This window comes from Suncus etruscus, chromosome 1 (assembly GCF_024139225.1).
Source record: "Suncus etruscus isolate mSunEtr1 chromosome 1, mSunEtr1.pri.cur, whole genome shotgun sequence".
Lineage (NCBI taxonomy): Eukaryota > Metazoa > Chordata > Mammalia > Eulipotyphla > Soricidae > Suncus > Suncus etruscus.
Window position 1 is genome coordinate 154,648,650 of NC_064848.1, and position 72,089 is coordinate 154,720,738.

The 72,089-nt window shown below is 37.4% G+C and overlaps 2 non-coding genes and 1 pseudogene across 2 annotated transcripts; 2 read left to right on the forward strand and 1 right to left on the reverse strand.

The window, feature by feature from the left end:
- Positions 1 to 1,935: 1,935 nt before the first annotated feature.
- Positions 1,936 to 1,997, forward strand: LOC126030141 (U7 small nuclear RNA). Its single transcript, XR_007503079.1, has one exon. It is a non-coding gene; the product is annotated as a U7 small nuclear RNA (small nuclear RNA).
- A 15,176-nt stretch (positions 1,998 to 17,173) lies between these two features.
- LOC126026228 (U6 spliceosomal RNA) lies at positions 17,174 to 17,280 on the forward strand. Its single transcript, XR_007501591.1, has one exon. It is a non-coding gene; the product is annotated as a U6 spliceosomal RNA (small nuclear RNA).
- Positions 17,281 to 49,582: 32,302 nt separating this feature from the next.
- On the reverse strand, positions 49,583 to 51,726 carry LOC126020787 (60 kDa heat shock protein, mitochondrial-like; annotated as a pseudogene).
- Between the last annotated feature and the right edge of the window lie 20,363 nt (positions 51,727 to 72,089).

The following is a 72,089-nucleotide window of genomic DNA, read 5'->3' on the forward strand; positions in this document are numbered from 1 at the left end:
CATATTCCTGTGTTTGGTTTCAAATGCCTGACTTTCTCTGAGGTTTTAGCAAATGTTTACTTTTTCCAATAGGCTCTAGTATTGACATCTGATGCTTGTTTTGTGCACATACCTTTTAGCTTAGCTGAGCACTTTGAAGGAAGCTGTCAGTGCTCTTGTTCCTGCTTACTTTTGCCACTAGAAGCACCATGATTACAAGCATGATTGTAGTTGGGTTTCAGTCATAAACAGAACACTCCCCTTCACACTCTCTTGTGTTTATCTCTCTCCATCTGACTTATTTCATTCAGCATAATAGGTTCCATGTACATCTACATCTAGGAAAATTTCATGATTTCATCTCCTGATAATATTTCATTGTGTATATGTACCACAATTTCTTTAGTTAGGCCAGTGGTCGGTAACCTGCGGCTTTCGAGCCACATGTGGCTCTTTACACTTTTAATTTGGCTCTTCTGTGTGCCAGGCAGCCGCTCCAGGAGTCAGGACTCTGCTCCTAGCCTCTGTCTGTGTGCGCCCTGTGTGCAGCCCCTGCGGCTCCAAGAGTGTAAGATGATACCCAGTATCAACCCAAAACAAAGGTGTTCCCCCAGCGTCATCCTTTCTTAAACCTCTTCCTTTTATATGTAAAAGTCCACTGAATATGTACTTTTGTGTCTCTCATGACCTGAAGCCTCCTGGTATTGGGAATTGGTTTTAATAAAGAAAGAGGTGTTCTAGCTTTTTGGGCTCCAGGCAGAGAGTACAAGGTAAAAGGCAATGGATTCCATGATCAACCTTTCCTGGCTAGCTTGGTTTATTATTTCTTTCCTGCTACCCTGCTTCTTCAGACCAGGTTGGGAGGGATTTAGAAACACAGTGCCTAGAGTGATCTTAAAACACATATTTTATTTTGTACAAGAGTGGGCATCTTCCATGAAGGGATTCTCAATCCAGAGTTTTTTTTCCCCGTGAATTCTCATGTTCAGAGTACTCATGATTAAAGTTGTGAGCTAATGCCCTTAAATGCTGTTTTTCATATTGATTATGACTGTCTGCATAATATAAGTGCCAATCAGAAATTTTTTGCAAGAGTGGAAACATTTCAATATCTTCTTCTCAGACACAACTATCCCAGAATCATATTCTTTTTGAACACATCCATCTTATGTCTCACTGTAAAACTACTTGTGAAACTCCCCCTGCAGAGAAATATTAAATTCATAGAGAAAATGAACAATGTCTGCCAAATACACAAGCTTAGCTACCCACCCATTCCTTGTCCAGCTGGGGCTGTACATAGTCAGAGATCTGCTCTCACAGGAACTGCACTACTTCTTCCTTTTTGCCAACAAGGTGAGAGAGCACCCTTCCCCTGAACAGCCACTTCACTTCTTCATGGAGAAGATGCTAGTAGTGGGCATCCACACTCTCACCCAGGGTGGCGAATAGCCTGGATTTGATCACAATAGTTAATTTCGCAAATTATCTTTACTGTGACATCTGTCACAGAGTTTAGTTCAGCAGGGAGTTTTTTGGAATCCAGTCTATCATACAAGGAGTGGATACAGTGTATGGGTGTACAACTTCTGTTTCTTGTGACTACCCCAAAACACTGAGCCAAGCATAGTGCATCATCTGTACATACATCAACACATCAGATTATTATTTTGAGTGAACTGAATCAGAAGGAGAGGTGTTAACATAGAATAATCATTTGTGGCATATAAAAATAATAAATGGCAATATGGTAATTATATGTAGGAAAATAGGGATGAGGGACAGGAGGACTAGTCCATGATAGGAAGCTTGCCATAAAAAGTGGTGAGCTCAGTAAGAATAGAGAAAGGTACATTATGATATTGATAGTTGGAACATATCACTCTGGACAAGAACTGGATGCTGAAAATGGATAAGTGACATGCATGGTACCCTTTAATTAACAATATTGCAAACAAGTGTTATAGCTCTTTTAGAATTTGTCCAGCAGGCCTTCTGGTCTCCACTGGAAGGCACCCTTAAAAAAAAACAATATTGCATACCACTGTGTCATAAAGGAAAGTTTGCAAACCTCACTGTCATAAAGAAGAAAGATAGAAAAAAAAAATGCCTGCCCTTGACATAAGCAGAGGAGGGTGAAGGGGAAGGAAACAAGGGACATTGGTGGCGGGGAAAGTGCACTGGTGAAGGGTGGTGTACATTCTATGATTGAAACTCAAGTATGAATAATTTTGTAACAAATATGCTTAAACAAAAAATTATTTTTAAAATATTTTAGGCACTCTATCATAATTCCTTTATGATATATCACATGCTTTTAACAAAGTGCCATTTTTGTTTTTGTGTGTATTTTAATTTGTTTTTTTTGCAGCATACACTAAAGTATCAATAGATTTTTTTCCTTTCAGTGAAATCACTATTTTTCTCTGGAACACTGTCCTTGCTTTTAAAGATTGTTAAAAGGTTTTTCTCTTTTACCTGTTTCATCTCCATATTGTAGGGTTTCACATTTTCAGCACATTTTGGTTATCAAGAGGAAACGTTTTAAAATGTTTTGCTTACTTATTATCAGAAATCAAAGCAGTTTTCCTCTAGAAGGGTGTTCACTATCCAGAATTAACAAACGATCAGTGGATTCAAAAACTGTATTTCATGGTGGATGTTACTTCACGTCTAAATCAGCTTAATCATAAAGTACAGAGGAAAGGAAACACACTTTTTTCAATGTTAGAAGAAAAGTTATTTTGTTTGAAAACAAATTATCTGTTTTTGCTTAAGATTTTGACAGAGAAACTTTGATTCACCTTCCAAGCCTGTTGAAACATTGCCGAGAAAATAATTCTGATATTGACATTACTTATTTTAAAACAGCACTTTTAAATATGAGGGAAGCTTTTCTCAAGACGTTTCAGGATTTCAGAAACAGCAAAGCGACATTGGCCTCTGTTAAAAAATCTCTGAATGCCACTGTAACGGAATTAAATTTTTCTCTCTTTAATATCAACATTGGCAACTTTGAAATGCAATTTCTGGATTTAAAACAAAGAACTGTGGAGCTTGATATTTGAACGTCTTTGTACTAATTTAGAAAGATTGGAGAAACACTACTGTAAACTTATTTCACAGCACAAGTGGTCTGCTTTGAAAGACCTGGAGAAGGAAGATATGTTGATTTTTAACACCTGGAATAATATTCCTGACTCATATAATCAACTAAAAAAAGCTAGCGTTTGCTGTTCTTTCCTTGTTTGGGTCTACATATTTATGCGAACAATCATTTTGAAGCATGAATCTTATCAACAGTAAATTGAGAAATCGTCTCATCAATGAGAACTGGAATCGTGCCTAAAATTAAGAACAACATACAAACCAGACTTACTCAAACTATCCAAGGAAATGCAAGGCCAAGTTCACATTAGTGTTTGTGACTTTGTCAGTCATTGTCAGGATGTAATTTTCTCTACATTGTAAGGCACATTTTATGGAATTTAATGTTATCAATAAATGATATTGTTCTAAAGTTTTTGTTTTATTAGTTGTGTTATTTGTATCCTTCCGACCTATGTGGACACTTGCATGCAGAATATTTTCAATAAAAACTTATTGAAACTAAAAACAGTGTACCATCCTATGTATTTTTGGTTTTAAAAATGTGGCTCTCGGGGCCAGAAAGATAGCATGGAGGTAAGGCGTTTGCCTCTCATGCAGAAGGTCGGTGGTTCAAATCCCGGCATCCCATATCATCCCCTGAGCCTGCCAGGAGTGATTTCTGAGCATAGAGCCAGGAGTAACCCCTGAGCACTGCCAAAAAAACAAAACAAAACAAAACAAAAACCTAACCCCAAAAAATATGGCTCTCAAAATAAATTTCAATTGTGGTTTTGGTGAGATTTGGCTCAGTTGAAAAAAAAAAAAAGGTTGCCAACCACTGGTTTAGCTATAATTCTTTGGTATCTCTGATTTCCTTCTGTCATCTTCCCTCTTCAAGTTAGGGCAGTGAAGAGATTGAGTGCCAATGATAGTATTATGGTTTAAGAACCCAGGAGTCTTCTACTGTCCTTAAGGAATGTCAGTGCAATATTCCCACCACCAATGCCCACCCTGCTACCCCTGCCTGTACTCAAGATAGGCATTCTACTTCTCTCACTCATTAAGATGGTCATGATAGTTGTTAGTGTAGTTATTTTCCTAACTGCACTCACCACTCTTTGTGGTGAGCTTCATATTGTGAGCCGGTCCTTCTGGCCCTCATCTCTATTGTCTCTGGGCATTATTACAATAATGTCTTTAATTTTTCTTAAAATCTATAGATGAGTGAGACGATTCTTTGTCTATCTCTCCCTCTCTGACTTATTTCATTCAGCATAATAGATTCCATATACATCCACATCTAGGAAAATTTCATGATTTCCTATTTCCTGATAATATTCCACTGTATATATGTACCACAGTTTCTTTAGTTTAGGCTACAATTTTTTGGTATCCCTTATTTCCTCCTTCTGTCATCTTCCCTCTTTAATTTAGGGCAGTAAAGAGATTGGAGTGCCAATGATAGTATTATGCTTTAAGAACACAGGAGTCTTTTCTGTCCTTAAGATTCTAAAAGTTACCTCAGGGCACATACATTCATATGTTACACTTGTTACACTTGGCTGTAGTTCTTGTATTCCTTTCCTTGTGGTCACATTTTGTGAACTACTTCCTTATAAGCCAATTCTTGACTTCTGGAATGAATGTTCCCGTTCCCTCCTCAAAAGTTACATAGAATCACTTTCATCAAACTTGATTGGTCAGAACAATTCCAAGACCAACAAATTTTTAAGGAGTAGGTGTGTCGTTCAGGGTTGGAGAAACATTAAAGTCATTTTGTAAAAGTGGTAAGTGAGATGAGAGACTGTTGAATTATTTAGGGAAATTCATCTGTCATGGAAGCAAATAAAGCCCCCTACTCTTTTTTTAAATGTATGTATGTTTTAGACTTTTTTTTTTACCTTAGGTTTTGAGGTTTTGATGCTTAAACCTAGATGTATAATTCAAGTGAACTGGTTGTGGCCCATCGATGACATCTTTTTTTCCAAGCTACTTAGACCTGAAAAACCTGATTCTAGGGTAGAACCTTCACATTCTTTATTTTACCACTTAATGCTCAAACTCACATCTAAAATATATTTTTCATAATCCAAGAAAAAGCAGACTCAAAGGGGAAGTGTATCTAGGGAGAAAGAGGAAGAATTCTTTATCTAATTCTTAGGGCATGAGTATATCATACTGTCCTTTCCTTATTCTTCCAAGAATGACTAATGTCCTTAAGGCCTGAATGCTTATATATTCAGTCTTTTCAGAAAACCAGAAAATATGAAAATATGAACTCATATTTGAACTCATATATGAACTCATATACATATAATAATACAATATGTAATTCTCCATATAGCTTCATCTATTTTTATTTCTCTCTCATTTATTTATATCAACCACTGGCTCATTTACTTACAGAGTCTAAAAGTTCCAAGATCTTCAAAGTGAGTTTGAGAACTTTAGCCCCAGGATTTTATGATTTAATTAGTTTAAAGGCAGCTGTTCAGGCCCAATGCATTGGATAAAACCCACCCACATTGGTGAAGAAAATCAGTCTATCACTTAAAAAAAAAAAAGGTTTCTTTGGAGGGGGAACACACAGCAGGATTCAAGGATTACTCCTGGCTCTGCACTCAGACTGCTCCTGGCAGGCTTGGGGGACCATATGGGATGTCAGGGATCAAACCTGGGTCCATCCGGGTCATCTTCATGCAAGGCAAACATCCTACCACTGTGCTATCACTCCAGTCTATGACTTTAAATGGTTATATCCTCCAGAAGCCCAATTGATTAGCCACTTCAGATAATTTTTGGGGGGATGCATACTAGGCAGTGCTTGGGAGTCATACCCAGTTCTGCTATATACAAGCATGCTCTTGGACTATATTGAAAGCACCTTGAATGATTTTACCTGTACCCTCAAATAAAATTTAGATAAATAAATGAAAATCATTTATTTGTAGTCCAGTGAAATTGAGACAAGTTAACCACTCTTTACAGAGTTTTAAAGAGAAGACAAAAGTTCGCTGGCTGAAAAAAATAAACTTCAATATACTGAAAAATCTCCTAGAAAGATAATTCCAATCAGTGTAACTAAACCCAACTTTCCCATTCAAGGGAAACTTTATTCCTTCTTACATTTGATTTCCATTTAACTTTGTGGCAAGAAAGGGCTACGGAGAGAGGTGCTTTACACCTTTTGGGATCCAAATTCTATATACCACTGAATAAGAAGCTGACTACATTGTGAGGCTAGAGAGACTATTGATAGATCTGGCCAGTGTCCACTTTCTAGGAGCTCATAGTCTGAAAAGAAATATAACCAAGGCAGGAAAGACTATCCCCATGTCTCTCATCCAGTCTTCCAAACTGACGACTATTACCTTACAGTTTTGCATTTATCCAGAAATGGCATCTACTTTTCACTGCAAGCTAGTTCCTTTGTAAGACATAGCCCTTCATTTTTGTCAGCTACTTCTAGTCCCCACTGCAAAGTTCTCTGAGGTGCCACATATCCACATGCTCACTCTGCTCAGAATGCCCTTTTATGCTTATTAAGGTTCCCTTCTTTCTCTAGTCCTTACAATCTCCTGTTTAGAGGAAAACAGCCACTCTTCCTGTTTCCCTCCATGTATCATTATTTAATACCACTGATGATGTGTTTGTTAATGGTAATAGGAGCAATTCACAGAAACACAGCATGTAGCAAGCGCCATACCAAACACTTTATAGACATAATCTCCATAGAATCCTCTTACGAACCCTGGAAGCAGGTGCTCTGAGCTCCTCTTTACAGATGAAGAAACATAAGCTCAGAAAAGTTGAAGGCAATATCCCGAAGGTCACACAGTAAGTGCAGAACTGAAATTTGAAATGGGACTGCTCTTAACCTCTAAAACATATAATCTTCTTGATTAGCATAAGTCAGGCTTCATGAATGTAAGCTCCCTGATTTGAGAATGGAGGACAAGAAGAGTCTGAATACTCTTTTGAGTTTTGCTGTTCACAGGTGAGAGGGCTTGGTCTTTGTGAGCAGCAGCAGGACCAAAATGTTGCTCAGCTGAACAGTGAACAGGACCCACTCAGATGTTGAAAGAATCAATTCCACACTTGCATTAGGTGTGAAAATGGCTCCTAAGCACAATTCTGCCTCCCACCCCCTCAGACTCAGACAGAATGACTGTCAGCCTCCTCTTGTCATGTCTGACTGAATGACAGCATGACATATGCGTAGGAAGCACTGAAGCAGGGGATCCCTTAATAGATCAGGCTTTCTCAGCCCCAGCAGTTGATATCCACTAGGGCTGGGGGAAGGGAGAAAAACATTACAGCAAAATCATTCAGCAGACACTGCATAGCCCTAGCTAGAGTGGGGGAAAAATTTAAAGAGAAATTATATAAATATAACTGAGGTAAACAATCAAAGTTAGAAAATATCCATGATGAAATAAAATCAAAAATTTAAACCAAGATAGGATCAGTGAATTGGAAAGTTTTTTCCTGACTTTGGAGGGCACAGCTGTGGGGTCTAATGAGCAGATCAGCTGATCTCCACAGTTGAGTCTCCAAGGAACTGTGATGCCCTCCTGCATGCATTTATTCTCTCATTCATGGAGTATATATAAAGTGTTTTATTTTGTAGACAAACATATTATTTGAAAACAATGACAATATATATTTACAGCTTTTTTAAAGTTCTCTCTTTCTCACTCAACCCCATCTTATTTAGCTAGGCTAAAAGTATAAATTTAAACAGAGTTGGCAATAGGAGGCACATTTGATTTTTTCATGATTTGATTGGAAGGAACTTAAAATTCCATCATTAAATCTAATTCTTACTGGAAGTTGTTGGTTTATTAGTTTGTTAAAATTACATTCTACTTGCATTTTGCTCAGTTTTCTTCTTTTTTTAAATAAGGAAAAAGCATTAATTAGTAATGTTTCTTTGTGCAGCTTTTGATATAATCATAAAATATCTTTTCTTAAACTTTTCAATATGTTTGATTATAACAGACTTTCTAATATTTAGCTACTTTTGTATTCTGAAGATAAGACCTGTTTGGTCACATTATATTTTATATTCTGCAGGGATGAATTTCTTGCTATTTTGTTGTATGTTTTTAAATTCCATACTATCAAACAAATTTGAAGTATGATTTTTCTTTAGTGTCTAGTTTTGGTAGCAAGATCAAACCAGCTTTATAAAATGAGATGGACAACAACTTTCAATCCCAGTTTTTTGAAATAGCTCTTACAAAATAGAAATTATTTGTCTCATGAATATTTTTTAAAACTTGCTTGTGTAACTCTAGTCTTATTGTCTTTGGGAAAGAGACATTTTTGACTACTTGCTATCAAGTTTCCATTTTTTTTTTTGTGTTTTATAATTTATTATTTTTTAAAAGTTTATGTCTTCGTTGTGTTGAGTTATTATTTTGAAAAGATTTTAAAGATTCATTGTGCGTTTTAGGACTGTATTTTATAATTTTTAAAGAGTCATATTTGGGTTTATCAAATTAAATTAATTTGTGGAGTTGCACATTCAGCCATGCTGGGAACTGCTCCAAGCAATATGGTTAGGCATCACTTCCACTATATCATATAATGTCAAAACCAGGCTTCTCACATGTAAAGCATGTTATCAGCTCATTGGGCCATCTCTTCAGCCCTGATATTTTGGTGCAAAGCATCTTTCTCTTTTGTATTAATGTCTGCTGTCATCTTTATTTTTTGTTTTGCTATTTTTCTTATGTGAGTGGGTTTGAGAAGAAATTCATGGACTCTAATCTTCCCTGATGCCTTTTTTATAGTCTAGAAAAACATAATTACTGTGTTAACATTTATGATTTTAATGTACAAAAATACTGTACATCATCACCATTAAAGTTCAAAGCTCCTTCTCCAATGTTTTTAGTCTAATTTGCATCTAATTTGTCTGTTGATCTTTATCCCCATTACTTGGTAATCATCATTTTAGAATACAAGTTATCATTAAATATTTTCATCATTCAGTGTTTAATCCTTTTTTATTTACTGCATATGAGTAAGATTATATGGTTTATATTATTCTATCTCTGACTTATTTTGTTTATCATGATATTCTTCATATAGATCTATATTACAGAGAACTATATAATATAATATTTATTATGGCTGTACAATATTCTTCTGGGTATAAACAACACAACTTCTTCATCCTTCTGTCTATGTTTGACATTTGGGTTGACCAAAATAAACTTTTAATACTATGAGTGAAGTATATAAGTATACATTTATATTTTTAGATTAATTTTTCTATATTTGAAGGGTTTGCCAAGAAATGGATCAATGGGTAACATAAAAGCTCTATACTTTTAAAAACATTTTCTCCACGCCTTTTTTTTCCCCCACAGAGCTTTAACCAGTTTGCATTCCTACCAATAGTAAAATATGGTTCATTTTCCACCATATTCCTTCAACAATGGTTGCTCTGAGTGTTTTAGATCTCACTGGTATGAGGTGATTATTTAATTTTGATTTGTAGTTCCTGGTAATAAGTAATGATGAGTAATTTTTGTATAGCTACTCTACTGTAGAGAAGTTTTTTCTTAGATTATCACCTTGTCCCATTTTTTGTTGGAGTATTTTTTTGTTGTTGCTTTCTTGTTTTGGGGCCATACATAGCTGTGCTTAGGGATTACTCCTGACTCTGTGCTCAGAAATTACTCCTGGAGTGCTGTGGGTACAATATGAGATCAAATTAGGGTCAGCTGCATGCAAGATAAACACCCTAACTACTCTGCTGTTGTCCAGCCCCAAGGAGTTGTTCTTTTGTTGCTGAGCTTTTTGAGTGTTTTATGTTTCTTAGATATTAGCCCTTTACCTTTTTTAAAAATAATTTTTATTGTGACCAAAGTGAATTACAAATCTTTCACAGCAATATTTAAGGTACATAGTGACATTGAGTCAGGGGCATTCCCACCACCAAGGTTGTCCTCCCTCCATCCCTGTTCCTAGCATGCATCCCATATCCCTCTCCTTTGCCCCCCACACCCCCAGACTGCTAGTATAACTGGCCCCCTTTGTGTAGAGCTTGTTGTATATTGGGTATAAATTCTTTTGTTGATTTTGGGTTTGGTGTTTAAGTCTGATTTTTTTTATTTCTATTTAATGTTCATATGACTGGTCCTGGTACCATTCATTTTCCCTCCTCAATTTATGAGACAGAACAAGATGATTCCAGTTATGTGGTTTTGTTTAAAAAAAAAAGAAAAGAAAAAAAGAAAAACAACAAAAAACAAACAAAAAACTGGGAGAAGTTCATATATAGGTTATAAATATTAATTTAAAAGAAGAAAGGACCTTCATAAGTTTAAGACCTATATAATACTACCTCTTAACCTGTTTCTCCCCAAATGTAAGGTAGTCTCCAGCATCACTTTGTTCCATTAATTACTTTTTTAGTTCATTTTAAAATTTCTTTTTTCTTTATATATATATGTGAGTATATATATTTTAATTTTTTAATTTTTTTGAGGTTACTCCTGGCTATGTGCTCAGAAATTCTCCTGGCTTGGGGGACCACATGGGATGCTGGGGATTGAACCCAGGACTGTCCTGTGTCAGCCATGTGCAAGAAAAATGCCCTACCACTGCGCTATCTCTCTTGCCCGATAAAAAAAAATTAAAAAAAATTTTTAATATATTTTATTTAAACACCTTGATTACATACATGATTGTGTTTGGGTTTCACTCATATATTTATTTTTGTCTTGTTTCTGTTTTCTTCTCTTTCCACCCCCAAATGCACCAGCAATATAATGTAGCATCATTTCTTCCTGCAAAGGCATATTAAAAAAAAGGGAAATCTTACTTATAAAAACAAACTCTTATCTACTAGGGATAAGAACTCATACTTTTTACAATATTGGGGCACCTTCCACCTTGAACATATGTCATGTGGACCCAATTTAGACCCCAGGAGGTTAGACACTGACGATCTAAATTTGAACTCTGGATCCCAGATATAGAAACGACACAGTTCTCCACGACAGCTCCAGAAACCAAACCCCCTCTGGACATCTTAATACTGCTATGGCACCAACATGTGCCAGTTTTGATATGATATCCTGACAACGAGGAAATGGGAACAACTTGATCAAAGAGCAGGTTGTCTTACCTCACCATCTAACAATAAGACAAAATCAGAAGACTTGTCATCCTTTGATCTGTGCAAAAGCCAAGATTGCTATCTACAGATGACTGACTGTGACAAACATGACTGGGAAGAACGTATCCTGGGACCAATAAAAAAGCCCTAGGTTTTGGCCTATGATCTGTACAACAACCAAGATCTCTAATTCCAGAGGTCTGACCGAGACAACTGCAACTGAACAGGTCTTCTGGAAACATAACGACTCCATCCTAGGCTTCATCCAAGGATCAGCACAATGACCAAGACCACCAACTACAGAAGACTGATTAAAATGACAGTGAAGGAACAGAACTTCTAGAACTGTAAAGAAAGACTTCATCATAAGCTCCATTCCTTGACCTGTGCAGATACCAAGATCTCTAGATACAGAGGTCTGATTTTATCACCCATGATGGAGCAGAAGTCTTTCAAACACCACAAAAGCACCTAGGAGAGAGTAAATGAACATGCAAGGAGTCTGTAGTTATTCCCATGACAGTATACTTCAAGGGTGGAGAAACCCTGTATCTGTTAAGCCAAGGGAATTCTTTTCTAATGTCCACAATATTTACTGTGCCTATGCAGGGGGAAAACAGCACAAAATAATATTTTATTTTATTTTTTGGTTTTGATATTATAGTTGTTGCTTCTATTTCTTTTTTGTGCTCTGTTTTTATTTCAGGACCATGGTTATTATGTGGTGCTTGTCTTTATTGCTGTAGTGCTCATTGAATTTTTTGATATTTATTTTTGTATTGTTGTGGTTTTTTTCTTCCTTTTTCCTTTTTCTTCTCAAACTGATGTTGAGAGCTCCTAGAAGGACTTTGCCCATTTTCGGCTTATTTGATTTTTACCTCATTTAATTGCTTTTCTTTTCTTCAAACAGAACCACATAACTTGAACCATCTAGTTTCACCTCTCAAATTGAGTGGGAAATAAGGGAGGGTACCAAGACCAAACAGTTGTATGATTACTAAGTAGTAAGCTAGACACAGAGGGGAACACTTATACTAGCAGCCCAGGGGGTAAGGGTGGGGGACATGCGATGCAAGCTGGGAACGGGGGTGGAGGGAGGACAACTTTGGCGATGGGAGTTCCCCTGATTCAATGTTAATATGTACCTAAAATATTACTGTGAAAGATATGCAATCCACTTTGGTCAAATAAAATTATAAAAAAATAAAAGAAGAAAGGAAAAAAGAAAGAAAAACTAACAAACCCCCCCTAAAATACAAAAAACAAAGACAAACAATAAAAAACTAAAACAACAACAAAAAACAAAAATCAAACAAAAAACAGAAACCAGCAACTACAATAAAGACAACAATCAAACAATAACCACAAGCAAGAACAATAACAAAGGAAAAAATTGTGCTTTTATTTGCATAAGCATAGTAAATATTGGGGAGATTAGAAAGGAAATTCCCTTGGCCTAAGAAATACAGGTTTTTTATGCCCTTGAAGTATCCTGCCATGGAATAACTACAGGCTCTGTACATATTCATTTTCACACCCAGGTCTTTTTATGGTGCCAGGAAACTTTTCGCTCAGTTGTGAATGTATAAAATCAGGCCTCTGTAATTAGAGATCTTGCTATTTACACAAGTCATAGGATGAAGCCTAGGATAGAGTCTTTCTTTACAATTCTAAAAGTTCTGTTCCATCACTATTGTTGTAATCAGTCTTCTGTAATTGGTAGTCTTGGTTTTTGCACTGATCCTAGGATAAAGCCTAAGATAGAGTTTTCCATTATGGTTCCAGAAGTTTTGCTCAGTTGCAGTTGTCAAAGTCAGACCTCTGGAATTAGAGATCTTGGTTATTGTACAAATTCTAGGCCAAAGCCTCAGCTAGGGTTTTTCTTGTTGGTCCCAGGATAAGTTCTACTCAGTAATGTTTGTCAAAGTCAGTCTTCTGTGGTTAGCGATCTTGGTTTTTGCACAGATCAAAGGATGGCATGTCTTCTGATTTCATCTTATCATTAAGTGATGAGATAGGAGAAACCTGTTCTTAGCTCAAGTTATTGCCATTTCCTTGTTGTCAGGACATCATATCAAAACTGGCTCAAGATGGGGCTAGAGTAGTATTAAGAATTTCCCAGGGGGAGTTTGTTCCTGAAGCTGTTGCAGGAAGCTGTGTAGGTTATATGCCTGGAATCTAGGGCTCAGGATTGGATGGTCACTGTCTGCTCATCTGGAGTCTAAGTTGGGTCCACATGACACATGTTCAGGGTGGGAGCTGCCCCTGCATTATAAAATTGTATGGGTTATATTCCCTAGTAGATAAGAACTGTTTCTATACATAAAATTCTCCTTTTTTATTATGCCTTTGCAAAAAAGTATGGTGATATATTATATTGCTGGTGCATTTGGGTGCATTTGTGCCTTGGTTTTGACCTGAGCTTTTATCCCAGACAGGACATTTTCTTTTTCTTTTTTTGCAATATCTGTAGTGATCTCCTCCTTAAGACATTTTCTTGTAGATTTTTGTACCAATCAGAACCAAAACAAGTGATGTTAAAGAAAAATAATACACACACACATATAATAGAAGAAATAAATAAAAATACATTTAAAAATACTTAAAGAAAAAAGTGATGCTAGAGACTACCTTACATTTGGGAATAAACAGACTAAGAGGTAGTATTATAGAGGTATTAAACATATAAAGAAAATATAGGCTTCCCCATTAAGTCTTTTGAGATATTCTTGTGGGGAGTGAAACCGAGGGTACATTTTTATCACACACACTAGTCTTGTTAAGTTTGAGAAATGATGTGCAGCAGAAAGGGATCAGATAGAGTCCTTGCACAGGGGGTCCTACTGGAGCAGAGTCTTGTATCATGCTAAAGTCCACAGTTGGGGTGTATTTGAGAAGGATTTGCTCTTTATCTTTAGTGAACATTGTAAATGCAGTTTCCCATAGAGTAGAGTATTTTTTTTTACTTAGTCTATGATCTTTTCCCATGAAAAACATTTACAATTGCTGTAGTTCATGTATTTATTTTTGATTTTGTTATTTTTTGTCAATGGATTTGTCAGTGTATTTTATAGATTGTAGTCTAATATCAGAGCTTTTCACTCAAGTTGAAATGACTTTTTTTGTGCATGGAATTATATACAGTTCCAGTTTCATGTTTTTGCAAGTTTTTACCCATTTTTTTTTAGTATCATTTATTGAAGAGGTTTTTCTGAGTTCATTATCTGAATCAGCTCCTTTGTAATAACTATCTATAAAACTGAGGGTTTACTTCTGAACTTTCAATTTTATTCCATTGAGAGTATCTTTTTATTTCAGCACAATACCATTTCATTATTACAGCTTTCTAGTTCATTTTCAAGTTAGGACAGCATCTTCTTTTTTCTTAGAATACCTTTGGCTACTCTGGGAGTTGGATGACTCCATATAGATTTTAGGATAGTTTGTTATGAGTCCTTGAAAAATTTGATCCTAATTTTTATAAATATGAACAATGCTTGGGGTAGTATAATCATTTGTGTAATATTGAGTCTTCCTTAAGAAACATAAATGTTTTCTCTCATCCTGGTGTTCTATTTCTTTTAAAAGTGACTTATGGACACAGGGACCATTTTGAACTGGCTCTGCTGTGGCCGTGAACCCCACTGCATGAAAGAGCTCTTGACAGCTCAGCAACAGAGGTGAGTTGACCCTGCCCACTAAGGTCAGAGAAAGAGGAACCCAGCCTTTCCACTTCACTTTATGGCTGTGCACATCTCTTAGCCAATAAACCCAGCATAACATGTAGAAAACACCACACTAAAAGCTTGACAATGTGAAACACACAGGCCTCCACTATGGATAGAGAATGAAGGTGGCAGGTCTGATGACCAAAAAGTGTCAACCACTGGCCTCGCAGATAAGGAGTTTAGAGAAACAATATGAAGAACTCGTATAGAACTCAAAGAAAGCATCAAAAGAGATGAACGAACCACAAAGAAAAACCAAGAGATTATGAAAAAGAAATGAAAACACTCCAAAATGAAATAACACGACGAAAAACATGGTAGGCAAAATGAAAACTTCACTGGAAAGCCTCTTCAGCAGAGCAACAGTGGCTGATGATCTCATGAAGCTCACCACAAACAGGGATGAATTTACTTAGAGAAATAACCACATTTTGAACTATCCTAATAATGAGAATATACGAGGGAAATAGAAACCTGTCTAGAGTACAGGCGGGGGTTGGGTGGGGAGGAGGGAGATTTGGGACATTGGTGATGGGAATGTTGCACTGGTGATGGGTGGTGTTCTTTACATGACTGAAACCCAAACACAATCATGTATGTAATAAAGTTGTTTAAATAAAAAAATTATAAAAAAAAAACAGTGGCTGAGGACCGATTCAGTGAGCTAGAAGATGAGATGCATAACAACTCCATAAAACAGAATAAATTGCAAAAGAGCCTTAAAAGAAATGATCAGACAATGGAAAAAAAATCCTCAAAAGATGAGAATAGAAGTCTTTGATAAACTCAACAGAAAGAACATAAGAATCATTGGAGTCTTAGAGACCCAGGAAGAAAATCCTCTGGAGGAATCAACAGTCAAGGACATCATTGCAGAGAAATTCTCAGAGCTAAAGACTGCATGCAGTTATTTGTTGCATGCCCAAAGAGTACAGGCTAAAAGAGACCCAAATAAAAGCACCTCAAGACACATCCTAGTCACATTGACAAATCCTACAGATAGGGAGAGAATAGTGAAATAAGCAAGATCAAAAAAAGAAATTACACCCAGATATACAATTAATTAATCTTTGACAAAAGGTCAAGAAATACAATTGGAGCACCTCTTCAATAAGTGGTGTTGGGACAACTGGTCAGCCACATGCAAAAAAGCAATTCAGACCTCCATCTAACACCATGAACAAAAATTAAATCCAAATAGATTAAAGACCTTGATATCAGGCTTGGAAACATAAGGTATACAAAAGAACAAGTAGGTAAAATACTCCATGACATTGAGACTAAAGGCATCTGCAAGGAGGAAATATCACTCTTCAAACAAGTGAAAGTGGAGATAAACAGATGGGACTATATTAAGCTGAAAATCTTCTGTATTTCAAAGGAAATAGTGACTAGGATACAAAGTCCACCTACAGAATGGGAGAAACTATTCAGCCAATTCCCATCATATAAGAGGCTAATCTCTAAAATATACAAGTTACTGACAGAACTTAACAAGAAAAAAATCATCTAAGCCCTCAAAAATGGGGAGAAGAAATGAACAAACACTTTCTCCAAGAACAAATACAAATGTTCAAAAGGCACATGAAAAAGTGCTCTGCATTACTAATCATCAGGGAGATGTAAATCAGAACAACAATGAGGTACCATCTCACACTACAGAGACTGGCACACATCACAAAGAACAAGAACAATCAGTACTGGCTGGGATGTGAAGAGAAAGGAACTTTCATTCACTGCTGGTGGGAATGCCATCTAGTCCAGCCTTTATGGAAAACAACATGGCGATTCCTCAAAAAAAACAAAACAAAACAAAAAACTTGGAAATTGAACTCCACTATGATTCAATTGCTTAGGGTCTCTTTAATTTCTTTCTGAAGCATTTTGGAATTTTCCCGGTAAAGGCCTTTCACCTCTCTTGTTAGGTTGATTCCTAGGTACTTGATATTTTTAGATACAATTTTAGTGGGATGACACTTTGATCTCTTTATCCTCTGCTTTATTATTTGTATAAAGGAATGCAACTGTCTTTTGTGTATTTACTTTGTAGCTGGCTACTTTGCTGTTTTGGTTTATTGTTTCTAGAAGCTTTTCTGTGCACTTTTTAGGGTTTTCAATGTATATCATCATATCACCTGCAAATAGAGGAAGTTTGGTTCCTCTTTCCCTATTCCTTTCTCTTGTCTTATTACTATTGTTAGGACTTCTAATACTATGTTGAATAAGAATGGAGACAGTTGTGCTCGCTTTGGCAGCACATATACTAAAATTGGAACGATACAGAGAAGATTAGCATGGCCCCTGCGCAAGGATGACACGCAAATTCGTGAAGAATGGAGACAGTTGACAGCCTTGCCTGCTGTCTGATCTTAGTGGAAAAGATTTCAGTTTTTTAAGGGTAAGGATAATGTTGGCTGTGGTTATTTATTTATTTATTTATTTATTTATTTATTTATTTATTTTTTGGTTTTTGGGCCACACCCGGCGGTGCTCAGGGGTCACTCCTGGCTGTCTGCTCAGAAATAGCTCCTGGCAGGCACAGGGGACCATATGGGATACCGGGATTCGAACCAACCACCTTAGGTCCTGGATTGTCTGCTTGCAAGGCAAATGTCGCTGTGCTATTTCTCCAGGCCTGGCTGTGGTTTTCTTATAGATAGTTGTAACTATCTTGAGGAAGGTTTCTTCCAACCTTATTTTGCTGCGTGTTTTCATCATGAATAGGTGTTAGATTTTGTCATATGCCTTCTCAGCATCGATTGATATAATTATGTGGTTTTTGTCTTTCTTTTTATTGATGTGGTGTTTGATGCTGATTGATTTGCATATGTTGAACCACCCTTGCATCCCTGGGATGAAATCCACTTGGTCATGGTGTATTTGATGTATTGTCGGATTCAGTTTGCTAAAACTTTGAGGATTTTTGCATCCTTATTCATTAGTGATAATGGTCTGCAGTTCCCTTTCTTGGTGGTATCTTTGTTAGCTTTGGGAACGAGCACTATATTAACCCCATAAAAGGAATTAGGGAGTATTCCTGTTTTTTCAATGTTTTGGAAATCCTGAGGATCAATGGTAGTAATTCTTCTCAAAATTTGATAGAATTACCCTGTAAAAAAATCTGGTCTTGAACTTTATTTCAGCAGAGTTTTTTTAATTACTATTTCAATTTCCTTATATGTGATTGGCCTGTTTAGGCTTTCTAATTCCTCCTTAGTAAGTCTTGGGAGATGATATTTTTTCAGGAATCTATTCATTTCGTTTGGGTTCTCTAACTTAACTGAGTACAGTTGTTCATTTAGTCCATTGACATTGAGAGAAAGAATTGTCCTGGGATTTAATGTCATCTTTATATCAAAATTTGGTGTGTCTTTTGGTTAGTCTTGTCTTAAATTAGGTCTTTCAGTTTTTCTCTTAAGACTGGTTTTGTGTCTGTAAAGTTTCTGAGCTGTTTTTTGTCTGTGAAACCATGTATTCTTCCGTCAAACCAGAAAGTGAGTTTTGCTGGGTATAGTATTCTGGGTGAAGCATTCATTTCATTCAGTCTTGTCACAATATCCCACCACTGCTTTCTGGCATTGAGTATTTCTGGTGACAGGTCTGCTGTAAATCTCAAGGATGCTTGCTTGAACGTAATTTCCCCTTTTGATCTTGCTGTTTTCAGAATTCTGTCTCTATCTGTGGGATTTGTCATTGTGACTAGGATGTGTCTTGGGGTGTTTTTTCTGGGGTCTCTTTTGGTTGGTACTCTTCGAGCATGCAGGATTTGATCACATATATTCTTTAGCTCTGGAAGTTTCTCTTTTATGATGTTCTTGACCATTGATTCTTCCTGGCAATTTTCTTCCTGGGTCTCTGGGACTCCAATGATTCTTAAGTTGTTTCTGTTGATCTTATCATAGACTTCTATTTTCATCTGTTCCCATTCTTTGACTAATTTTTCCATTGTCTGTTCATTTGCTTTAAGTTTTTTTTCCCAATCTCTCCTGCTGTATGGAATTGTTATGTATCTCATCTTCCACAGCACCAAGTCTATTCTCAGCTTCTGATACCCTGTTCCAGAACTTATCCATTTTGTCATTCCCTTCGTTTACTGACTTTTTCAGGCCTGTTAGTTGACATGTTATTTCAGTTTGGAGTTTTGTGATTTCTGTCTTCATATTTTCTTGGTTCTTATTAGTGTTCTGTTCAACTCTATCCATGGTTTCTTTGAGTTCTTTGAGCATCTTCCATATTGCTGGTCTAAAGTCCTTATCTGAGAGGTTGATTAGTTGGTTGGTCATTATCTGGTCCTCAGAATTGTCATCTTTATTCTCTATGTCTGATGCTGGCCTGCATTGTTTCCCCATTGTCACACTTGTATTGTGGGTTTTTCTATGTGTTGTGGTGGTATTCATTGGCTATATGATGCAGGCAGCACACTCCTCTGGCTCCACCCTTTCTGGATGGGCTGACTTGCCTCTAAGGGAGGGGAGTCTTCCGTGGATGAAGTCTCACACTGGATCAAATCTTAGGCCCGAGCATGCAACAGAGAAGACAGTCCAGATAGGAATGCTTGCTTCTGTGATCTAGCACAGTTCTTAGTGTGATTTTTTCTTCTTGTTGTGATGGTGTTCTTTTCTTAGAAAGAGCTCAGGGCCGCATAGCAAAGCAAAGCCAAAGTGCTCTGCTGGAGCCTCTTTTGCCCCACTCCCAAGAGTTTCAAGCAAGAGGACAGTAGACAGACATACACAGGTAGCACTCACAGTTTTTCACAGTCGGGCCCCACTGGGCAGGCGTAGTTTCGTAGATTTTCCCATCCTGATGTCACAAACAGGGGATCCAGCTTCTGCCAGTACAGTTGCTCATAATAATAATAATAATAATAATGATAATAATAATAATAATAATAAGCCCTTCTCGTATTTCTTGTAGTTCCATTGTAATCTCTCCCCTTTTATTTGTGATCTTTTTTATATGAGTGTTTTCCTTTTTTTAGTTTGTGAGTCTTGCCAGTGGTTTGTCTATTTTGTTATTAAAAAAAAAAAAACCCAATTCCTGGTCTCATTGCTTCTTTGTATTCTTTCCTTATTTTCTATGCTATTAATTTCTCCTCTGGTTTTTATTATTTACTTTTACCTGTGTTTGGCTTTTTCTGCCACTGCTTTTCCAGGTACTGAAGGTGTTCTTTCAAGCTGTTGACTTTGTTATTTTGTTTTTTTCCTAACGTACACCTGACTTTCCCCCAATTGTTATGTGTTTTCCCCTAATTACTGCTTTTACTGTGTCACTGAGATTTTGACAATTTGTTTCCTTATTGTCATTCATCTTAAGGAAACTTTTTATTTCTTCCTTGGTTTCCTCTTTCATCCAGTTGTTGAGAAGCATGTTGTTTAATCTCCAGGTGTTAGATTTTCTCCACATATTCATTTTACAGTCAAATTGATATCTGCTGCACTGTGATCTGATAGGGTGCTTGGTATAATTCTTATATCTGTGACTTTATACAAGTTAGATTTATGTCCTAGAAGTATGGTCTATTCTAGAGGAGCTTTCGTGTGCACTTGAGAAGAATGTGTATTCCACTTTCTGGGGATAGAGGGCCTTGTCTATCAGTCCTAGTTCTTTAATTTCTCAGTGAGGGCTCTTATGTCTTTGCTAGTTTTCTGCCTAGTGGATTTGTCTAGTGGTACTAATGATGTCTTGAATTATCCTACTACTATCACATTTCTTTCCATATATTTCTCCAGGTTGTGAGCAAATTCCTTAGCCTGATTGTTCGCTCTACATTTGGTGCATAACTATGGATCAAAGTTAGTACTTCTTGGTGTAATATTCCCCTGATCAATAAGGAATGACCTTCATTGTCTTTGAACACTTTCTTTAGGCTGAATATAATTTGGTCTGACATAAGTATGGCTGTCCCACCTTTTTTTTTAGTGGCTTGAATAATTTATTTCTATCTTTTTATTCTAAGCCTGTGTCTATCCTGATCTTTTTGGTGTGTTTCCTGCAGGCAGCAGATACCCCCCTCCCCCTTTTCCTAATCCAACCCTCTACTCTGTGTCTTTACAGGGGGAGTTTAGTCCATTGACATTTAAGAAGATTATTGACACACAGAGAGATGTTGTGCTGTTATATTGTGTATGGTTGTTGTTGTTTAATTGGGCATTTTGGTTGTGTAATTGATCTCTAAGTAGTTCATTTAGAGTCAGTTTGGTTAGTGCAATTATTGTGAGTTACTTTTTGTCTGAGAATGTTTTTAGTCCTCCCTCCCATGTAAATGAGAGTTTTGTTGGGTAGTAGATGCTAGGTTGAAAGTTTCTTTTGTTCTGTAGTTTAAATATGTTGTTCCACTCTATTCTTGCCTGAATTGTTTTAGATGGGAGAATTGGTTTGATTGTTATGTTCCTTTGTATTTAAAGTTCCCCCCTTATTACTTTAAAGAACTCATCTCTCTCTCTCTCTCTCTCTCTCTCTCTTTTGCCATTTGGACTACTATATGTCTTGGTGTTAATTTTTTATGGTCTCTTTTATTTTGAACTTTTTCACTTCTTGTATTTGTACAGGTGCCTCTTTCCAGAGGGTGGGGAATTTTCTGCTATTATTTCCCTCATTACTTGTTTTACCCCTTTCTCTTTTTCTTCCCCTGTTATTTCTATAAGTGATAGATTATTTATTTTGCCTTTGTTCATTAAGTACCTTACATTTTCTTCCAATGTTTTGTTTCTCCTTTCTTTCTTTCTTTCTTTCTTTCTTTCTTTCTTTCTTTCTTTCTTTCTTTCTTTCTTTCTTTCTTTCTTTCTTTCTTTCTTTCTTTCTTTCTTTCTTTCTTTCTTTCTTTCTTTCTTTCTTTCTTTCTTTCTTTCTTTCTTTCTTTCTTTCTTTCTTTCTTTCTTTCTTTCTTTCTTTCTTTCTTTCTTTCTTTCTTTCTTTCTCTCTCTCTTTCTTTCTTTCTTTCTTTCTTTCTTTCTTTCTTTCTTTCTTTCTTTCTTTCTTTCTTTCTTTCTTTCTTTCTTTCTTTCTTTCTTTCTTTATTTCTTTCTTTCTTTCCTTTCTTCTTTTTCTTCTTCTTTCCTTCCTTCCTCCTTCCTTCTTCCTCCCTCCCTTTCTTCCTCCTTCCTTCCTCCCTTCCTTCCTTCCTTCCTTCCTTCCTTCCTTCCTTCCTTCCTTCCTTCCTTCCTTCCTTCCTTCCTTCCTTCCTTCCTTCCTTCCTTTCTTCTTCCTTCCTCCCTCCCTCCCTCCCTCCCGCCTTCCTTCCTTCCTTCCTTCCTTCCTTCCTTCCTTCCTTCCTTCCTTCCTTCCTTCCTTCCTTCCTTCCTTCCTTCCTTCCTTCCTTCCTTCCTCCCTCCCTCCCTCCCTTCCTTCCTTCCTTTCCTTTCCTTTCTCTCTCTTTCTCTTTCTCTCTTTCTTTTCTTTTTTCTTTCTTTTGTTGAGCTTTATCACTCAATGAAGCTCTCTAAAAATTAGCCAAGGTCCAGGACACAGAGCTTCTGGGGCTATATATATTCAAAGGGAGAAAGAAGTTGGGTCTTACCTGCCTAGGACTGTCTGGTATAGACTAAAGTATCAGCAGGGTTTGTAGGGCAGCAGGAATATGGTCAGAGTGTGTATAGACCTATCCAACTGTTCACTCCTAATCAGAAGGATGGACTTTTGAGTGGTTGATAGCTGAGTGATGGTGGGGTGGGGTGATGGTAGCTTATGCGGTGGGAATCATTTCCAGCTCACTTTGATAGCAGCGGTAGAACCAAGCTTCTGTCCAGCAGCAGCTAAGGTGTGGTGATTGTGGCTGGAAGGGGTCACTTACACGTGGACTGAGGTTAAGCCCTGTCCGTGGGTCCCCTGCTTCCCACCCCTTACCAGTGGTGGTGGAAGCAATCTTTGGATGATGATGGTGGCGAAGGGGTCGCTTGCCTATGTGAGCCCTTTTTAGCCCATTGGAATCTCCCAGCAATCTCTTAATCCTGATAACTAAGAAATAATGCTACTTTAATTTTTCTCTTTCTTCCTTTCTGCCACATATTTTTTGAGATATATCTTGATTTTAAAAGCTACTCCACCTTTTATATTCTTATTATTTGTTTGTTATCTGGGACTGCCATGTACTGGATCAGAATCAGAGCTCAAAGCATGAACTGATGTTGTCCTTGTCACTCATGGGCTTCTTTAGTGTTTAAATACCTTCATAATTTAAATAGAAGTTTTACTTTTTTTTTTTTTTTTTACAGTGCTCATGGGTTACTCCTGGCTCTGTGCTAAGAAATCACTCCTGGAAGGCTTGGGGGACCATATAAGATGCAGGGGATTGAATCCGGGTTCGCTGCTTGCAAGGCACAAGCCCTACCGGCTGTTCTATTGCTCCAGTCCCAGTTTTACTACTTTCAAGCTAAAACATCTGACAGAAACACTACTTTCATAAAAGTGTTTTGAAGTTATATGTTTTTTTTTTAAATGCAACACTGCATAATTCTCAACATTTAGAAAATCTTGATGAAAGATATTTATTACTTATAATGCTTATGTTGTCTATTTTCCCCCATCTGAGCAGACTAGCAACAATTACTGCAAGTGAAGATTTTCTTTTTCTTAAATAAAATATTCATAACATTTTGCTTATATACTTACACTTTTAAGTATGCACATTTGTAAACTATTGCTGATTATAGGTCTTTTCTTCAAGCCCTTAGTTATGTGAAAGGTACCAAAACCTTTATTCCTTCTTTACTTTTTTTTTTTTTTGAAGAAAGACTTCAATTGAGCTCTTTCTGCTCTTCATCCAGAAAACAACACTGGTTTCTCATAAAGTCTTTTCTCCTTGGTAGTATATTTATGCTGTTTCTTCTTTTTTTTCTGAAATTAAACAATAGTTCATAAATTCTACTTGATTAAGGGTTTTAAGACATTTGTTTAAAGCTTGTCCTTACTAGTCATTTTGAAAAAAATATACTCAACTCTTTTTTTTTTTTGCAAGCCAAATATACTCAACTCTTATATCAAGTTCTCTCATCAGAAAAATGGAGGTGATGATAGATCTGTAAATTTTAGAATATTGTTGGACGACATTTTTATGATAGAGGTGAAGATCATTGCAAAACTGTGAAATTATCTGCAAAGTTGAAGAAAAATGATTATGTTCTCATTTACCAAACATTGAAAGATAATGTTAACTCTCATAACTATAATACATGAATGAACTATTTTAGTACTTTATTGAAAAAATTGAGGTTTACAAGCTGGAGCAGTGGTGCAAGCAGAAAGGTGTCTGCCTTGCGAGTACTAGCCTAGGACGAGCCATGGTTCAATCCCCTGGGATCCCATATGGTCCCACCAAGCCATGAGCTATTTCTGAGTGCATAGCCAGGAGTAACTCCTGAGCATCACAGGATGTGGCCGATAAAATAAAAAAAAAAAAAGAAAAAGAAAAACTTGAGGTTTAGAGAAAAACAGTAATGTGATGAAGTAATTATACAATAGAGTAATTTTTATACTTATATAATTTTTTTTTGGTTTTGGGGTCACACTCAGCAGTGCTCAGGGTTTACTCCTGGCTCTATGCTCAGAAATCGCTCCTGGCAGGCTCAGAGAACCATGTGGAATGCCGGGATTCAAACCACCATCCGTCTGCATCTAAGGCGAATGCCTTACCTCTGTGCTCTCTCTGGCACACTCTTCTTATAGAGTAATCATACTTCTTATAAAGATAGTGTGTGAACAAGACTTTTGGATTTCTCTTTTGTACCATTACCAAACTATGATGGGGAAGAAGAATTACAAATGGGATGTTTGCCTGAGTTTAGAGGTATCTGAGATTTACTAGGTGCACTGATGAGTTAGGAGAGGGAACTTGTTGCCCAAGTGACACAGAAACTGATGACTGGTGGTAGATCAGGGGATAGTTGGATGCTGACTGAATTATCCTGACATTTGCCCTTTGGTTCCTCTCAAATTGCTTTGGAAACCCAAACAAAGTTGTACTTTCTTTGTTAGGCCTTTTCTGGGTGTTTTTCCTCTTGTGTCAAAGCTTACAAATAATTCTTTCCTGAAAGATCAGGTGATTCTCTAAAGGTCTGTTGGGGCAGAATGACTGACAAGTCAATTTGGTCAGACAATTGCTTGGTCTGATTTTTCCATTAAACTGAGCTCCTTGTTTGCTTCCTAGTAAACTTCATTTGAACAAAGCCTGGGATTTAGAAGGTGGGAGTTTCAGCACAGATACCAGACGCATTTTGTTTTATCAAGGTTTTACTAAGGAGCTAAAACCCCAGGTCTAGAGCATAGTTTGAGATACATAGATATGGGATAATCTCACCTTTGGAAGGTTCACTCCATGAAACTTATATATCTTGTCAAAGAAGAGAAGGCATGTTCCATGAGATGGGACAACCTGTTTTTTCTTTCTAACTCTTAGTCTTTACTAGCTATGTGACATTATCCAAGTTAATCAAACTATTTGTTATTGAGAAGAGTTTCACCTGAAGCCACTACAGGCCTAATGAAGACTGAACTTCATATTGAGGAAACTTCAACAGGTACAAAGACCACAAAAAATTCCAATGACCATCATCTACCTGCTGGAAACTATTTAAAAAAAAATAACAGAACTTTTAACTGAGTAGAAAGCTCCACATGGGACAGGTAGGAAGAAATCCTATAAAAGTCAACTTGGACCAAAGGAGAGGCACACATGTGTTTCTGTCCATGTTCATGGTGTTTGCATGCACATGTAGCCTACATCTATCCCCTTGAGATATGTACTTTCATAATTTAACTCTGGAACATGTACTGGGACTCTCTCCACTGTTGGAAAAGCCTGCACTCTCAGAATAAAACATGTTTTTAGTTCAGTGCTCTTTTTCTCCTGAAATTCTTTTTTTATTTGGGAATCAGTGGACCTGAAAGGCCTGGGCAAAGTATAGGACTGACTTTCCTTTTCCCACAAAGAGCAATTCCTCAATCTAGTCTGAGTCCATGGCACCCTGAGAACATATCTTGGGAGGTAGGGATTAAGTGCTGCACTGGGTAGAAAAAGTAAATGTAGGTATGGCTTAAAGTCTGCCTATTGGGGTTGGTGGTGCTGGGTGTCTGGACCATGAAGGGGTTTATATATCAGTCCTAGATATATCCAGCTACCCTCAGGGTGGCAGAACTAGGGAGATAGAAAGTGGTAGATTCCCTTATGAGAGCTGCTGCCTCTGTCCTCTCCAATTTACATAAGTCACCCTGGGATACCCAGCTGGCATCAGTTCCAAAATGAGTCTGGAATCAGGAAGAGTGGTGCAGGTTCAAAGTGTTCATCCATTTAGTAGTTGTTTTGGTGCTTTTTCCTTTATGGTGTAGCTTTTGGCCTATGAATCTTGTAAAGGATTAAGGGACTGGATGTATACTGGCTCTCTATTAAGCTCAGTGATTTCTCACCGATCACACCTGAAATCTGCTGAGTGGCAGGTGACTAACATAAATTTCTATAATGTGGAGGACCCACTAGAGCAGGGGTCCTCAAACTTTTTAAACAGGGGACCAGTTCACTGTCCTTCAGACTGTTGGAGGGCCAGATTATAGTAAAAACAAAAATTATGAACAAATTTCTATACACACTGCATATATCTGATTTAGAAGTGAAGAAACAAAATGGGAATAAATACAATATGTGGCCTGCAGGCCGTAGTTTGAGGACCATTGCACTAGAGTATAATAGTTTATTGATTCATACTGGGATTAGAACCAAGATGAAGTTTGACTTTTTTCCACAGGACATAATCATGGTCATCTGTTTTTAGAATCAGATAGTATCTCAGGATGGATACTCAGGACCAGATATAGAAGATAAGATGACTATACTGAAAAACAGTCATAATCCCATCACTGTGACAAAAGTGGAGCCAGGAGGTAGGACCTGGTAGTCTCCACCCTTTACTCATGATCCATTATATATTACTTTCCTCTCTTATGTAGCTATCAAACTCTCAGTAGTATGCACAGCCAGGGCCTAGATACAGAATCAAGCCCATCTCTGAGATAGCTTATAACCTCATCTGGGTTCAACATCTAGTTCTGATATCAACTGATTAGCTACTTAATCACATTTAGATAACCCCTCTCATTGCCCCAAAACTCTACACTCTTGTTTCTAACAACTAAACTATTCTTACCACCTGCTTTCAGCTTTATAGCCCAGTCTATCTCTCTTTAGATTTATTGACTCAGACTTACTGGTTGATTCATTTTTTACCTCAGTGTCACTTAAGTTCAAAGACAATAAGAAAAAATTCATATACTGAGGACCTGTTTATTTTTTTATATATGCTTTTATTTTTTTGACTTTACAGTTTTTATCTTGTTTGCTTGCTTGTTTTTGTTTTTGTTTTTGGGTCACACCTGGCAGCGCTCAGGGGTCACTCCTGGCTCCATGCTCAGAAATCGCTCCTGGCAGTATCGGGGGACCATATGGGATGCCAGGATTTGAACCACCATTCTTCTGCATGAAAGCAAACGCCTTACCTCCATGCTATCTCTCCAGCCCCTATAGTTTTTTTCTTTCCTTTTTTTTTTAACTTATCTTATGAAGACAAAGATGCAAAGAAAGAAGACTGAGGACCTGTTTTAACCTCACAATAAACAATTCAGTGTGTTTTCTTGCTCCCATATTACATAAAAGGAAACTGATATTCTGATAGGCTACATCACTTACTCAAGGTCAATTGTGGAATCAAGACTCCAACTCCTATCTATAGGACTCCAAAAGAACTACTGGATTTCAATTCAGTCTCTAGTCTTTCATGGTCCTCAGCAACCTGATTTCCAAGGGCCCATTACCTGGTCCAACAGCTTTCATTCATGTTGTCTTCTTGACTTCCCAACAGTTGGTGCAAATAACATTAGTATTACTGGATGAAGCTTTGGCTGTTGCTTTGGAAGCTTAACTCTGAATCTGTTTTGTGCTCGACTCAGTAATTCTGTGCAGACTTTCCTTAATAAGAAAGGAAAATTATAAACAAAAGCACTTAGAAAAGCAAAACTACCTTGTAAATAATGTCAAGAAAGTCAAACCTCATAAGGAAAAAACAAAGCAAGGCTAGAGGAAAGAAAATTACTAGAAAGGCTTAGCAAGGTTACTAATCAGATATCAAGTGCATTTATAGCAGAAGCCGACATTATTTTCACATATTAGAATATCCTCAAAGACTGGAACAGATTTTCACATGGTTAAATGAATAAAGTTTGTATTGTTCTAAAGTAATCAATTTTTGAGAATGGTTTAAGAATATGTTTGGGGAGCATAACTCGAAAGGGTAATCCTCTTATTTTGATTTTCTTTTTGTCCTGGCTGGAGATTTGTAATATTCACTCATTCATAAAGGTGAGAGAAATAAGAGAATTTTTTATCCAGCTAATGAATTTCTTCTCTGCTTAAACATAGTATTTTTTGCAACTACCTGAAAAAGTCCAGCAATCTAGATATCTAGTGGGTCAAATTCACACATCTTGTGGATGAAGAAGCAGTGGCTTAAATTTGAAAACAGTCAATTCACAAGACTAATTGTGAATTTTTAAATATTTGTAGCCAAAAATCCAGTGTTTGTCTGTTTATACTTACCCAGGATCCTCAGACTGAGCTGGATACCTAAACTGAGTCCAGAAGAGGCTCAGCTCTACTTAGAATCTATGTCCTAATTTCTTGTGACCTACACCTCCAATTTTTACTTTATTTATTTAAAGAAAATGCATCACATAGTTAGCATAGTTAACATAATACATTTATTTCAAAATAAGTGATAGCAAAGTTATTAAAAACAAAATAAAGGGGCCAGAGAGGGGATACAAGTGGTAAGGCATCTGCTTTGCATGCGCTAGCCTAGGACTGATCACGGTTCTATGCTGCAGTATCCCATATGGATCCACAAGCCAGGAATGATTTCTGAGCGCATAGCCAGGGGTAACCCCTAAGCATCACCAGGTGTGGACCAAAAAAACAAAAACAAACAAAAGGAATAAAAATAAAATGAAAGAGAAGAAATAAAATAAGAAAAAAAAAGATAAAGTAGCAAGCACATTTGTAAAAATTATCATATCTCTAATGAAGTCATTAATACAATGGAGGTTTAGTAAGCTCTTATTGTTAGCTGTCCATTTGTTAAATTGGGGTGTTCCTTTAAAGATGAGAGCATCAAACAAATGAAGTTGTCCAGAAATTCAAACAAGGATTCCTAATACTATGATTTTGGGGGCATGTATTCAGCTGCCATGCCTCCTGGAAGAAGGAAGATACCTGAAAATGGCTCCTCTATTAACTCCAAAAAGCCCTTGTGATGTCAGTTCCCAACCGGCATACCTGGAAGTGTGGTCAGTTTGGTGTCCCGAAGGGAATTATAGAGGGTCATAGATGAATCAGGATCATTGGGAAAACAAAAATTCTGGGTGGTGGAGGTAGTAAGCATGCTTTGGCAGGGTGGGGACTTGGTCCACTCTCTCCTCCTGAGATTCCAGCTTTCTACTGTGTTGGCTGGTATATCCATAATTTTTCATGGCTCCATTTACATCTTGTCTGAATAAATTTATGGAGTTAGCATGGTTCAAACATGGCCTACAACCTTGAATTAAAAAACTTTAAATTGTACTGGTAGATTATCTCCAGTAATACTTGGGGGTCTGTGGACCATTCATAAAAATACTTGACATAGCAACATAGAATTGGTGGTTATTTGCTTGGACCTGGAAATTCTGTGCTGCCAGAGATTAATTCGTAGGTGCTCATGGACTGTTAGGACTACATTGGTGGTGCATGATTTTTGAGATTCAGCCTTTTTCATTAAAGGTAGTCTCTCTACTCCTTTGTGCTCTCTTCCTTGCTCAACCTAGATCTCCACTGTGAGAATGACATGTTGAATAACCCTCTTGATCTCAGCACCCACAAACTCTGCCTGGGACTGGTGCTTAGGTTCTATCTGAGATTCAAATATGGGCCCTAGGAATCCCTTTTTAAGCATCAACTGTTGAGGCTATTCTGATGTCATGCAGTGGACTCTCTGGCATTATCCTTGACTATTGCTAGTTTAGCCTTGTTTTCAGGTATGCATGCTATAAATGCTAATAATTATAGTAATTATAAAACAAACATGGTGATAATTACTTTTATTACAGTGTCTTATTTACTTTTGTAACAAGTATGAGAGGTAGATTTTATTTTTATTTTATGGATGAGTGAGCCAAGGGATGGAGTAGCTACATACTTTTCTAAGACAGCCAAACCAGTGAGTTTTTATAGAACCAGGAGTTGAAGCTGGTATTTTATTTTATTTTTACTTATTAATTTGTTTTGGATTTTTGGGTCACACCCAGTGATGCTCAGGGTTACTCCTGAATATGCGCTCAGAAATAAGTTCTGGCTTGAGGGACCATATGGAATGCCAGGGTATCAAACCAAGGTCTGTACTAGGCTAGTGCTTGCAAGGCAGACGCCTTACCCCTTGTGCTACCATTCCGGCCCCTGAAGCTGGTATTTTAAATTAGAATTAGTTCTCTTAACAATAAACATTGCCTTTTTCATTTGTTTCAGCACTATATTTGTTGCATATTTTTGAGTGATATTTATTTAACTTAAACTCCTGGATGGGTATGGTATAGGTGGAATAGTACTTTACTTTTGGTTACCATTATGTCATTTGACTTGCTTTTCATGGTTCCAATATCCAATCATTTCCTGGCTGATCTTTGATTCTCTGGAGTTAGAACTTAGGCTCTTGATCAAATCTACTAGTGAGCCAGAGTTTCCTATCACTTCATTTGTGAGACATACAATCACATACAGGTACATCGTCATACTCATCTGAATTAGTGCTTTGATGTCTAACCCTGCTGGTATTTGACTAGAGATTTGACCTGAAATTCTAATCAAATAATAATCAAATTCTTATAATTGCCTATTTAAATACATGATTATCTCTGAACTCTAACACAAACTCAGGACTGTGATACCTTGATTAAGGATAGTAGAGTCTGTTGACCTAAGTGAGACATCTTATACAGAAAACTTATAGGAAGGAGCCTTTGTAAGTTAGTATACTAAGAATGATATCTTCCCAGAAAGCAAAACATCTTATTTTCTTCCAGTAAATCATGATTGGAAGGTGTATTAATTTAATGGAGTCTTCCCACAGCTAATCCAATTTGGTAAGTGATATGGGGTTGGGGAAAGATGCTGACCTGTCAGTTGGGAGAGTGGACCCAGAGTGAGGAGTGTAGGCAGTAATAAATGTGATATTGAGAGTAGAAGCAAGGACAGAGAATCTACTTGTGAGCCAGAGTTTCCTATTGCTCCATTTGTAAGACATACAATGACATACAGGCACATGTGCATACTCATCTGAATTAGTGCTATGATGTCTAACCCTGCTGGTACTTGACTAGAGATTTGACCTGGAATTCTAACAGTCAACCTGTTAGCATAACTTCCTAGGAACTAAGTTTATACTCATTTGATCTACTAATGCCACGGAAACTGGCACATAACATAAAGAATAAGAACAACCAGTACTGGCATGGATGTGGGGAAAAAGGGACTCTTACTGTTGGTGGGAATGCCACCTAGTACAACTTTTCTGGAAAAAATATGGATATTCCTAAAAAAACTGGAAATTGAGATTCCATATAATCCAGCAATACCAACACTTGAAATATATTTTAAGAATACAAAAACACAATACTAAAATGTCCTCTGCACTTCTTCGTTCAGTACAGCTCTATCTACAATTGCCAGAATTTGTAAACAGCCCAGATGGCTGACAACAAATGAGTGACTAAGGAAACTTTGGTACAGCTATTCAATGAGATAATACTATGCAGCTGTAAGAAAAAAAAATAAAGTCATGAAATTTTCCTATATATGGATAGACATGGAAACCATTATGCTCAGTGAAATGAATCAGAAGGAGAGAGACAGACACAGAATAATCTCACTTATCTGTGGGATTTAAGAAAAATAAAAGAAAGTATGGTAATAATACCCAGAAAAAATAGAGATAAGGGCTGGAAAAACCAACCCATAATATAAAGCTTACCACAAAGAGTGGTGAGGGCAGTTAGAAAAATAACTATACCTAAAACTACTTGACAGTGATAGAGAGAGAGAAAAGTAGAATGACTATCTTGAAGACAGGTAGGGAGTGGGAGAGGAGGGAAATGGGAACAATGGTGGCAGGAAAGTTACCTTGGTGAAGGGTGGTGTACATTCAATGAGGGAAATCCAACTATGAGCATTATTTATAAACACAGTACTTAAATAAAGGAATTATTATTAATAAAAAGTTTATACTCAACCAGCATAGTAGATAATAAACACATTTTTGCATTTTAATTTCTCAATTTAATAAAATCATAGTATGCATGCCACATGCAACGCTAGCACACAAACTAATTCAGCAAGCAATTATTAAAGCTACAGTAAACAGAAGTTTAATTTATATATTCATCATGTTTAAACCATTCTTATATGATTTTGAGATATTATTTATAAACTGAAAAATTATTTGCTTATAAAGTCTTCTGAAATGATATTGCTGAAATAAAAGCCACTTATTATGACAATTCAACAAAGATGAACCATTCGAAGATTGGAAGGTGTCAGTTTCTGAAACACACATCACCAAATCTAAAAAATAAAGACCATGCAATTAAATAAAGTCAAGCCATGATTATCTGAGAATCTGAACATTTCCTATCAGGTTATTTTTTATTTGTTTGCTTTTTTTGCTTTGGTTTTGGCCACAAGCCTTGATGCTCAAGGGTTACTCCTGGCTATGTGCTCAGAAATTGCTCCTGGCTTGAGGGACCATATGGGACTCTGGGTAATCCAACTATGGTCTGTCCTAGGTTAGTCACGTGCAAGTCAAATGCCCTTCCTCTTGTTCCAGTGCTCCGGCCCCTACCTATCAAGATTTTTAAGCATTTCATTAGAAAAGTATAACAAAACATTGGCACAATTTAATTATAGGTCAACATTTTTGTTTTTATTAACAGTAGAAACTAATGACTAACTTCCAATGTTAGCTTGATTAATTTTGACTTAAAAGTTCAAAAAAGACAACATTAAAAGCTCTACTCTACCTTAAGACACATATTTTGTGTAATAATCTCGAAAGGTAAATATTATGGTGGACAGAAAAATGGTTCCTTAAACATGTCTGCACTTTAATCCCTGAAACTTTTCATGGCAAAGTAAACTTTAATTTTTTTTAGTTATTTATTCATAAACCCCCCAAAATTTAAGGACTGGAGAGATAGCATAGTGGTAAAGCACTTGCCTTGCATGTGGCTGATCTGAGTGCTATATTCACTACCACATATGGTTCCCACCATCAGGTGAGATCCCTGAGCACAGCTGGGAATGACCCCAAAATAAAAACAAAAAGACTTTTGAAAATGTGAATTGGCTAACAATTTGAAGATTAAATGATCCATGATTATCTCATGCAAAAAATTGCATTCTTTGGCTTGATATAATTCTAAGGGTCCCTATACGACCCTTAAATGGCAAGAGTTAGAAGGAGATGAAATGAGGGAGTAGAGGAATGAATAATCAGTCTTTAAGGAGAAGATAGGAACCTTAAGCCAAGAAATAAAGTCTCTAGAGCCATAGAAGAAACATAACATCACCTCAATTTCAGCCCATAATAGCCTGTTTTACTCTTCTGCCCTTTCTAACTCTGTGATAGTATATTTGTGTGGTTTTAGGTCACAGGTTAATTACAAATAAAATTTATATTCTTTTTGTTTTGTTTTTGCTTTTGGATCACACTCAGTGGTGCTCAGGGGTTACTCCTGGCTCTGAGCTCAGAAATTGCTTCTGGCAGGCATGGGGGACCATATGAGATGCCTGGATTCAAACCGCAATCTGTCCTGGATCTGCTGCATGCAAGGCAAAAGCCCTACTGCTGTGCTATCTCTCCAGCTCCCATGAGGTTTATATTCTTAGTACTACAGGTATATTTATTACAAAAGCTATAGAAATCTCAGACAGGTCGTCAGGCAGTCCAGATGTATTGCAAGCCTCACTGAGAGTTTCAGGCAGAAGGCAGAACAAGGAGATGTGGTAAAAGGACTGGCTGCAGGGCAAGGCCAGGCATGGCTAGATTCCAGTGCAATATAGATATCTTAGGATTTTGGGCACAAAGTCAGTAGCATGGATTTTATGGGGGTCATTAAGGCTGGGTATAAAATGTAACTGGGAAAAAAGAACAAGGAAAGGACCTACTTCTAACAAGGTGAGTTTGATTTGCCTATTCAAAGTGTTCTGAACGTTTTGAGTTCAAAGTGTTTTCCAAAGTGGTTTCTAGGCAGAGTCCGTGAGCAAAATAGATCAAAAGATGTAGATATATATTTAGAGAAGTTTGGAGACTGAGATATTGCACAATCTTTCATTTGCAAATTATTCTCCTAGAAAAATCAGGAGCTAAGTGAGTCCAACTTTCAAAACCTAATAATCAGTACCCTTGGTGTAATGCCCAGTCTGAGGGCATGGAGAAGATGAGATGATACATGCTATCTCAAGCAAGTGAAGAAGAACAACAAAAAGGTGTGAATTCTTCTATCCTCTGTATTTTGTTCTTTTAGGCACATAATGGATTGAAGGATGCCTACCCATTATTTGAACAAAGCCTTACTCTGTCTATGAATCCAAAAGTTGATTGCATTCAGGAATACACGTATGGTTACAACCAGAAATAATGTTTGATCCAAGTATCTTGGTGATTTATTAACATATACATAAAATTTACCATCACAGAGGTCTAGGTTATGAGACCCAAAGGCACAAGCTGAAGCCTGCAGACTTGATCCAGTCCACTGGTATAATTGACCCATATTAGGATTTTAATAATTAAAATAATTATATTTCACAAACAAATATGAAATTCTGACATGTTAAAATATGAAATAATGTGACAACTGTAGATACCTCCTTCAGCCTATGAAAGAGCCTCCCTACCAGTTCCAGAGGAGACTGAATTTCTCAGCAGAGAAAGATTCTACAGCCTTCATCACCCAAAAAAGGAAATATAGATTTTTAGACTCACATTTGGGAAAACTCCCAGGGAAATGTCTTAGCCAGGTAGGATCCTCTGAACTGTAGATGCTGCTTGACAAGTGCTGAGTGCAATAGCATTCTTAGCCACATTGATCTGGACACTAAACTCCTATTAATGTAGTCAGGAAAGGCAATTGCTTTCTTGGCAGCAACTTGTGCCTGACGGCTGGCGCAGAACTTGCAGTCAGAGATGACACCCTGTCCGCCCCTCAGGAGCAGCTGCAAACCCAAGACTTCCATGTCAGGATGCCAAACCTCCCTGCAGGCTTTGTACTCTGTGCCTTTCATTGTGGGCAGTCATTTTTAGCTGCCCTCAAGCCTATCTCCCATGCACTGGAAATAGTCACCATAGAGAAGGACAGCATGTTCTCTGTTAAAGTACTGAGAGCCCCTACCTGCCTCTACCTGGCCTGGCCTGCCCTGGGTTTGTTCTTTCCTTTGACTCAGTCAAATGATTACAGAGCTCTGTATCTGTGAATCTTGACTTGGGAGCAAAAGCTACTGCTTGTATTCTTGACCTATGAGATCTACTGGCCAGCATCCCCCAATGTCCCCCCTCCCCATATCAGAAGCACCACCAAGGTAAAATTTACTTTCCTGAAATATCTCAAATTTGGTCTTTTTACTCCTATCCCATACCACTACTCTAGTCCAAATCACCTCTTCCTGTCTGGATCATTCTCCTGCATAGATGTTCTGTATTATTCTTATAACACAGTATTCGACAATAAGTAACTACTACTTTAGGGAGGGCAAAACCTGACCTGTTCATCCATTGGATTACCCTGATTTCAGGATGTAGCCTAGGAACTAGACAACTAGACACTGAAAAATATAATTTTATTTTTGGTACCATGCTTTATTATACCATTAATGTTAGCTACTGTTACTGTTTCATGTATAAAATATTCTAGCACAACTTCAACCAGAATGACTGCTTCCCTTGACAGTAATCCAGTGCCCACCCAAATCTGATTATCCCCAGTCTCCCCATTTGCTGCAATAAGTTTCTTGTTTAAAACCAGTTCTCAGATTCTGTTGTCTTTGGGCATTTTCTATGACTTACCAAGTTTTTATATATCTCCATATATGTGAAAGGGAAAGATCATTCTGTGCCTGTCCATTTTCTTCTAACTTCATCAGTAGGATACTCTCCAGATCTGTCTATGTGGCAACAAATTGTATGATTTCATCTTATAGCAAAATTATACATGTATTAAAGTTTCTTTATACAGTTACATGTTTCTGGACACTTACATCATTTCCAAATTTGATTTATTGTGAATAAAGCTGCAACAGAGAAGTACAACTGTTTTTTTTCTGAATGATTATTTGCTCTTTGGGTTAATTGCCAAAAAGAATTACTGGAGAGTCTGGGTGTTCAGTTCCTAGTTTTTTGGAGAAGTGTCCATATTGTTTTACAAAAAGACTGGAACACTTGATATTCTCACCAGCAATGAATAATGGTTCCTTTTCCTACTTCCATGGCAGCACTGGTTTTGTTTGTTTGTTTGTTTGTAATATCTGCTAGTATCATTACTGTAAAATAATCTCATTGTTTTGATTTGTACTTCCTTGATAAGAGGGGATGCAGAGACTTTTTATATACCATTTTATTATCTATATGTTTTCATTGAGGAAGTTCCTATTCATCTTTTCCCTATTTTTTGATGAGGTTGGTTGTATTTTTCTTGTCAAGACCCCCAGTACTTTATATATCTTGGATAGTATCCCTTTATCAACTCAATTGTGAGAAGATAGTCTGTAGAATGATTTTATTCTGACTATTGTTTCTTTTGTGATAACTTTAATTCTGTTTGCTTCCCCAACAACATTGAATCATTGACTATACCTCTAAAGTCAATGTAATTTTTTTTTCTAGGTTTTAACTTATGGATTCAGGTTGAATACAAAGGCCTTTAATCTTTTTTGATTTGACTTCTGTGCATGATGTTACAAATAGATCTGAATTAATGTTTTTTTTGCATGACTGACCTGTTTTCTCAATATCATTTATTAAAGAGGCTTTCCTTGTTCTACTTCATATATTTACTCCTTTATAGAAGATTAACTGTACATATATTGTGGATTTATCTCTGGGCTCTCTGTTTTAGTTCATTGGTCTGAGAGTCTGTCATTAATTCCATATCACACTGTTTTTGTTACTACCGTTTTATATTATAGTTTGACGTTGAGGTAAGGAAATCCTCCATATTCTTGCATATCTTTGGCTTTTGAGAGACTTTATTAATCCTATAAATTTCAACAACATTTTATTTATGCCTCTAAAAACAACTTCCCAGATTCCAGATCTTCTAAAATCACACACAAGCCAGGGATTGCATTGAAGCTATATAATGCTTTGAGCAAGATTGCGTTTTGGCAATATTCATCCTTCCAATCCATGAACAGGGAGCGTGTTTCTATTTTCTTGTGTCTTTTGGAAGTGATTTATAGTTTACTTTGCTTAAGTCTTTCACCTTTTTTGTTAAGCTGATTTCCATGTACTTGATTTTCTGAGGCACAATTATGAATAGGGTTTTAAAAAATGTCTTCTCTTCTCTATTTCATCATTTATACAGGCAAGTTTGGATTTATGCACATTCATTTTTATAGTCTGACACTGTATTATAAGCATATGTTATTTCTAGGAATTTTTTGTAAAATCTTTTTGTAGGTTTTTTTTTATTATGGTATCTTATCATCTGAAAATAGTGAGAGTTTGGATTTTTTTCTGATCTTGATGCTCTCAATATATACTTTTTACCTAACTTCTATGGGCACTTTTAATTGAAAAATTGTTCTCTCTGTCTTTACTGTCTGGCCTGGGTCTTAAGCACTTACACAATGAACCCAACAAAGGGGAGGCCAACTATAGTGTGCCAAATATAAGCAGTTGTGAGAGCATTTGTGTGCTGGTGGGGTAAGGAGGAGTAGGGGGCATTGGTCAGCACTGCACTGGAGTACAGACATACAAAGAGTTTTCCCATTTCTGGGGAGTCCTTTTCTCTCCCCAACCCTGGAAGCTTACTTGGGTGTAGTAGGAAAGATATAACTCAATTCTATGGTTCAAGAAGCAGAATCCCAATTTCCCAAGTCCCTGGAAGCTTACTTGGGTGTAGTAGGAAAGATATAACTCAATTCTATGGTTCAAGAAGCAGAATCCTTTGTAAAATAGCAAGAAACTGTGCTGATGAGGGTGATAGTAGAGCAGGTGTAGTCTAATAACTGGTGACACACTGTTTTCGGCACAGTGATGATATAGTCTTATCATTCAACTCATAAGGAGGTTCCTTGGAGATAAGGAGAGTAAGCTTACAAGGAGTCCAGTCTAGGGTCTATGCCATACTGCTTCCATTCTTCCTCTGTGAGATTGATGGGGGAAGGTTTGTATGAAAACAGACATTTGCACTGTTATTCACACTAAGAGATCAGTCTAAGACTTTCAAAGAGTTGGCCTGATGTATTCCTTGATTTTTTTATTGGATAAATGCATGTAGTGATTCTTCCCTTTAAATGGATATAAGTGACAAGACATCTGATGCCAACAGTGTATTGGCTAGCTGTTTTAGTTTCAGTAAATCTGCAAGTTCTGAGAGGTTCCGGAGCTTGCCATTGCATTTTTCATGGCTAGTCCTACCCTATATTCTGTGCTTTCTCCTTTTTTTGCTTTTTATTCTCCTCTGACAATATGCTCAACCTTTTTCTAGCTAGCACATGGACTGAGGAAACTAGAGCCAGCCTCACATGTGACAATAAATGCTGAGTTGTGACAATACTGTCTCTTAGAAAGAGAGGTTTTATGTAGTTTTTGGCATTTACAAATCCTTTGTGAAAAGGTCACACCGTTCTTGGAATCTTATTAATGCTGAAGACTGGCCCTGGAAATGTCATGTCTTTTTACCATATTTACTCAAAAAAGTACGACTAAGCATCTGAAATTTTTATCAGCAGTTCAACCTGAACCAGCTGGGGCATCTACCAGGGACAGATAGATATGGTCTTCCTGAAGTTACTGAAGTCCTATCTGAGCTTTTGGAACCCTGATTGGAGAGAGGAGAGTTAGACATGGGCTAAAGGCCCTGAAATTTGCTATCTACTTCTCCCCATTCTTTCAGTACTTCTGCTTCATCAGGGAACATAGTGACAGAATGAGAGGGAGACTGGTTTGTATGCTGTGCAGCCCTGATATTTTACAGAATAAAGACTGAGATAGAGAGAAAAAGGTACATAAGGGTCTTCAGGCAACTTGGGGACAAAAAAAGAGATCTAAGTAGATGCTTTCCCCTACATCATATGCCATTTCGCTCTTCCTCTCAGCTGGCCCTGGGAAGAAGTAAGAAAGTCCCCCTCAGTGAACCCAGAATCCAAAGTAGTGAGGTATGGGGAGCTAGGCATGAATCACTCTATCTACTGCTTTTATTGGTTATCATTTCACTAGTTTTCATCTTCTGGATTCATAGTGCAGAAATTCTGTACCACAAAGACCTCCAAATTGCCTCTCAGATGACCTTGAAGGGTGCAGGATAGAAAAAACTAACTACTAAGAGCCACTAACTTAGCTGCCATAACTAAAGGCCATATGCTAAATTATTTAGAACACGGACATTTATTTTCTCAGGGTTATAGAAGACACAAGACCATGATTAGGGTGCTAGCAAGGGTAGTTTCAGGAGGATAGCTTAACTGATTTGTAGATAGCTGCCTTCTTACTGAATCCTTGCATGATCTCTTCTTTGTTTACTGCAGTTGGTAGGTGTGGGAAAGCAGGTAGGAAATAGAATTAAGTTCCCAGGTGTATCACTTTGGTCAGGCAACTCCCAGGCATGTCTGGAGCATAGGTTAGTGTGACAGCAACCCTCTCACCATGACTTCATATCTTCTAATTACCAAGACTCTGTTAAGACTCTGTACTCTCTTTACCTTGGGTAAAAAACCAGAAATACCCCTGCAGCTTGATAAACCATCATGTTGATCACTTCATTAATATTTTGCTCCTCCAGGTGGCAAGGTAAACTCAGTAATAGAATAGAAAAAAAGAGCACTGTTATGATGGCACCCTGAGAAAGACTTGCAGCAAGTTGCTGGGGTTTGGGAGAAGTCAGAAGGAGAACCATTGTTTCTGAGATTGTTATTAAATCCTGCCTCAATTATTATCATGACCTTGGAAAACCATCTTTTGAAACCCAACTTTCTCATTTGTAAATGAGAATAAATAAAATAATATAAATAAAATAAAATAAATAAATAAAATAAATAAAAAGAAATTCCTACATTGCCATCTGCTGAGATCGGGGAGGAAGAGGCAACAAAGGTAAACTTCAAATATAAACTCTAAATCATTTTCATATGTTTGTAAGTTCAAATTATTGCTATAACTTTGAAAGGAAGCCAGGATAGAAAGGAGAATAGGGAGAATCAGAAAGTATAGTCATAGTGGGGTTAGGATGGTGATTGCTTCTTTTCGTAGTCAGAAATTCCATATACAAAACAACGAATTATTGAGGAAGAGGTCTAAACTTCATCTGTTATACCAACTTATGAGAAATCATTTAATTTCTTATTTTATTTTTAAGCTTTATTGATTTAATATTGACAAATTAAAAATGTAAATGATTTAAAATGTACATGATGTTTTTATGTAAATCACAAAAATGTTAACATAAATCAGGCTAATCAACAAATAAATCATACAGTATAATTTTTTGGTTAAGAAAAATTAAAATGCACTTTCATAGCAAATATCAACTATAAGACAATATTTTAACAGTTGTAATCATACTGTATATTAGTTCTATACTGAACAATTTATTTATTCTGCAATTTGTAACTGTTGACACTATCTTCTCCATAATCTTATCCTCCAGTATCTATTAACTGTCATTCTATATTTTGAGTTTGTGTTTTTTAGATTCCAGATAGTTCATAAATATCTGGGATATTTTATAGGCATAATGTTTTCTAGATTCATAAATTTTGTTTAAAAATGATAATGCTGGGGCCAGAGAGATAACACAGCGGTAGGGCATTTGCCTTGCATGCAGTTGACAGGAACAAACCCGGATTTGACTCCCGACATCCCTTATGGTCCCCTTAGCCTGCCAGGAACGATTTCTGAGCATAGATCCAGGAGTAACTCCTGAGCACCACTGGATATGACCCCCAAAAACCAAAAACGAAAATGAAAACAAAACCCACCAAAACAAAATGACAATGCATTCATTTTAGAGTGAAAATATATGTTTACACACATATATAATACAGTCTTTAATTGTTTTCTTTGAGAGACATATGTACTATTTTTAAATCTTATCTACTGTGAATAATACCACAATACAAATTAGAGTACAAATATGTCTAGGATAATTTTATTTTCTCTGCATATATATTAATATTGAAGGTCAATTTTAAATATTTTTTGAGAAAATACCATACTGTTTTTTCACAATAAAATGGCTGCACTAATTTACATACTCACCAGCAGTAAATAAGGGTTACCATTTCTTCACTTGTTATCTTTATTTGTTTTGCAAATAGTCATCCTAAAAAGCAGCTATTTTAGGATGTCTATTTTACTGTTTAAAAGTGTCAAGACTCCCATCAACTTTTGTCAAGATTCCCACCGATAAAAAAGGGAAAGATTATTTGGTTATTTGAAATGGAAAAAAGATCATATCTTAGAAATGTTGTCATTTGCTGATTTAGGACAATGTTACTTGCCTTCTCTCTTTTGATCCATAAAATTTACCAGTAGTTTCTAGTAAATATTCACATCTATTTGAGTTTGACTCTTCTCCCCACCAATGTACTGGTAGGTACAAAACTACTCCTTTCCCCATGTATAAGCTCTGTTTTATTGATAACATCTCCAGTTCCAATGACTTTGGATATTTGTTGTTCCCTTTCTATGTTTATTTATATTCCACATATGAGAAATATATTCTTTTTGTTTGTTTGTTTGTTTGTTTTTGACTTAAGACACAAGGAGAATTACTCAAGATTTACTTCTGGGGGCCGGAGAGGTGGCGCTAGAGGTAAAGCATGTCTGCCTTGCAAAAGCTAGCCTAGGATGGACCAAGGTTCGATGCCCTGGGGTCCCATATGGTCCCTCTCCCCAAGCCAGGAGGGTTTCTGAGCACATAGTCAGGAGTAACTCCCGGAGTGTCACCGGGTGTGGCCCAACAAAACAAAACAAAACAAAACAAAAACAAACAAGATTTACTTTTGGACTCCATACTCAAGGTTCATTCCTGATGGGATGATTCCTCGAGGGATCAAATACAGTACTAGGGACCAAAACCATATCAGCTTCACATGAGGCAAGCTTCTTATCTGATTGACTATGAATATTTAAAAACATATTGACTATGAAGTGGTGATATCTACACACATATAAATGTTTAAAACTAAATCTCTGAAAATCTAAAAAATTATAAATCAATATTTTAAAGTTTTTTCAACAACTATATAAATTTTTTTTAGATATACAAAATAATTTTTTTTGGGGTCACACCTGCCAGCGCTCAGGGGTTATTCCTGGCTCTATGCTCAGAAATTGCTCCTGGCAGGCACGGAGGACCATATGAGATGCCGGGATTCAAACCACTGTCCTTCAGCATCTAAGGCAAATGCCCTACTGCTGTGCTATCTCTTCGGCCCCAGCTATACAAAATTTAAAAAATTAATAGTATAAATAATTTTATGCTATTACATTTTTTTCACTGCATCATTTATGGTACATAGTGACAATGAATGAGGGGCATTCCCACCACCAGTGCTGTCCTCCCTCCGCCCCTGTTCCCAGTATGCATCCCACATCTCCCTCCTTTTCCTTCCAGCATTAGTTCATTATCGAAAAAAAAAAACCTATAAAATTTCTTAGTAGTCTAGGAATACTGTACAGAGCTTTCTTATTATTGTAGAGAGAAACAGCACTATGAAAGAATTCCAGCCTTACAAAATGGCAAAGTGATCAGAAGTTTCTCATGTCTGTTTTGTTTTTAGTTCTTCAACCACAACAGGTGTGCTCAGAGCTTATTTCTAACTGCACTCAGGGATGAGTCTCTGCTGTGCAAAGGGGCCTACATTAGCTTCATGGGATGCAAATCAGGTCAGCAACATGCAGGCAAGCATCTTGCCCACTGTACTATTCCTCCAGTATATCTGTCTTTAAAGAAGTTTGTTGCAAAATTAATTTCAAGGCTGGGAATTCCCCAAGATCCTACCTGTCCTTAAAGCTCTAGATTATTCTTTTTAATTGTGATGATAATCTAGCTAGATAAAAAATTCTTCGTGAGGTGTTCATTAAATTGAGTTTTGTTTTGTTATTTTCTTTTACTATATTCCAACATTCTCTTTTGGCTTGTGAAGTCTCATTTAATACTTAATATTTAATTACTGTGAATTTTATAGGCTTACTTTTGTATGTAAATTCCTTTTGTAATCTTGCTGCATTCAATATTCTGTTTCCATGTTTTTCTCCCATTTATGAGTGAAAATCAAGTATCTTTGGATCAACTTAACTAAAGAGGTGAAAGCCCATACAAGAAAACTACAAAACACTCCTTCAAGAAATAAAAGAGGATACAAGGAAATGGTTATATATACCCTGTTCATGAATTGAGAGAACTCAGATCTCTCTTTAACACCATGCAATGTCAAATCAAAATGGACTAAATGCCTTGATATGGGACTTGAAACTATAAGGTACAAAGAAAAATATGTAGGCAAAGCATTCCATGACATTGATACTAAAGTATTTTTTTCAAGCAGGCAATACCATTATCCAAGTAAGTGGCCAGGATACATGAGCCACCCACTGAGTGGGAGAAACATTTCACCCAGTACCCATCAGATAAGGGGTTGCTATCTAAGATATACAAGATACTGACAACATGTAACAAGAAAAAAGCATCTAAAAAGAAAAAAAGCATCTAATTCCATCAAAAAATGAAGAGAAGAAATGAACAGACACTTTCTCAAAGAAGAAATATAAGTGGCCAAAAGGCACATGAAAAAAATGCTCCACATCACTAATCATCAGGGAAATGCAAATCAAAACAACAATGAGGTAACATCTCATGCCACAGAGACTGGTGCACATCAGAAAGAACAAGAACAATAAGTGCTAGCAGAGATGTGGAGAGAAAGGAATTCTCATTCACTGCTGGTGGGAATGCCATCTAGTCCAGTCTTTATGGAAAACAATGTGGAGATTCCTCAAAAAAAAAATGAAAATTGATCTCCCTTATGATCCAACTATATCACTCTTAAGGATATACCCTAGGCACATAAAAACACACAAAGAATTCTTCTGCAAACCTATATACTTTGCAGTACTATTTACAATAGCCAAAATCTGGAAACAATCTAGATGCCTGACAACAAATGAGTGGTTAAAGAAACTGCTGTACATATACACAATGGCATACTATGCAATTGTCAGAAAAAATGAAGTCATAAAATTTTCCTATATATGGATAGACATGGAAACTATTATGTTAAGTGAAGTAAGTCAGAAGGAGACATATATACTTAGAATGGTCTCACTTATCTATGGGCTTTTAGAAAAATAAAAGACAGTATTGTAATAATGCCCAGAGACAATAGAGATGAGGACTGGATTGACTGGGTCACAATATGAAGCACACTACACAGTGTTGAGTGCAGTTAGAGAAATAACTACACTAACAACTATCATGTCAATGTTAATAAGTGAGATTAGTAGAATACCTGTTTTAAATACAGGCAGGGTATGGGAGAAGGAGATGGGGATATTGGTGGTTGGAATGTTGCACTGGTGAAGGGGGATGTTCTTTTTATGACTGAAACCCAACTACAAACATGTTTGTAATCATGGTGCTTAAAGGTATTATTTAATGAGATATTCTGAGGCACAATTGTGAATTTTCTTTGTAATTCTTGATAATGGCTCATCAATTTTGTTTATTTTTTCAAAGAACTAACTCCTTTCCTTGATCTTTTGGATTTTTTTTTTTTTTTTGGTTTCTAGTTTATTGGAGTCTTTGTGACTTCAATAAATCTTATATTGTTTCTATTGAGTCTATCCAGAGTTCTATTGTCATCTGTTCACTTTCTTGAGGAGTTTTCCATCTTATGATCATTTATTTTAAGGGTCTTTTCCTATTGTTTGTATTTTATAGAGGAGTTATGTAGCTTATCTTCCAGCTCACTGATTCTGTCCTCAGCAGTTGTTGCTTTGTTAAGTGAAGCCTTCCAATGAGTATTTCATTTTGAGTACCAAGTTTTTCAGTCCTGTTATTTCAGTTAGAAGTTTTTTAATTTCTACTTTCATATCTTCTTGAGTATTAGTTGTGATTCGTTTGGTTCATTCCATACTGTTTTTTAGTTCTTGAATATCCTACATATTTCTTCTCCCAAGTTCTTATCTGAGAAGCTGTATAGGTGACTGTAGTTATAGGGTCTTCAGAGCTACCTACTTCAAATTCTCTAAGCATGATGAAGTTTTGTGTTATTACCCCATTTTTACCAGAGTTTATTGACTCTTTGTACTGGTATCTTCCTCACTGTTTCCCACATGGGGGCATGGTTGTAGTTGGTGAAGGTAGTGCCATCTCCTGGTATGACCCATGCTCACAGTTCATTAAGCAGCCATTTCTTCATTTCTGAAACTGTTAATATAGTAATATGATTTAATCTTTCATATTTTTATGCATTGCTGACTACCTGTGCTATTATTTCTTTTTTAAAAAATATATATCTTTTGCTTTTTGGGGGGCCACACCCATTTGATGCTCAGTGGTTACTCCTGGCTAAGCACTCAGAAATTGCCCCTGGCTTGGGGGGACCATATGGGATGCCGGTGGATCGAACCGTGGTCCTTCCTTGGCTAGTGCTTGCAAGGCAGACACCTTACCTCTAGCGCCACCTTACTGGCCCCTTTAAAATATTTTTATTTAAAGTATTGTCACTTACAAAGTTATCCATAGTTAAGTTTTAGGTATACAATGTTTCAGTACCACCAGTGTCAACTTTCTTACTCCCAGAGTCCATTCCACACCAATTATCCTCTTATACTCTGCAGTCTTCCATCATAACAAATTTTTACATTTGGTTGTTGAAATTTGGGTTTTATGATTTTAGTGTTGTTGACTTCATAGTTTGTATGCTTGTTTCTGTCCTTCCTTAACACCACCAATGTACCTGTATTTTTCTTAATCTATTTATCCTTTATTTCACATATATTTTTTTATTCTTCCACTCTATTTCTTTCTTTCTAACTAAACTCTGGGGCCAAGACTGTTCTAGACAATCTCCATTTAAGCCAATACATTTCCTCATGCAGTTATTCTAAATACCACATATAAGTGATTTCCTGTATTTATATTTCTTATTCTTCTGCCTCGCTTTCTTACTTTACCATCATTTCTTTGATCATTAAACATACTCAAAATAAGTTCATTAAGGGCTAGAATGGTAGCACAGCAGTAGAGCAGTTGCCTTGCAAGCAGTTGACCCAGGACAGACACGGGTTTGATCCCCATTATGCCATATTATTTCCCGAGCCAGGAGCAATAACTGAGTGCAGAGCCTGAGAACCACTGGGTGTGGTTCCCCCCAAATAAATAAACAAAATAGGTTTATTAAAATAATTTACAGTGCTGGTTGGTACTGGTAGAGCCTTTCATATTATTTGAACTAATCGAGTTTTGTAGGGTTCTGCATATCCTTCCCATTGTGCTTGTTGTGTTTTTGCTGTATTGAGAATGAATCTCTGTAGTTAGGTGTCCCCACAATGTTATGTGGCTGCATATTCAACTGCACAGTTCTAGAGATGTAGAAGTGGCTAGCTGAGAAGACTGTGGCAGTGGTCATCTGTGGCTCAGCTATCTAGTTGGGAATAGAATTTACTTATGGATTGAAAAAGGACCCAATATACCAGCAAGAGAATTAACCTCACCTAGGAGGGGAGTAGAATAGCAAGCAAAGCTTCAGAAGATGCTGAGGTGTCTTACTGAGAAGATGTGATGAATTGATTGGGGGGGGGCTATTACTACTTTTGTAAGTAGGCACCATTACTACTTTTGTAAGTAGGCACCATTCTTCCCACTTGAGAAAAAATGATGTTGACTTAAATTGTTAATTACTTGACCGGAGTCACAACTCAGTGGCTGGCAGAATCCTTGCCCTTTGACTATCTACCCTTATGGCTTCTCAATGGGCTATGAAAATATGCTGTAAACTTGATTGTCAAACACCATAAGGAACTATTATTATACCTCCCTTCTATCGATTTTTAGTACTCAGAATAATTTTCTTGAGCTTTTAAAATGTTTCCTAGTTGAATGACTATGCAGCCAGTAGAGTACATCAGTAGCAGCAGTATTGCCTAAGTGCCTCCTGCCACATCTAGTAGCATTGGTAACAGATCCTCAGTCTCCCAGTTACTTCAGACAACCAGGAAGACAAGTAAAGGGGGTTTTATGAGTCTTTCTGATGTTTTTTTTCTCAATTCATCTATTGCCTTTGAAAATTCCAATCTTGTTACCCCCCCACCCAATTCAAAGCCACTTTGTTGCACAGGCATAATTTCTTACAATAACATTAACATATCATTGGAGCTCATTACCTTTGGTGTAATAGTTCCCTATTGAACTGTATCAGACTAATTATGTCAGTTCCTTTTCATTCCAGTTTAGTGCTTCTCCAGAGAGTCGCAGTGCAGCACTGGTAATAATGATTAAACTGCTGTCTAATGCTCCACTGGATGTCCAAACTAAACAGGGGAAAATTCCCTGCTGAAGATGGGGCTCTCAACAGTCCTTGTACCTGATGCAATTTGATGTTTTAAAAGTCATTACCAGATGGTCATTTCCACATAATGATGGAGAATTGGTAGTGCTTCTTGGGGGTGGAGAAGGAAAAATAGCCCAGGAAGGCATGGTAAGCAGAGGGACAACCTAGGAATTTTATGTTTGCTGGATAAGCCCTTGAGTTCTGATGAGTTCTATCTGAGCCAAGCTTTTGCAACTCAGCCAGCAAAGGTGGGAGCACAGGGATATGCAAGGGTAATGAATCAGGACAAGCCAATATCGAATGCTTAGAGCTCTGTTGCCAGTGTCAGATGAATGAGCCCAGGGAAGATGAATGAAAATGAAGTCGTTTTCACCTCCAGTAGTCTCATACAGAGCTCTTTGCTTCAGTCTAAATCGAACATGTCTTTGTATTTTTGCATAAAGAGAAAGGGAGAAATCTTGTGCTTCCACAGGAAATTCGACAGAAAGTTGATGCTTCACATCACCTAATAAGATGCTAACCTGTTCTGAGCAGCATTTTTTGATCATTATTAATGATCCTAATAATAATAACTAGCATAAGATGAGTGATTTTTCTATGCTAGGCATTTTGTTAAGGGTCTCACATCTTCTGGCTCATTTACTCCTTAAAATAAACCTAAGAAACTGAGATAAAGAAAAAGTAACTTGCTTAAGATTTCTCATCAGAACCCTGCTTTATTCCAAAATTTGCCAGAAGAGCTAGCCTCTTCCAGTCAACTAGGTTGATTGGAGTGAGTCTTTCCTCAGACTCAACTGTGTCTCTCACAGTTTGAGCATCAGTAAAAGCCTTAACTTTCTGGGACTGAGAGCTCAGAATCAATTTCAATACTGAAAGATCATTCTATGACCCCAAAAGGCCTAGAAAATCCTTTATTAATTCTTATTAGTAACAATTGGGATGTCTGCATGTGTAGACAATTTTGGGTATTGGGTGAGAGATGCCAGAATTAAAAAAACTGTTACAGACATCGATTTTATCAGACCTCCCTCAGTTCAAATGGGAAAATATGATCTTTTTCTTAAAGCATATATGTTTTATTTATCTTTTGGTTGGAGCCTCAGTAGTGATAAGCTATTGGCACTGAGCTCAGGAATCACTCCTGTTGGGCTCTAGGATTATATGAGATACCAGGGATTAAACATATGCAAGGCATGACCAGTAATGCAAAACTGTATTATCATGTACTAGCACTCTGACTCCTAGATTATGATGTTTAACATTAAAATTGTTGTTACAAACCATTTGGCTAACACTTAAAATGACTTTCTATCACTCAAATATATAATAAAACAAACATTGTAGATTTTTCAATAGCTAAAGATTTCTGCTCTTAAACAACATGATCAATATAGGCAGACCCAATCTCTCCTTGGGGTTCAGCATATACTATTTTTCTCCTGTGGCATCTTATTAGAGAAAAGGGTAATTCAGATTCTCAAGTCTAGTTTCACACTTATGTATGAAACCTGGTGTCTAGTTGGAACATCGTATCATAGGAATTTACATGCCATATTGGCTAAGAATGGAGGAAAGACCAAAGTTCTTACTCAATCATGAGAAAGAACAGCAGGGAAACTGTTGATATCTGCCTCAAATGTATTTGACTTAGAAAGGGTATATTTTCCCTGACTTTTCCCAATAAACCACCTAACATGCTACTGCTACTTCAGAATAACAACTGATATTCATGCGCCCTTGGACATGTGGCACAATTAGAACTTTCAGAAATTCTTCAGCATGTGTATAAACTTTTTTTAAAACTTTAAACAGTTATTACACAAAGGTTCTCACATAATTGGATTTTTCTACTTTGTACACAATTATTCTTACTCTCCACAGAAAGACTGCTTAACTTCTCATCTGGTGATGGCAAGCACTAAAATCCTGAATTTCACAGAACAGTAGTAAAAATGCCTCATGATTTAAGTTGAAAGCAGTACATTGGTACATGGCTCTTGCACTCAGTCATCAGGAATGTACAAATGTCTTTTTATTCAAAAGTACAAAATAAATTATCTGTAGGCATGGACAATGACAGTAGTAAACCATTATATGTTGTCAACTGAAACCAGTAAACTGATTATAGTGATTTTCTTAAGCATCAGCCAGCCTTTTCTTCAGCTTTTCCCTTTAACTGACTTCTCTGAAGTTATGGGTGAGGAGCACTTACCTTGAGCATCCTCTCACAGATCATTAATAATGGAATAGCACTATTCTAAGAATTAGAACATGCCACCTCCCATACCTCCTCCCATTCCACCCATTCCAGCCATCCCAGGGTCCTTTTCTTCCTTAGGAATTTCTTCCTTAGGAATTGACTACAACTTCTGCTGTCATTAACAGAGAGTCGATGACTCCGGCAGCATCCAACAATGCAGTTTTTACAACCTTTGTTGGATCACTGATTCCTTTTTCCACCATATTCACAAAGTCTCCAACCATAGCATCATATCCAACATCTGAGGAACTCTTCAAAATTTTCTCAACAATCAATGATCCTTCAACACCTGCATTCTTAGCAATGGTCATTGCAGGAATCTTGAGTGTTCTTTTAATAATGTCTATTCCAATTTTTTGATCTTCATTGGCAGGCTTGAGTGCGTCCAAGGCCGGAATGCACCGAAGCAGAGCACATCCCTCTCCAACAACAATCCTTTCTTTCACAGCAGCTCAAGTAGCGTTGAGGGCATCTGTGACTCGGTCTTTATTCTCATTCACTTCAATATCACTTGTCCCACCAACCTTGAGCACAGCCACACCATCAGAGAGTTTTGTCAAACGTTCATTCAGTTTTTCCTTTTCATATTCACTACTTGTAATATCTAACTGCTCGATTATTTCTTGAATACGCTTTTCGATTTGAGCCTTGTCTCCATTTCCTTTCAAGAGCATAGCGTCATCTTTGGTTACAATGACCTCTCCAACTTTCCCCAAGTCATGTGGCTGAACATCCTCAAGATTTAGAGTCAGTCCTTCTTCTTCAAATACAGCACTACCAGTAGCAACAGCCATGTCTTTAAGCTGGTTCTTTCTATTATCACCAAATCCCGGGCCTTTGACTGCTACAACTTGAAGACCAACTGATAGCCTACTTAAAACAAGTGTACTCAGAGCTTCACCATCAACATCTTCAGAAATTATGACCAAGGGCTTCCGGTGAGCTTTGGCAATTTCAAGAGCAGGTACAATGGATTGAACACTAGAGATTTTCTTTTCACTCAACAAAACATAGGCATCTTGAAACTCACATTTCTGACTTTTTGAAGTATTAATGAAGTATGAAGAAATATAACCTCTATCAAATTTCATTCCTTCAATAATTTCTAATTCATCATTCAGTGTTTTTCCATCCTTGACCGTGATGACACCCAATCTCCTTGTCTCCGTTAGTAGAAATCGTGGCAACCTGAGCGATTTCTTCAGGGGTTGTCACTGGTTTAGACTGCTTTTTAAGTTCAGCAATTAGTGTCAACGGCGAGCATCACACCTCTTCTGATTTCCACAGGATTGGCACCTTTGCTAATCTTTTCGAAACCTTCTTTGGCAATAGATCGTGCCAGAACAGTAGCAGTAGTGGTAGCATCCCCAGCCTCTTCATTTGTGCTATTGGCAACATCTTGAACAAGTTTGGTGCCAATATTTTTATATTTATCTTATAAGTCAATGGACTTAGCAACAGTCACACCATCTTTGGTTACTTTGGGACTACTCCAACTCTGTTCAATAATTACTGTTCTCTCCTTTGGCCCCATAGTAACGGAGACGGCATTGGCTAAAAGGTTGACACCTTGAAGTATTAAGGCCCGGGCATCAGCACCGAATTTGACATCTTTGGCATAAGCCCGGGTGAGATGAGGTGCCAGTGCCCTGGACACGGGTTGGATCTGCCTTAAGACTGCGGGTAATCTAAGCATTTCTGCGGGCAGCGGGGCGCAGTGCGGTGCTGGTGGCGAGGCAGGCCGACGGCGACGAGTGAGGACCGGAGCTGAGGGCGCACTCAGCAAAGAGCCTGAGTCCCCTCCCTCCTCCGCCGCTTCCCTTCCCACCCCGCCCCACGGCCCCCACACCCCCTGCGCTGCGCCCCGGGCCCGCAATCCACACGCCTGCTGCGCTGCTCCCTTCCCGTGTATAAACTTTTTGAGACAAGATTTCTCTTTTCTTCTTATCAATATCTTGAAAAGCAAATATTTCTGTATTTAATTAACTAATTTATTTGCTTTGGTTTTGGGGCCAAACCCAGCTTTGCTTAGTGTTTACTCTTGGTTTTTGCTCAAGGATCTCTTCTGGCATGCAGAGGGGATTCTAGGGATCAATCCTGGGTCAGACTCATGCAAGGCAAGCACCTCTTCTACTTTAACATCTCATTTTTCATTTCATAGATGAGAGAACTGACCAACTTGCAGAATATTATATAGGCAGTAAAGTGGTTTAGCAAGAACTTGAATTTATATCTAACTTCAAAGTGTAACTAATTCCTATCCCATTTCTTCATCATATGATTTTATTTTATTTATTTTTTTTGTTTTTGTTTTTGTTTTTTGGCCACACCTGTTTGATGCTCAGGGGATACTCCTGGCTAAGTGCTCAGAAATCGCCCCTGGCTTGGAGGGACCATATGGGACACCGGGGATCGAACCGTGGTCCTTCCTTGGCTAGCGCTTGCAAGACAGACACCTTACCTCTAGCGCCATCTCGCCAGCCCCATCATATGATTTTATGAGTCAAAGCCTCCATACTCTTTTTTCATATTGTTTCCCTACCTAGTTTTCCTTCTTCAGCCATTTCTTTCTTTCCCTACGTCAAATCTCTATATTTCTCCAATAAATTAAAACATATATCTATAGAAATATTTGTTTTAAAACATTTAAAGTAGTATAATTAATGATGGCCAAATAGGTGGAAATAACCCTCCACCAACAAAATCTGGTATATAATAGATTATCAGATGACAATAAAAGAGAACTAAGAATTAAGAGAACTAAGGATACATAAACCTTGGACATTTTTGCTAAGGACAAGAAGCCAGTTAGATATACCCCTGTATTAAATATTATTTTCATTAAATATTTAGAGAGATAAATACATATAAATGCGATTAGTGGTTATCCAGGACTAGAAGTGGGGGTAATATGAATGACCATTAATGCACATAACCTTTCTTTTTGGGATGTGGAAATGTCTTAGAATTAGATTGTGATGATGGCTGCGTAATTCTGTAACTATAATCATAAATTGCCCTCTAAAAAAGGTGGATTTTATGATGTATAAATTACATCTTCTGGGGCTTTTTATTTATCCCACACTAATTAGGCTTTAGCTTAAAGGGGCTATATACCTAATGGCATATATTGGGAACCCAGAACAGGAATGAATTTCAGCTTGGGAAAAAATGTGAGTCCTTGGTTGCAGCAAAATAATGGGATCTTGAAAATGGAATCCAGGAAAAACAGCAAAACTTTGAATATTTGGGTATGTACTGAAACTAGAACAGCTTTGTTCTTTTTCCTAAAAGAGAGTTGCCCAAGACGTGTGTGTGTGTGTGTGTGTGTGTGTGTGTGTGAGTGATAGTTTAGTTTAGTAAGGCTTGCTGCCTCTAATATAAGCTTCCCTGACCACAGAGATGACTCCAGGGGCCTGGGAAAAGTAGAGGAAGTTGTCACCTGAACCTTGAGAAAGGGAGAACAGTTAGTAAAGCAGCAGAACTGCAACTAGAAACAGTGGCTAGCATGTAAGTCCACTGCTACCAGTAAGAGGACCATTCCAGAAGAATTCTGAGAGTGAATAAAAGACTCAAGATAGCATACAGTTGTAGGGAAGAAGAGGGAGTATGCAGTGTAATGGGGAGAACCCTGGAGAAGTATAGGCTTTTCCTGACCCCTGAGAGAGCCCTATGAACCATAAGACTGCTAAAGAGCAAAGAGACAGCTATAATGAGACATCTGTAATATGCACAACCCAATAAATAACTAGATTAATCTTCTGTGGCTGGTGTACTTTGTTGACAGCTTCAGCTCCCGGACAGAGACTACTAAATAGGACCAGATACTCCAGAAAGCATAATGATAAGGCAGAGCACACAGCACTCTACAGCCCAGAACTCCCACATCACCTAGCCTGGATAGGGAGCTCACCAATTTCCCACAAAGTTTTTATATTTTACTTTATTTATGTATGCATATATTAATATATTTATGCTCAGGACCGACTCCTGCTTCACATTCAGGGATCACTCCTGGCATATTCAAGACCATATGGAATGCCAGTGATTGAACCTGGATTGCCCTCATGCAAGGCAAGTGCCCTACTCACTGTATTATCCCTCCAGTCCCTCCACAAAATTTTAAAATGAAAACAAAAGCAACTTTGAAGCCTTTAGGTAAGATGAACTCAAAGCCCTGCCAGTTCTTACTTATTGAGGTTTCCAGAGACTGGCCATTTTTTCCTGGCTTAGTGCTCTTTCTACAAAGAAAGGCTCCAGACCCTGAGCTGACCTGGCTTCTTTTTTCTCACCTGATCCAAGCAAACATTTTGCAGAGCTTCGATCTCTAAGGGAAAAAAGTACAACTTTTTGTTCACCATCAAAGGCACAGAATCTGGGTCAGCAACAAAACATGCTTTCCCCCCAAGGACTGGGGTTAAAGAACAGGTGCCACCTTGGCAAATTAAAAAGGAGACCAGAAGGGGTCAAGACAAACCATTTGCTTCCTGGCATGGAGCTAGGTAGATCCTCTTGTTTAGAAACTTTATAGGTCAAGAAAGTGAGAACTTATTGAGAACAGGGCTGTGCTGGGAGCCAGAGTATTTGCAAACCTAGGTGGTGGCAGTTTACTTTGTGGTAGAGGCCATAACATTAATGAGGTGCAGAGCTGCTGATAACAGAGAGCAGTAGGAGATTGAGGAAGATCATAGGTTATAGAGGGGTTCTCAGAAACAAGGATATGGGGGTGAATCTAATTTTACTTATGTAGGTTGAGAAAATCTTTCTAGAATAAGACTTTCCTCCCCACAGCACCCTCAACCCTAGGAATGGCTATTTATCTACCACCCATTCTCTCAAAGGGTATTTTTTATTTTTTGATTTTTATTTTTTGAGTCACAGCCAGGATTACTCCTAGATCTGTGTTTAGGAATTACTCCTGGTGGTGTGGTGGTGCTTGGGGGACCACATGGGATGCTGCTAATCAATCCTGGGTCAGCATGGCAAATGCTCTACTGGTGGTACTATTGCTCTGACCCCTCTCTCAATTTTTAAAATTGCAATATAACTTACAGAAAAATTTTTGTTTTGTTTTTGGTCCACATCCGGCAGAGCTCAGAGGTTATTCCTGGCTCTGCACTCATAAATCATTCCTGAAGGTTTGGGGGACCATATAGGATGCCAGGGATAGAACCTGGGTCAGTTGTGTGCAAGATAAATGCTCTACACACTGTGCTATCATTCTGGTTTCACTTACAGAAACTGTATGAACCATTAGTGTATATAACTCTATAGCATTTTGTGGAAATCACAGTATCTTAATCAACTCTGGCCATCATAACAATATATATATATATATATATATATAAAGAATAATAAAAAAGTTATGTAATCTGAGTTCAAGTTACCAGCACACTTGAGTGCAGGGTCCTGAAGCCCCCCAGGGGGGCCCGGCCAGCAGGAATTAGCTGGGAAGGCTTCTCAGACGACTGCACTCCTATTTTGCTGAGTAGAAGAACAACCACACTGTAAAAAATCTGAGAGAGGTTAATAATAAAGACCCAAGGCAGCGTCTCACTGTTCAAGGGTGTCTTTATTGGCTACAGTTCCTTCTTAAATAGTGAAGGAGAAAAGGGGCAGTACAAAGGTGATGTCAATCATACTTTTGGCGCGAAGGCTCATAAGGAAGTGGGCAGTGGGCTAGGGGCTGGATGACCTTCAAGCTATGCTGAACGTGCTGTTTCAATGGAAACTTCTAGTGTCCTTCTAGCTGCATTCCTAATTGCTTGACTATCAGGAAATGGTGCAATATGTGCTTGCCTAAGTGATCTTGAACAGACAATATAGCATATACTTATTGATAACAGCCTAAATTACTCCGGAATGTGGTCTTAAGGAATGGGGTCTAGTTTCTGATAACTGGACCAGGCGGTTTTTTCTCTCCTCCGGGCTTATAGCTAAATTAAGTCCTGCAGCTACATTCTTTTCTCTTAGCTCAGAGATTTACAGCAAGACTGCATATTGCTTTTAGGTGAAAAGCTGGGCTATGGCAGAGAGAACAGCAAAATGTCCTCAAACAAGTCAGTCCCCAACATCTCCCCCTTTCTCTTCTAATAAAAGAAGGAAAGTCGTGAGCGGGTGGAAGAACCGTGTCTTAGGCATACAAGGTTTGACCAGGTCGGACACGGCCAAAGCCGCATTTAAAAGGTGGCTACAAACGCCGTGGGTGTGCGCAGAGATCCGAATTATGCGTTGTAGCCTTTTAGGGCCGTGCCCTAACTGGGACCTTGCTAATCCCGTCGTAGGTGTCTCCACAGCCGAGAGCACAAGTGCCGGAGCGAGCTCCGTCTGTTAGCTATGCGCTCTATCTCCTGGAAACTTAGTGGCTGGAAAGGCGGCTTGGTGACTAAAGCCAAGTTTTCACAGGAGTCACGCGGGGTTAGACGCTGGTAGTTAACCTGAATAGAGGTTTTTGCCTTTTCATCTACCTGGTTTTTAATAAAGGCAGTAATTTTGCGGAAAATCCATGGGCCAAGAGAAAAGAGCAGCATGAGGCTAATAAGAGGGCCCACAACGGTGGACAAGATTGTGTGGAGCCAAGGGGAAGAGAAAAACCAATCCTGGTACCAACCTTGTTCTTCATCGAAATGTTTTTCAAAATCTTTTATACCATCACCAATATGTTGAACGCTATCTCTAACTAAACCTGTTTTGTCTTTAAAAATACAACATTGTTCCTTAAGGGCTACACAGACTCCCCCTTACTTCAAAAAAAAAGGAAACCAAATTAAGGCATGGTGGTTTTGCTGCACTATCTTTGCTAGGGATTTAACAATGTGCTTTAAGTGTTGTAAACTTAGTTTAAGTTTGTAAACATTATTAACAACAGTTATACTTAAGGCATTGACAGATTTTAGAGTATGAACCAATGAATAAATTATTGTGCTTACAGCGGTAGCACCCAGGCCTATGATTAAGGCTAGGGTGAGAGCAGGTTTGACAGGTAAGTTAGGCATTAAAACAATGAAAACACAGTAGTTTTAGGACTGAAAAAACAAATGTGAAACAATGGGGGAGATAAACCAGTGAAACAGGCAAGAAACGTTAAATTGGGGGCAATTATGAACTAAAAGGAGGAATTAACGACAAGAATTTGATTACAATTTTAAATAGGGGGAATCATATTGGGTACCAAAAGGCAAAGTTCAAGTTTCACCACCTGTTTGAAGGTGATGCTGAAGTGAGGCTTGGGGCTGGATCGCAGAGCGAAGGGGTTAGAGACAGGCAGGAGGTTGCCAAAGCAGGCAGGGTCGGTGATGGTGGAGGCGTTGACCAGCTGTAGGATGAGGTTTGAGGTGGGTGAATAGCAGGTACCGAAGGCGTTTGCATCTGGGCGGAGGGCGGAAGCGTTGATCATGACAAGGATGAGCTGAGAAGAGGAGGGGGGGTCCCGAGGACAGCATGGGCTGGAAGGGTGGGGAAGCTGGCAGAGTCCTGAAGAGCTCAGGGCATGGGAGAGGTTGAGCTGACATAGCCAGTGTGTCCTGGGGAATGGGTGAATGGGCCAGGTTGTGGCAAAATTGATTGGGGGTGGCTCACTCTTCCTTAGCACCCATGGTGAGGGCACAAAGGGCTACTTCCAGGATGGGTTAGGGGATGCGTGGGAGGGGTTTGGCTATGTATGCGGCACCATAAAAGGGGAAGGGAAGGAACCAGAGGTGTTGCCATTGTCTTGCAAGGGAGTGAAGTGGAGCAAACAAATTAATGAAGCCTTGGTTCGAAGGGGGTGGTTGGTGGCAGCCAGGCAGAGTACCATTCAGCATTTCCTTTAGGCAGAGTCAGTTAGAAACAGGTCCGGTAGGAATGGTGGGCTAGCAGTGGGTGAAGATAGGACTGCAGGAAGCTGTAGGAGGTCTATAAGAAAACAACTTGGCAGGAGGTAAAATGATTATTTTTGAATGCCACAGAAATGCCTTCTGACTTTTGCCAGACTTTAGCACTTTTAAAAAATCTTATAATTAATGATAGCCAATTGTTCAAAAAGCCTTTAAACTGAACTTAAATGATTTTTTTTTTTTTTTTAAACTTCTTAGTTATTATTTTAAAGCTAGATGCTTCTTTTTCTAGCCACATTTGGCCTTATAGTATTGGCCTTAACTACACACAGCAGAAAAACTGGGGATTGCAAAGTCCAGAAATTCTCCAGGAAAAAGTTATTCCTGATGGCCATTTGAGAAATTTTTGGGGTTTACCATCCCCTACCTTTTTTGCCATGCTGATAGAACAAAGCTAGCTGAGCACAGGATTTTTGGCAGGATTTCACAGTTTATAGATGACGAGACTAAGCCAGGTAAAAAATTAATTGAAATTTTAAAAATGGATAAGGCTTTAAAAATTGTATTTATATGAAATGCAAAAATAACAAATAGACAGACAGAACAAACACGAAACACAACATTGTGGCCACTTTCACGCATAACACACACACATGAACAGACAAGAGGACTTATTCAAAATTTGCATTGGAAAAATTGACAAGCGCTTTTAAATATTTAGCCGGCATGTTTGTAAAAAAATTGTTAACGTAGCTGGAGTGGAACTGCTGAAAATAAATTTTAAGGTTTAGCTTTAACACAAAACATTTTTAAAACAATTGTAATTTAAAGTTGAAAACATAAAGTAAAATGTTAGCAGTTAAAATTTTGTTAAGTAAATTGCTTAGTGAGCACTGTAGAAGGAGTCTGCACTCTGAAGTATGATATCATTTGCTGTAAAGGAACAGGTTTGTTATAAATTGGTTTTACAGTAGAATAGTAAGACAGCTGTAATAAAGTGTTAAAATTTTTATGATTAAACACAAGAGCATGAACTATGATTATTAAAGGTATAAAAAACTGACTTTAAAAAACAACTGTTTTTACTTTGAAGACTTAAAGTGAATAATTTGTAAAAAATATTAGATACCAAATTGACAAAATGTTTAGACATTATAAAATATAGTTAAAGACATTTGATGCATTTACACACCTAGAGCTTAAGACCAAAATTATTTTTAATACTTGTTAATTTGCTTATAAAATTTAGTTACTTTTATGATACTAATTAACAATATTATTTTAAAAAGGGCTAACCACAACATGAACAGAGACAACTTAAGATTAAACTTGGAAAATGCAAAATTATTTGTACTTACCTTTGAGTTTAAAATTAAGCTTGAAATTAAGAAAAGAAATAAAGCTACTTAAGGTTTAAGTTTATGAACAATAATTTATGAACAAATTTATTTAACTAGTTATCATATTGTTTTTGTTATTGAAATGGCTTTTATGCCACTATTTGAACTGCCTAACCACTTTTAAGGTTTAGATTATTTGGTTTAAGTTTTTCAAATGGCAATGCTATTTTGCTATATTTATATGCATTCAAAAGAGCTTAGGCTTAGCTTAGAGTTTTGGAATGTTTATACATTATTGTTAAGGAAAGCTGACCAACTTATTTTGCTCACTTGTATTATTTTAGTTCTTAAAAAATTAACTTTCTAAACATGTGCAGTAATTTTAACAAAGGAGTTTTGCTTTTTTTTTCCCAATGCAGAGGTTCTTAAAAACAAAGTTAAAAATGTTACAAAATGTTATTTAACTATTAGATTTGAATGGCAAACATGGGAAGGAAAGAGCAATTAAAAAGACAAAATATAAGAAATATTTAAATGCAGATTAAGGAGCCTAAGCTACTAAAAAATGCCCATGACATGAACTATTTTACAAACTTCATATACTTTTAAGATTAAAAATAATTTTAAAAAAGACTTAAATTTTAATATTTGTGTGTTTGTTTAAGTTTTAAAGCACGAAAAGGTTTTTTGTTTACTGATAATTTGTTATTACAAGTAACAGAATTATGACCTTACTTTAAAATTTTTGAGAGGCATGAACAAGGGTGTTTATTGCTGTTATTTTCCTGTTGCTGTGACACAGACTTTGGAGAGTGACTCAGGCACAGAGCTGCTGACAAGCTAGGGTTTGGAAAATGTACACTGCGCCTTTAAAAGCTTAGAGGCCGAGCTTACAGCGCAGGGAAGAGAGAAAAAAAAAAAAAACGGCGGGCTTTTTTTTTTTTTTTTTTTTTTTGCATTTTAGCTACATAGAAACTTAGTTTTAAAAACAGGTACGTCACCTTTGCGTAGGTTAAACTTATTATGACATTTTGTAACACATTTAAGACTTTTTAATTTTACCAACTGTGGCCTTTATACTTAGAAAAACATTTCAACTTAGGCATCCCAACTCAGGAAAAGGGAACAGTTGTAGCACCAGAGAGACAATTATAAAAGCCTGAGGGAAGATAGGCATTTGTATAGTAAGGGATGGGAGGTTTTCGCCCTGCTCGCTGAATTTTGCTGAAGCTGCCGCATGGCCAAGAGGGGGGGGGAGTAGCAAAAGTTTGTTGCTACGTGTGGAACCGGGTTTAAGCTGGGATTTGGAAAATGGGCGCTGTCCCTTTAAGGTGAAGCCAGCGATGAGCTCAGAGATTAGAATGTGTGCTTGCTTGCTGGAAGGAAAGATTTTACTGCGGAGAAAAAGTTAACTTTGCAAGAGTTCAGCTTTTCAGCGGGGGAGACAGCGCCGCCCCCAATAGATTTCAATCAGGAGAGCGTGTAAGGGGCTGGGGTCACACGGCTTGAAACAGCTGTGAGGCTTTTCCAATTAAAGGCTTTGTATTGTTGCAATTGCTGGTTAAGGAGGGGAGTTGGTGGAACAGGGACGGAGCTGAAGCTAGGGAAGTGAAGGGCTGTTTAGGATTTTGCACAGAGGGTGCAGCGGCAGAAGTAAAGATGAAGGGTCAGAAGAGGAAGGAAACTGAGAGACAGAGTTAGAGCGAGAGGGAGCCCAGGAACACTAGATTTCTGGCAAACATCATGAACAAACATTAAAAAATTACAAATATCTTTTTTGGTAACCTCTACATGTCTGGCTTTCAACTCAGACTGTATATATTTAATGAATTTAAGTTCAGTACTCAAAGAATTACCCATGGTAGCGTATCCTATGGGTTAAGCCCCAAAAGCCAATCAGGGGCGGCGATCGGAACGACTGGAAAAACTGCAGTTTAAATATTTGATTAAGGCTAACTCGTTTCAACGCTTACCCTGATGAGGTAATTTCCGCGATTTACGAAGGAGCTCTAGACTCGCCGACCTGTAGTCGTTCGGAGTGTGGCGGTGATCTTCGAGCCCAGCGTTGGGCGCCAAAATGCAGGGTCCTGAAGCCCCCCAGGGGGGCCCGGCCAGCAGGAATTAGCTGGGAAGGCTTCTCAGACGACTGCACTCCTATTTTGCTGAGTAGAAGAACAACCACACTGTAAAAAATCTGAGAGAGGTTAATAATAAAGACCCAAGGCAGCGTCTCACTGTTCAAGGGTGTCTTTATTGGCTACAGTTCCTTCTTAAATAGTGAAGGAGAAAAGGGGCAGTACAAAGGTGATGTCAATCATACTTTTGGCGCGAAGGCTCATAAGGAAGTGGGCAGTGGGCTAGGGGCTGGATGACCTTCAAGCTATGCTGAACGTGCTGTTTCAATGGAAACTTCTAGTGTCCTTCTAGCTGCATTCCTAATTGCTTGACTATCAGGAAATGGTGCAATATGTGCTTGCCTAAGTGATCTTGAACAGACAATATAGCATATACTTATTGATAACAGCCTAAATTACTCCGGAATGTGGTCTTAAGGAATGGGGTCTAGTTTCTGATAACTGGACCAGGCGGTTTTTTCTCTCCTCCGGGCTTATAGCTAAATTAAGTCCTGCAGCTACATTCTTTTCTCTTAGCTCAGAGATTTACAGCAAGACTGCATATTGCTTTTAGGTGAAAAGCTGGGCTATGGCAGAGAGAACAGCAAAATGTCCTCAAACAAGTCAGTCCCCAACACTTGAGTTCTTATGAAGTTCTCCTCTGGTTTGCAAACAAATAGCACCATTTTATTGTGTCCACACACAGCTAAGAGACACAGAGAGTAAGTCACCAGCTGTCTGTTGTTATATGCACAATAAATTAAGAACAATACCCATAAAACATTATTTAAACTTAATTACCTCCAAAAGATCATAATTCATAAAGACACATCAGACTGGGGATTAAGACCTTTCTATATAAATGTGGAGACATACAAATAAATCCATAGCACATAGGTATAACCAGCCCCAGGTCAAAAAATGCAATAATTCAAGTGACAGAAGGCTCCTTATGTCTCTTCCTGAACCCCACACATTCTTCCATTCCCATACTGAAGAGTAAGCACTTAACTTCTGGCACTATATGTACCTATTTATTAATTTAGTCTATTTGTAAACACCATATAAAATTGAAAACTACTTATGGTCATTTTTTGCTTGATTTATTAGCTTTTAAGTTCCACTCATGTTGTTTATGGTTGTCTTCATTCTCACGTCATTATGTAGTGTTCCTAATGTGAATTTAACATGTTACTATTTGATTGTTTGTAGGTGGTTAAGTAGCTCCATACTTAGGGCTCTTTTGAACAGCACAGCTAAAGTACTTTCTGTATCTATCTTTAGGTGAACAGAAGCAGGCATTTCGTGTGGGAGTGGAATTGCTGGGTTATAAAATATATACATGTTCATTTGAGAGGATGCTGCCAACTACTGCCTCAAAGTGATTAAACAAATTTGTACTTATTGGTAGTGCTTGAAAGAATCCCACTCCAACCCTTCCTTTAAGAATTAATATGCTTTGAGTAAGGTAATAGACTCTCCACACCCAAGTTCATATATTGAATCCCTAAGCCCTCTGTATTTTAGGATGTAACTATATTTGAAATAGATTTTAAAGAGGTATTAAATTAAAATAACATTATCCATTATATCCCAATTCAACCAGACTCACATCCTTAAGCGGAGATGAAATTAAGACCTTAGAGAGACACCAGGACTTTTGTGCACAGAAAAAATATCACATGAGGACACAGAAAGGTGACTTCTGAAAAAATGGAGAGTCTTTGGAAGAAGTAAAGCCCTGATGATACCTTAAGCTTGGACTTGACGGCATTCCCACCAGAGTTCAATTCTCTCCACATCCTCGCCAGCACTGCTTGTTCTTGTTCTTTGTGATGTGCGCCAATCTCTGTGACATGAGATGGTACCTCATAGTTGTATTGATTTGCATCTCCCTGATGACTAGTGATATGGAGCATTTTTCATGTGCCTTTTGGCCATTTGTATTTCTTCTTTGACAAAGTGTCTGTTCATTTCTTCTCCCCATTTTTGATGAGATTAGATGTTTTTTTTTTTCATGTAAAGTCAGTCAGTGCCTTGTATATTTTGGATATTAGACCTTTATCTGATAGGTACTGGGTGAATAGTTTCTCCCACTAAGTGGGTGGCTCTTGTATCCTGGGCACTATTTCCTTTGAAATGCAGAAGCTTCTCAGCTTAATATGTTCCCATCTATTTATCTCTGCTTCCACTTGTTTGGAGAGTGCTGTTTCCTCCTGAAAGATGCCTTTAGTCTCAATGTCATGGAGTGTTTTTATATACGTGTTATTCTATATGTACAGAAGGAAGAAATTAGTCTCCTAAATATATATGCACCCAATGAGGGACCAGCAAAATATTTAATATAATTGTTGACAAATCTGAAAGAAGATATCAATAGCAATATAATATAATAATAATGCCCTATCACCCCTTGAAAGTTTATCCAGGCTGAAACCCAACAAGATTACACATTCTTCTCTAATACAGATGGATAATTCTCCTAGATAGACCACATTGTGGCCCATAAAACATGTATCCATAAAGTCAAGAGGATAGAAATTTTACAGTCTACCTTCTCAGGTCACAGGCATGAAAATTACAAGTGAACTACAAAGGGTCACAGAAGAAAAACTTAATACCTGGAAAGTACACAGCACACTGCTGAACAAACAGTGGGTCAGGGATGAAATAAAAGAGGAAATCAAAACATTTCAGAAATCAAATGACAATGAAGACAAAAACTATCAGAATTTATGGGACACAGCAAAAACACTACTAAGAGGAAAATTCACAGCTTTACAAGCCCACACTAGAAAGGAATAAGGGACCTACACAAATAGCTTAATGACACAGCTTTTAGAATTAGAAAATGACCAAGTAAGGAGCCAAAAATAGGTAGGCAGAAGGAAATAATAAAGCTTAGAGCATAAATCAATGAAATGGAAATCAAAAGAAACAATTAGAAAGATCAATGAAAGCAAAAGTTGGTTCTTTGAATAAGTAAACAAGATTGATAAAACACTAGCAAAACTCACCAAGAAATAGAGAGAGGAAACTTAATAAATAGGATTAGAAATGAAAAAGTCAAGATCATTACAGATACTGCAGAGATTCAAAAGGTAATCAGAGACTACTTTAAAAAAACTCCATACCACAGACTTGGACTACTACAACCTTCCACAATTAAACCAGGATGATCTAGCATACCTAAATAGACCCAAAACTAATGAGGAAATTAAAAGAGTAATCAAAAGTCTTCCCAAAAACAAAAGCTTAGGCCTAAATAAATTCACTAACAAATTCTTTTAAACCTTTCTAGATGAACTACTACCAACATTTTTCAGGCTTTTTCATAAATTGAAAAATCAGGAACACTCCCAAATAATGTTTATGAAGCTAACATCACCCTGATACCAAAACCAGACAGAGATGTTGCAAGAAAGAAAACTACAAACCAATATTCCTGATGAACACAGATGCAAAGATCTTCAACAAAATTCTGGCAAATAGGATCCAATCCCTCATTAAGAAGGTCATACACAACTATGTAGGTTTCATTCCAGGAATGTAAGGATGGTTTAACATCCATAAATAAATCAACATAATACACCATATCAACAATAGAAAAATAAAAACCATATGAGCATATCAATAGATGCAGAGAAAGCATTCGATAAGGTCCAATATCCATTCTTGATTAAAAAAAAAACCTCTTATCAAGATGGTAATGGAAGTAACTTTTTTCAATATAGTCAAGGCCATTTACCGCATGCCAATAGCATATATTATTCTTAATGGATATAAACTAAAAGCCTTTCCTTTAAAATCTGGTACAAGACAAGGCTGCCCTCTCTCACTCCTCCTATTCAACATAGTGCTGGAAGTTCTTGCCATAGTGATTAGGCAAGAAAAAGATATGAAGGGCATCCAGATAGAAAGGGAAGAAGTCAAGCTTCTTCACTGTTTGCAGATGCCATGATAATATATATAGAAAACCCTAAAGACTCTACTAAAAAGCTTCTAAAAACAATACAGCAAATTGGCAGGATACAAAATTAACATATAAAAATCAATAGCCTTCTTATACACCAATAAGGATAGAGAAGAAATGGACAATATTAAAACAATCCCCTTCACATTAATGCCACACAAACTCAGATACCTTGGAGCCAATTTAACTAAAGAGATGAAGGACCTATACAAAAAAATGACAAAACCCTACTCCAATAGATACAAGAGGATATAAGTAAATGGAGAACATACAATGTTTATGGATTGGGAGGATTAATATAATTAAAATGGCAATGCTCTCCAAAGCATTGTACAAATTTAATGCAATCCCTTTAATGATACTCATGACATTCTTCAATTATGTGAATCAAACACTCCTTAAATTTATTTGGAACAATAGACACCCATGAATAGCTAGAGCAACCCTTGGGAAAAGAAGTATGGGAGGCATCACTTCCCCAACTTTAAATTGTATTACAAAGTTAAAAAAATGTATTACAAAGTTAATGTCATTAAAACAGCTTGGTACTGGAATAAAGACAGACCCTCAGATCAGTGTAATAGATTTGAGTATTCAGAGAATGTTCCTCAGACATACAATCAATTAATCTTTGATAAAAGGGCAAGAAATACAAAACAAAGCAAGGAAAGCCTCTTCTACTAGTGGTATTGGGGCAACTGGTTGCAAAGAAGCAAACTCAGACCTCCATCTAACACCATGCACAAAGGTCAAATCCAAATGGATTAAGTACCTGGATATCAGACCTGAAACCATAAGATATATTGAACAACGTGTAGGTAAAATACTCCATGACATTGAGAGTAAAGGTATCTTCAATGTGGAAACCGCACTCTCCGTACAAGTGGAAACAGAAATAAACAGATGGGACTATATTATGCTTCAAAGCTTCTGCATCTCAAAGGAAATATGCTTAGGATACAAAAGCCACCCATAGAATGGGAGAAACTATTCACCCAATAACCATCAGATAAGGGGTTAATATAGAAAATATACAAGTTACTGACAGAACTTAACAAGAAAAAGCATCTAAAAAGCATCAAAAATGGGGAGAAGAAATGAACAGACAATTTCTCAAAGAAGAAATGCAAATGGCCAAAAGGTACATGAAAAATGTTCCACATCACTAATTATCAGGGAGATGCAAATCAAAACATCAATGAGGTACCATCTCATGCCACAGAGATGGAAACACATCACAAAGAAGAACAATCATTGCTGGCTGGGATTGGGGAGAAAGGAACTCTCATTCACTGCTGGTGAAAATGCCATCTTGTCCAGTCTTTATGAAAAACAATATGTAGATTTCTCAAAAAGCTGGAAAAGGAACTCCCATATGATCCAGCTATACAACTCCCAGGGATATATCCAAGGAATACAAAAATCCAATACAAAAATCTCTTCCTCACATTTATATTCATCGCAGCACTATTTACAATAGCCAGACTCTAAAAACAACCAAGATGCCCTTCAACAAATGAATGACTAAAGAAAGTGGTACATAGACAATAGAATATTATGCAGCTGTCAGCAGAGATGAAGTCATGAAATTTTCCTATACATTGATGGACATGGAAACCATTATGCTAAGTGAAATAAGTCAGAGGGAGAGAGATACAGAAAATGTCTTGCTTATCCATGGATTTTAAGAAAAATTAAAGACATTGTGAGAATGCCCAGAGATGAGAGCCGGAAGGACTGGCTCATGATATGAAACTCACCTCAAAAAGGGGTGAGTGCAGTTAGAGAAATAATACACTAACAACTACCATGACAATGTTGATGAGTGAGAGAAGTAGAATGCCTATTTAGAATATAAGCAGAGGGGTTGTGGGAGGAGGGAGATGGGGGCATTGTTGTTTGGAATGTTGCACTGGTTAAGGGGGAGTTCTTTTGGTGACTGAAGCCCAGCTACAGTCCTGTTTGTAATCATGGTATTTAAATAAAATAAAAAAAAAGTCAAATTCAGGACCATGAATATTAAGTCATGAAGTCCAATACAATTATCTCTTCTAGTGTGGAGTAAAGGAAACTGATTTGGGATACATGGAAGGAACAAAGTCTGGGTTAAACCCTTGTTATTTGGTTTCCAATTGCAAAAATATGAGCAGTCCCTTTGAATTTTGTATAGTTGTGCACTTACCTCTCTGAGCTCTTCATGGGCTGATCTTTAATGTGATTGTGTATGATAATATGCCTTATACACTATGTTGGGAGTACTGGAAGATGATTGTTTTCAAGATTTATGAGTCACTCTATGCATTTACTAGTGACTAACCATATTGAGGCCAAATTCTAACACCACCCATATTCATATCTTGAAGTTATAACCCTGAGTACAATGGTATTTGGAGGTTAGATTTTTTGTAAGTAAATTAGGGTTATTTAAAGTAATAGGTTTGGACCATAACCTAACATATTTCATGTGATCATAAGAAATTATGCTTTCACTCCTCCTCCTGTGACCCTTCTAGAAATCAGGAAAAGAGTCAACAGCAGGAACTAAATATGTTACCATTGCTATCATCTTTGTTTTGTTTTTGTTTTTGAGCCATATATGATGATGCTTATGGGACACTCCTGACTGTACTTTGGACTTACTCCCAGCAGTGCCCTGGGATGCCAGGAATTGAACTCAAGTTGGACATGTGCAAGGCAAATGCCTTATCCACAATACCATCTCTCTGGGCCCTCATTGCTATTATCTTATATTGAACTTCTAGTTTTCATAAATATGAGGTGTTGTAATGTGAGTAAATTCTGTTGTTAAATTATCTGGTATGCCATGTAGCTGAAGTAGGCTAACATGACATGTATGATATTCAACCTTCCTTCGGTGTGTAGAATTTCATAGGCACCTATAGTGTTTACTCTGAAAATAAAAACCCATAAAATTTCTACAGTGGGCCTTTTTGAGGGGGATAGTTTGGACCACCCTCCATTGCTGAGAGAACCATATGTGGTGTTGTGAATTGAACCTAAGTCTTTGAAGTGCAAGATATACATCTGTTATTATCTTTGCAAAATAAGATATTTTAAAAAATCTTTTTGGCAAAAATAAATTCATTGGCTAGATTGTAACAGATTCTTACACTGGAAAAATTTTAGAGCCAATATGTAGGCACTGAAATGAGAGAAGTGTATTTTTTTTCTCAAGACCCAGAATTGGAACTAGAGAGATAGCACAGCATTTGCCTTGCACACAATCGATCTAGGACAGATAGTGGTTAGAATCTTGGCATCCCATATAGTCCCCCAAGCCTGCTAGGAGTGATTGCTGAGCACAGAGCCAGGAATAAACCGAGTCCTGCTGGGTGTGACCCAAAATGAAAACAAAACAAACAATCAAGCAAAAAAAGATCCAGGATTATGGGTTCCTCTCATTCTGGAGACTGAATAGGTTCTGAATAGGTGAGATATTAATGAAGTAGGAGTAAAGGGGTTCTGGGAGGCAGGATTTGCTATTAATCCCTATGTACAGATCTCAGATTTTCCCCAAAGTTACTAGTAAGTTTTTGGTCAGAAGTTTAAGAAGTTTAAGGCCATGTTAAGTTAAGTTTAGAAGTTTAAGGCCATGCCTTAAGAATCTATTGATTATAGTTTCCACTGAATTGCTAGTGATAATAACAAAACATGAATATTAGTGTGGCTTATAGCAATGAATGGCTCCCCTTATTCACAATACATTTTTATTATGTATGTATTTTCTACCTTTTTACTCTGAGTATAGCCTGACAGAGTGGCCACTGTCCCTTACAGTCTTGGAATTTTAGGATCTTTCAAATTGGTGATTGTTTCAACCTATTAGTGACATCCATCACTTCTGTTCAAACTCCTCAGCCAGTATCAGTCACCTAACCCTAACCAAGTAAAAACGGGGATAGGATGTTCATCATATATAAACAGGAAACAAGGATATTGAACAACATAAATATCTACCACACAATGCATGCATGCATACATGCATAAATGCAATTAAGATTCCTATCTCACTTTGCTGGCATTGCAAAGACTCAGGAAAGAACAATGCAGACTTAAAACTTGTCTGACACAAGGCCATTGGAACTCTTTAGTTTCTATTAATGGGTTTAAAAATTATGAAAATGTACAGTGTCCTTTGCATTTCCTCATTTATAGTCCACTGTTCCTATATCTTCTCTCTTCCACCAAATAACTTACTATGAGAAGTGGACCCACTTTATACATACAGGCCCCCTTTTGCAGTGATAAATGATCCTAGATATTCACAGACATGCAAAGAAATTTCTACTTCTTCTGTGAGCCTCAGGCAGCTAGCTGTAGAGATGACAGTTTTTCATATGAGTGTTAGCTTCGAGTCTTTTTCAGACTCCTGAGGATAACTAATTCCAGAAGGCTCTGAAAGATAAAAAAAGAAAGCATTGTTTATATGATGCCATGAACAGTATTTATTTCTATTCTAAAAGAAACTTATTTATTTTGGTGTATGTATGGATTTGTAGTAAGTGTGAAAGTGAAAGTATAAAACTGTCAAGTAATGTGAAGTCTTTGTCTTGGATAGGCGTTTTCCAAATTAGAAAATAATGTGTAAGTTTGTCTCATGTGAGTGCTCAGTGGTTCATTTGTGAAATATTAACTGAACACAAAAGACTTGCCAGTCCTGAAGTCAGGGGACACATGAAAAATCATATGTCTATCCTTACAGAATTTTCAATCAACAGAGTATGCTGATTATAAAGTGTGTAGCAACTTAGCTCATATGTCTATCCTTACAGAATTTTCCTTTTATTTTAAAATAATTTTCAATTTAGGAACCATGATTTACAAAGTTATTGATAGTTTGTTTATCATGTAATATTTTGACACAATTCCATCCTCAGTGCCAATTTCCCTTCCACAGTATTCCCATACTCTGTCCCACCTTCCACTCTACTTCTCTATCTGTTGCCTTGTCAGGCACATTACAAAGTTTAGTGGTTGCAGCTTAGGTATCATGCTTTCAATGTTGTTGAATCTGTACTTTAGATTTATAGCTGTACATTCTGCCACTTTACCAGTATAAACAAAGTCTCAATCCCCTAAAACTTTTACCTTTTAATGTGGGGCTTGGCACCATCACTATCAGTGAGATAATAAATCTCAGATACATCTTCCATTTAGAGAGACAGGAGAAAAGTGGAAAAGTGGAAGTTCTAGATTTTTTTCCAGTCCTGTGTTTGCAGGCACAGTCTCATTCTTTTTGTGTCTTTAAACTGGAAGAGCCAGTCAACACACTGGGGTTAGTCTAAGGCAATGCATAATAGGTTGAGGAAAGATAAAAGGAAAGAGGGTCAAGCATAAAGTATAAAACCCTATTGGCACATGTTCGAACTGGGCCAGCTCCATAGACTTACTGTTTTTTTTTCAAATGAAATGTAAACTTATCCATGAAAGATTATTGGCCCACACAACAGAAAGTTGGCCATCTTGATGGGAAAGGATGGGCCAAGTCCCCACCCCGTGAAAGTATGCTTGCCACCTCCATACCCAGAATCACTGTTTTCCCGATAAAGCCAGCTCCTTACTGACCCTCTACAATTTCCTTTAGGAACACCTATCTGACCACACTTCAAGTATGCCATTTTTTTCGATTGATATCACCAGGGTTTTTTGGAGTGAGTGATGGCAACTTCTTTTCCCTTATTTTCTTTCTTCCAGGAGGCCTGGGTACATGCCTCTAAAAATTATAGTATTGGGATAATGCTTTGGATTACTGGACAATTTCGTATGTTTGATACTGTCATCACTAAAGGAACACCCCAATTTAATAGAATGGAGAGCTAACAATAGAGCTACTAAATCTTCTGCCATTATATTAATAACTTCATTGGAGATACAATAATCTTCACAAATGTACTTCCTACTATATTTTTCTTTCTTTTTTTCTTCGCTTCCAATTTTTTTCTATTTTTTAATAGCCTTGCTTTCACTTATCTGGAAATAAATGTATTATGATTAACTATATCAACTATGTGATAAATTTTTAAATATATAATTAAAATAACCTATCTTCAACAGTACTGTAATACACAGAAAAAACTTATGTTAAAATAAAGCATCTTCTGTAGAAGAAGACTAATGGGAGGCAAATAAGCATGGAAGGAGCATTGGTGGAGGAAAGTGGGCACTTATAAATGGATAGATTTTGACACACTGTGTACCTGAAACCCAATCATGAAAAGCTTTATAATTTCATGGGGACTATATAAAACAATAAATTAAAAAAAAAAGAAAAGGAGGACTAAGGAAAGAGCTTCAATTGGATTTAGTTGGTAAGGTAAAAATACATTATATGAAATTGACCATCTTGACCACGTTAGTGAAAGAAGGGAAAAGAATAGGTTTCAAGCAGTGCTTAAGGGACATAGACCACTCCTTACAATACTTGGCCACCAATATGGCAATTCAGGAGTGGGCCTGAAAATGCATTATGCATTGCTTGCAGTTTTCAGGTTCACTAGAGATATCACCAAGGCTACAACTAGAAACTGCTCTGGAATCATGCATTATGTTCCAGACAATTCTCTCTTTTAACTATTATCTTGACAATTTTTGAAGTGCCCAGTTTTATATCAATAAATAAATTCACACTGTTGTGTGACTAATCTCCAGGACTCTTGACAAAACTGAAACTGAAACTTCATTTCTATAAACAAAAAATTTCCAATTCCCCTTTCTCAAGCCTCTGGCAACCCCCATTCTATTTTCTGTCTCTATAAATCTGACTAGTTTAGCTACTACATTTAAGTGGGATTTTGCAG